This window comes from Oncorhynchus clarkii, chromosome 16 (assembly GCF_045791955.1).
Source record: "Oncorhynchus clarkii lewisi isolate Uvic-CL-2024 chromosome 16, UVic_Ocla_1.0, whole genome shotgun sequence".
Lineage (NCBI taxonomy): Eukaryota > Metazoa > Chordata > Actinopteri > Salmoniformes > Salmonidae > Oncorhynchus > Oncorhynchus clarkii.
The window spans coordinates 66,314,612-66,386,700 of NC_092162.1; the positions used below are offsets into that span (position 1 = coordinate 66,314,612).

At 44.0% G+C, this 72,089-nt stretch overlaps 3 protein-coding genes and 1 pseudogene across 4 annotated transcripts; 1 reads left to right on the top strand and 3 right to left on the bottom strand.

The window, feature by feature from the left end:
- The first annotated feature begins 26,855 nt into the window (after positions 1-26,855).
- LOC139367375 (involucrin-like) lies at positions 26,856-28,247 on the top strand. Its single transcript, XM_071105571.1, has one exon. The coding sequence runs from the start codon at positions 26,856-26,858 to the stop codon at positions 28,245-28,247; it is 1,392 nt and encodes a 463-aa protein (XP_070961672.1).
- Positions 28,248-35,042: 6,795 nt separating this feature from the next.
- LOC139367376 (elongation factor 1-alpha 2-like) lies at positions 35,043-37,952 on the bottom strand (annotated as a pseudogene).
- Positions 37,953-43,840: 5,888 nt separating this feature from the next.
- LOC139368935 (MRG/MORF4L-binding protein-like) lies at positions 43,841-49,208 on the bottom strand. 2 transcript variants are annotated; one of them, XM_071108438.1, is made up of 5 exons: positions 48,961-49,208; positions 47,184-47,305; positions 46,979-47,060; positions 46,338-46,412; positions 43,841-45,126 (listed from the first exon to the last, which is right to left on the bottom strand). In XM_071108438.1, the coding sequence occupies exons 1-5, from the start codon at positions 49,094-49,096 to the stop codon at positions 44,924-44,926; spliced, it is 618 nt and encodes a 205-aa protein (XP_070964539.1). In that variant the 5' UTR covers positions 49,097-49,208; the 3' UTR covers positions 43,841-44,923. The 2 variants fall into 2 exon arrangements, with proteins under 2 accessions (XP_070964539.1, XP_070964540.1); XM_071108439.1 differs by lacking the exon at positions 46,338-46,412 and having other exon boundaries at positions 43,843-45,126; positions 48,961-49,205.
- Positions 49,209-56,517: 7,309 nt separating this feature from the next.
- Positions 56,518-57,727, bottom strand: LOC139367750 (DNA-binding protein inhibitor ID-1-like). Its single transcript, XM_071106070.1, has 2 exons — positions 57,259-57,727; positions 56,518-57,095 (listed from the first exon to the last, which is right to left on the bottom strand). Exons 1-2 carry the CDS (start codon positions 57,592-57,594, stop codon positions 57,060-57,062), a joined length of 372 nt encoding a protein of 123 aa, XP_070962171.1. The 5' UTR covers positions 57,595-57,727; the 3' UTR covers positions 56,518-57,059.
- Between the last annotated feature and the right edge of the window lie 14,362 nt (positions 57,728-72,089).

Consider the following 72,089-nt stretch of genomic DNA (forward strand, 5'->3'; position numbering starts at 1 on the left):
GCTCTACCTGGAACCAATAGGGCTCTACCTGGAACCAATAGGGCTCTACCTGGAACCAATAGGGCTCTACCTGGAACCAATAGGGCGCTACCTGGAACCAATAGGGCTCTACCTGGAACCAATTGGGCTCTACCTGGAACCAATAGGGCTCTACCTGGAACCAATAGGGCTCTACCTGGAACCAATAGGGCTCTACCTGGAACCAATAGGGCTCTACCTGGAACCAATTGGGCTCTACCTGGAACCAAAAAGGGTTCTTAAAACAGTTCCCTATGTAGACAGCCGAAGAATCCTTTTAGGTTCTAGATAGCACCTTTTTTTCTAAGAGTATAAATGGTATCAGTTTTTGGTTCCAGAGAGAACCCTTTTTGGTTCCACATATGACCATTTTGGATTTTGCAGTACCCTCGGTGGAAAGGGACCTACATGGAACCCAAAAGGGTTCTGCCTAAAACCAAAAAGGGTTCTTCAAAGGGTTCTCCTGTGGGGACAGCAGAAGAACCCTTTCAGGTTCTAGATAGCACCCTTTTTTCTAAGAGTCTAGGGACTAATTATGAATTATTTGACACTATATACAATGTCCATAAATACACAATGTACAATAATTCACCATTGACACAATAAAATCTACAATATTTTTTGGGGAACGATACAGAAGGTCCATAGAAAGGTCTCGTACCTCCTCGACCCACCTCTCTCTCTCATATTCCTTCTCCCTTTTCTCTCCCTACCTGCAGTATGTTTCCCTATCTCTGTCCTATTCTTTCCGCACCCCTCAGAAAAGTTATTCCACATCCCCTTTCTGTTTGACATTAGTTCCAGCGGATACTGTTTCTGAAATAAAAACTAAAAACACGTGTTAGAACTGTCAGAGGACAAAATTCTGACATTCGCCACAGATTTTCACTACGCCTTGACAAATATTCACATCAAACTCAAACAGGGTGTGAGAAGTGATGGAGTTCAACGGGAATCTACAATAGATGACAGCTCTCTTAACCAATTATGTGTATTACAGGCAGCATGCTGGCAAACCTTCCCCACAGAGAGTAGGCAGGACTAACACAGGCAGGCAGAGATGAACAGATAACAGAAATAAAGTGTGGGATAAAGAGATGGCAGAAAGAAAGGTCTCTCTCTCTCTCTCTCTCTCTCTCTCTCTCTCTCTCTCTCTTTCTTTCTCTCTCTCTCTCTCTCTCTCTCTCTGTCTCTCTCTCTCTCTGTCTCTCTCTCTCTGTCTCTCTCTCTCTCTCTCTCGGTCTCTCTCTCTCTCCAGTGAGCTCCTTGGCTTTAAGGGAATCTTCCGTTAATAAACATGGACTACTTTGTCCTCCAGTAGATAGCCAAGGCCTCCTGAGAAAGCTTTTATGAGGCTCTTAGAGCTGATTAGCACTGTAATGTTTATACACCGCTGTCTTCTTGCCAACCCTGTTGCCCGGGGAGCACTTTGGGGAGCTCTAATCAATAGCATAAGGAATTGCCTCAAACAGAACCCCCTAATCAGAGGTAATGCATTAACCCCTTAGTGTACAATGTAGGAAGACAAAGGGAAAGAGCATTGCTTTAAAGGCAACGGAAGTTCAAAGGTAAGAATGGGGAACAGAAGCCAAGAAGCGTATCTCTACTGAGGGTACACCAGCTAAAGTATAAGTACAGACAGAGCGTCTACTTGTTTGTGAACATATTTGTGAACACATGCCAATTAGCCCAAACTAGAAATTAAACTATGCAGTCAAGACTTTTACAAGTCTGTGTGAGTGGTATCGTGGAAATTACCATCAGGGACACCATTCTTTATGATGAACGAGCTGGAGAGGTTCCAACAAACTTAGTGCACTATAGTATACCGTTGTCAACAGTACCCAAGGTATTGACACATGTTCAGCAGCCTTGTGGATGAGGGTGACAACAGAATTTGGCGTTGCACAGCACGAGTCATACTCCAGCTCTGACACTGGCTGTAAGTGCTTTTCTGTTTTTTATTGATTTGCCGTTCACCGTACACCGTTCACCGTACACCGTTCACCGTACACCGTTCACCGTACACCGTTACCCTGCTCTGGCTTTTTAACTTGAGTCTGCGGCAAACATTCAAAGAGGGTTTGGAAGGGGATCACAGCTTCAAACCTCCGGCCAATCACCAATTACAGCTTCTGTTATTATTTCTAACCTGAGGGGGATGGGCAGTCCAATCCAGTCCAGAACTCAAGTTGCTAATTGATTCGACAAATTGACAAGACATTTTTGATTACGAGTGGACTCTTGAATGAGACATTACCCTTCGTGTCACACAACTGTGAGAAGCAGCGCTACAGACTGAGGTAGAAGGCTGAGGGAAGGATAAGGACACACAGCAGGTCAACATCGATACCTCTCAGGAGGCTGAGATAAGTGACTTGTATCTCCTTAATAGACTTTAACACTCATGATTGTGGGTAGTTCATCTTCCTGACAAAAGACAAGGCCTATTGCACTGGGCATTGATCACCTGATGCTGAGGCCGTTTGTGTGGAGGTGAGAGCTGGGCCGTTATAACACGTGGCCTCAGTCACAGACACTGTTTGTTAAACAGGGGAAAAGGAAGCATGTCACTGTTCGTCTACACCCGTTGTTATGAAGCATGTGACAAATACAATTTGATTGATTGAAGCAAAAGAGATAGAGAGCCTTTGAAAATGGCATCATCTCCTGAGTGGAGCTTCATGGGCTCTGTCAGAACTAACAGGCCACGTCCACATCACACAAAGCCACATGGGCATCAGTATTCAGTGTCCATCGCACCCCCTTGACCCCCCTCCACACAGCCCTGCTCCCTCCACACAGCCCTGCCCCCTCCGCAACCCCCTGCCCCCTCCACACAGCCCTGCCCACTCCACACAGCCATGCCCCCTCCACACCCCCCTGCCCCCTCCACAACCCCCTGCCCCCTCCACACAGCCCTTCCCCCTCCGCAACCCCCTGCCCCCTCCACACAGCCCTGCCCCCTCCACACAGCCCTGCCCCCTCCACAACCCCCTGACCCCTCCACACCCCCCCTGCTGTGGCACATTGTCCCTATGAATGTCTCCTTTGGCTGAGGTTCTGCAGTGGGTACTATGTTTGATACATTCAGGAAATAACGCTAAACTCACACAGACCGGACGGTTCTCTCTCTCTCTCACCAAGGTTAGCTGGATCTGTTCCAGAACCCTGTGCGGTTGTGACAACTTCAGGACTGTTAATTAACCACATTTGTACCCTTTTTTGCCATTGTTGAAACATTTTAGCGGTGTGGTTTAGCAGACGGAACACAAGGTTAAGGTTGCCTGTTAAACCATTATGTAGTCGGTCAGGAGGAGAGAGGTGCTACCTGCAACTGTATTCAGTTAATTAGCCAATTCAACTAATTGAGTTCATGTGGAGCTGTCAGGACTCGCTTTGAGGGTTGAACTTGAAGGGAAGCAAAAAATAAGCTCAACTATTTTAGTTAGGAAACAGTCTTGGTGGTTTATGTTGCTTTAAATGCCAGTTAAGGGCCTAAGACCCTGTCAGAAAGGGGTATTGTGCCTCCCGGGTGGCACAGTGGTCTAGGGCTCTGCATCACAGTGCTAGCTGTGCAACCAGAGACTTTGGGTTCGCGCCCAGGCTCTGTCTCATTGCTAATGTCGAAAGGTCGAAAGGAAACAACCCAATGCTTCAGGCTCTGTCGCAGCCGGCCGCGTCTGTGGGGCGACGTATGAATTGGCCTAGCGTCGTCCGGGATAGGGAGGGTTTGGCCGGTAGGGATATCCTTGTCTCATCGCGCACCAGTGACTCCTGTGGCGGGCCAGGTGCAGTGCACGCTAACCAGGTCGCCAGGTGCATGGTGTTTCCTCCGACACATCGGTGCAGCTGGCTTCCGGGTTGGATGCGCGCTGTGTTAAGAAGCAGTGCGGCTTGGTTGGGTTGTGTTTCGGAGGACGACCTTTCGACCTTTGTCTCTCCCGAGCCCGTACGGGAGTTGTAGCGATGAGACAAGATAGTAATTACTAACAATTGGACACCACAAAATTGGGGAGAAAAGGGGGTAAAAATTTTAAAATTAAAGAAAAAAAAGAAAGGGATATTGTGCTCATTAAAGAGAGAAAGGACAGAATCGTATGCATTCAGAGGTGGGAAGTAATGCAGCTGGACTTATGGATCCAGACCAGAGGAGGCTGGTGGGAGCAGCTATAGGAGGACGGGCTCATTGTAATGGCTGGAATGGAATAAATGGAATGGTATCAAACACATCAAACATGGATTCCATTACAACGGGCCCATCCTCCTACAGCTCCTCACACCAGCCTCCTCTGATCCAGAATAATAAATTGGGGAAATGGAAGAAGGCAAAAGGCAGATAATTGACTTAATAATTGACTTAATAATTGACTTCATGGGAAAACGACCTGAAAATCCTCCCACCTGACTGCAGCTCATCCTGTCTCCCACGATTCCCTTCGAACACTTAGATCACTTAGGGAGTGACCGTTATTTATAATAATGGTTACCTGGAGAAAACCGGACCTCGCCGAAATGAAAATGGATTTACCCTCCCTTCAGCTAAATATATTTGACCTAAACCCTCCATGAACACTTAAAAAAAATAAAAATAAAAGTGAGCCTCCCCTTTACCCAAAGACATCAAGTGGATAGCAGAGAACATGCCTATCATCTGGTCCTCACTTCTTGGACAGACCAGAGCATTAGATATGTCGTTTCAGAAACAGTTCCTCGTCCTGTAACCATTACATGTCAATGCAGGGACTTTGATAGCGCACACAAGGCTGCGACCAGAAGGTTGTGGGTTTCTCAGACCACCGTGGACAAGAGTAAGGGGTGGAAACATCTCCTTTATACTGAAAGCATTGCATGAATCTATCATCGTATTTGCAGGTCTGAGAAAAATATAGCCTAATGTCGTCTGTCAAACAGGTCGGCCTACCTCTTAAATAGGAAGAAATAGACTCAATAAACACAAAGCCCTCTTGCTGTTAGTAAAGTCTAATTGAAATAAAGAAGTTTGAAATACATTTGTCCTACTTGAATTTAACTCTGATAAATACATTATGGGAAAGAAACATATTGTTTTTATAAAAATATATATTATAGTAGTAGCAAGCTATCAAAGTTGACCTCCGGCACACCTTCTCGCTCTCCTCAAACTGAAGAGAACAAGGCTATACGCTAGACCACGCAAGATAGTATTTTTTTTGGGGGGGGGGGGCTAAACCTAATCAACACCAACAAATCGGAAGAAACCTTTGACTGTCCTCCTGAACTGCCACTGTAGCCCTACACAGCACAGTCATTGGTTAAGCGGCACACAGAAAAAGTTTTGATCAGCAAAAGCAGAGCAGGCAGGGGATCAGGGTTGGAGTGACCATTGCAGTGTGTAATGCAGCCTAGTTTTATTTACATCATCCCAGCAGCTACCTTAGAAATATAACTTTTCTATATGCTCCTCAGAGCACTTTGTAGCCTATAGGCTACGGATCATTTGATAGGGACCACACTAAATAGCCTATAGGCTACAGATCATTTGATAGAGATCACACTAAATAGCCTATAGGCTACGGCTCATTTGATAGAGACCACACTAAATAGCCTATAGGCTATGGATCATTTGAATGAGATCACACTAAATAGCCTATAGGCTACGGATCATTTGATAGAGATCACACTAAATAGCCTATAGGCTACGGATCATTTGATAGAGACCACACTAAATAGCCTATAGGCTACGGATCATTTGATAGAGATCACACTAAATAGCCTATAGGCTACGGATCATTTGATAGCGACCACACTAAATAGCCTATAGATTATGGATCATTTGATAGAGACCACACTAAATAGCCTATAGGCTATGGATCATTTGATAGAGACCACACTAAATAGCCTATAGGCTACGGATCATTTGATAGCGACCACACTAAATAGCCTATAGATTATGGATCATTTGATAGAGACCACACTAAATAGCCTATAGGCTATGGATCATTTGATAGAGACCACACTAAATAGCCTATAGATTATGGATCATTTGATAGAGACCACACTAAATAGCCTATAGGCTACGGATCATTTGATAGAGACCACACTAAATAGCCTATAGATTATGGATCATTTGATAGAGACCACACTAAATAGCCTATAGGCTACGGATCATTTGATAGCGACCACACTAAATTGCATATAGGCACACTTGATATTGTGTGCCCAGCGGAGAATCAGAGACGAGGGGCAGCATCGGGCACACATTGATATATAGCCTAACAAGCAACTAATTCTAAAACACAGAGAAATATTGACATTTTATCAATTACAAATGACATGAACCTCCCCATGGCTAGATCTAAATAATACTAAACCCTCCCCTTGACTGAAATTGAAAATTCATGACCCTCCCCCATTTTCCTCCAGGTAACCATTCTGTACATTTCCATCCATCCCTTATTAAACCCTCACACACCTGGCTCAGCTTATCCCATGTCCCTTGTTTCCCTTAGAACACTTGTTAAACCCTCACACACCTGTCTCAGCGTATCCCATGTCCCTTGTTTCCCTTAGAACACTTGTTAAACCCTCACACACCTGGCTCAGCTTATCCCATGTCCCTTGTTTCCCTTAGAACACTTGTTAAACCCTCACACACCTGGCTCAGCTTATCCCATGTCCCTTGTTTCCCTTAGAACACAGTAGTTTTGGAATTGTTAGTTAGATTACTTGTTATTACTGCATTGTCGGAACTAGAAGCACAAGCATTTCGCTACACTCGCATTAACATCTGCTAACCATGTGTATGTGACAAATAAAATTTGATTTGATTTGATTTAAACCCTCACACACCTGTCTCAGCTTATCTCATGTCCCTTGTTTCCCTTAGAACACTTATAACCAGGGTTGGGAAGGTTACCATCTAAATGTAATATGTTACAGTTACTAGTTACCTGTCCAAAATTGTAATCAGTAACATAACTTTTGGATTACCCAAAACTCAGTAACATAATGCTTATTTATAAAAACCCACTTAGGCCTCACTCCCCCCTATCTGAGAAATCTACTGCAGCCCTCATCCTCCACATACAACACCCGTTCACCCGGTCCCCAAAGCACACACATCACTGTGTCGCTCCTCTTTCATCTCAATCTCTTCATTCAGAGACACAAACATGGACACTCTTACTGACAGTTGTGGCTGCTTTGCGTGATGTATTGTTGTCTCTACCTTCTTGCCCTTTGTGCTGTTGTCTGTGCCCATTAATGTTTGTACCATGTTTTGTGCTGCTACCATGTTGTGTTGCTACCATGTTGTGTTGCTGCCTTGCTACGTTGTCGTCTTAGGTCTCTCTTTATGTAGCGTTGTGTTGTCTCTCTTGTTGTGATGCGTGTTTTGTCCTATATATATATATATATATATGAGGCCTTTTGCACTTTTGCATTTTTGGTAGGCTGTCATTGTAAATAAGAATCTGTTCTTAACTGACTTGCCAAGTTAAATAAAGGTGAAATAAATACAAATAAATAAATAAAAACTGTCCTCTCCAGTCGGGCCTGAGTTAACTCTCCTCTCCAGTTGGGCCTGAGTTAACTCTCCTCTCCAGTTGGGCCTGAGTTAACTCTCCTCTCCAGTTGGGCCTGAGTTAACTCTCCTCTCCAGTTGGGCCTGAGTTAACTCTCCTCTCCAGTTGGGCCTGAGTTAACTCTCCTCTCCAGTTGGGCCTGAGTTAACTCTCCTCTCCAGTTGGGCCTGAGTTAACTCTCCTCTCCAGTTGGGCATGAGTTAACTCTCCTCTCCAGTTGGGCCTGAGTTAACTCTCCTCTCCAGTTGGGCCTGAGTTAACTCTCCTCTCCAGTTGGGCCTGAGTTAACTCTCCTCTCCAGTTGGGCCTGAGTTAACTCTCCTCTCCAGTTGGGCCTGAGTTAACTCTCCTCTCCAGTCGGGCCTGAGTTAACTCTCCTCTCCAGTCGGGCCTGAGTTAACTCTCCTCTCCAGTCGGGCCTGAGTTAACTCTTCTCTCCAGTCGGGCCTGAGTTAACTCTCCTCTCCAGTTGGGCCTGAGTTAACTCTCCTCTCCAGTTGGGCCTGAGTTAACTGTCCTCTCCAGTCGGGCCTGAGTTAACTCTCCTCTCCAGTTGGGCCTGAGTTAACTCTCCTCTCCAGTCGGGCCTGAGTTAACTCTCCTCTCCAGTTGGGCCTGAGTTAACTCTCCTCTCCAGTTGGGCCTGAGTTAACTCTCCTCTCCAGTCGGGCCTGAGTTAACTGTCCTCTCCAGTTGGGCCTGAGTTAACTCTCCTCTCCAGTTGGGCCTGAGTTAACTCTCCTCTCCAGTCGGGCCTGAGTTAACTCTCCTCTCCAGTCGGGCCTGAGTAAACTCTCCTCTCCAGTCGGGCCTGAGTTAACTCTCCTCTCCAGTCGGGCCTGAGTTAACTCTCCTCTCCAGTTGGGCCTGAGTTAACTCTCCTCTCCAGTTGGGCCTGAGTTAACTCTCCTCTCCAGTTGGGCCTGAGTTAACTCTCCTCTCCAGTTGGGCCTGAGTTAACTCTCCTCTCCAGTTGGGCCTGAGTTAACTCTCCTCTCCAGTTGGGCCTGAGTTAACTCTCCTCTCCAGTTGGGCCTGAGTTAACTCTCCTCTCCAGTTGGGCCTGAGTTAACTCTCCTCTCCAGTTGGGCATGAGTTAACTCTCCTCTCCAGTTGGGCCTGAGTTAACTCTCCTCTCCAGTTGGGCCTGAGTTAACTCTCCTCTCCAGTTGGGCCTGAGTTAACTCTCCTCTCCAGTTGGGCCTGAGTTAACTCTCCTCTCCAGTTGGGCCTGAGTTAACTCTCCTCTCCAGTCGGGCCTGAGTTAACTCTCCTCTCCAGTCGGGCCTGAGTTAACTCTCCTCTCCAGTCGGGCCTGAGTTAACTCTTCTCTCCAGTCGGGCCTGAGTTAACTCTCCTCTCCAGTTGGGCCTGAGTTAACTCTCCTCTCCAGTTGGGCCTGAGTTAACTGTCCTCTCCAGTCGGGCCTGAGTTAACTCTCCTCTCCAGTTGGGCCTGAGTTAATTCTCCTCTCCAGTCGGGCCTGAGTTAACTCTCCTCTCCAGTTGGGCCTGAGTTAACTCTCCTCTCCAGTTGGGCCTGAGTTAACTCTCCTCTCCAGTCGGGCCTGAGTTAACTGTCCTCTCCAGTTGGGCCTGAGTTAACTCTCCTCTCCAGTTGGGCCTGAGTTAACTCTCCTCTCCAGTCGGGCCTGAGTTAACTCTCCTCTCCAGTCGGGCCTGAGTAAACTCTCCTCTCCAGTCAGGCCTGAGTTAACTCTCCTCTCCAGTCGGGCCTGAGTTAACTCTCCTCTCCAGTTGGGCCTGAGTTAACTCTCCTCTCCAGTCAGGCCTGAGTTAACTCTCCTCTCCAGTTGGGCCTGAGTTAACTCTCCTCTCCAGTTGGGCCTGAGTTAACTCTCCTCTCCAGTTGGGCCTGAGTTAACTCTCCTCTCCAGTTGGGCCTGAGTTAACTCTCCTCTCCAGTTGGGCCTGAGTTAACTCTCCTCTCCAGTTGGGCCTGAGTTAACTCTCCTCTCCAGTTGGGCCTGAGTTAACTCTCCTCTCCAGTCGGGCCTGAGTTAACTGTCCTCTCCAGTTGGGCCTGAGTTAACTCTCCTCTCCAGTTGGGCCTGAGTTAACTCTCCTCTCCAGTCGGGCCTGAGTTAACTCTCCTCTCCAGTCGGGCCTGAGTTAACTCTCCTCTCCAGTCGGGCCTGAGTTAACTCTCCTCTCCAGTCGGGCCTGAGTTAACTCTCCTCTCCAGTTGGGCCTGAGTTAACTCTCCTCTCCAGTTGGGCCTGAGTTAACTCTCCTCTCCAGTTGGGCCTGAGTTAACTCTCCTCTCCAGTTGGGCCTGAGTTAACTCTCCTCTCCAGTTGGGCCTGAGTTAACTCTCCTCTCCAGTTGGGCCTGAGTTAACTCTCCTCTCCAGTCGGGCCTGAGTTAACTCTCCTCTCCAGTCGGGCCTGAGCTAATTGTCCCAGTTCTGCTTCAACTGGGACTTCCACCGAGGTTAACATCCTTTTACTCCACTGTAAACTCTGACAGTGAACACTCCGTGGAGGCCGCTGAGAGACAGTGATGACCAGACAGAGAACCAGATCCCCACAAAAGTGTTTCAAAACTACTGGTATTCTTAGTTCACTGAATGAGGACCGGTATTGTGTTCTCATCAGGGTTGAAAACTAGGCTAACTCCAAGACGGAGTCCCCTCTGGAGAGGCACAGAGAAAGTTCAGCTCAACATTTATCAAAGTAGGCACTAACTCGCCGTGACATGGACAACATCATTACCAGGTTGGGTCAGTAGGGAAATGCCCTGAAAAAAAATGGGCTTATAAAATATTTATGATGTGCCAGTTGATGTTGTAATCATTGTCTCAACATTTAGCTGTTGATTTAGCCCATAAAAAAAAACCTGACATCCTCTTATTTGAAAACCAATGTGTTTTATTCAGTCATCTTAAAGATTCTCTGAGTTGCAGTTAATGGACTCCACACTTGTCTTTCTTTCTTCACAGACACATGTAGACTGACTTACTTTCCTTACAGGGGGTCGGTCAAAATGCTCACGACAAGCAGACTTTAATACGTTCTCTGAATAATGAATTTCTTACACTAAATGATTTAGTGTTCTCAGTTACAGTAGGAGAGTTTGGTAGAATCAGGAAGTGATGAGGTGTTATGACCATATAGACTAGACTTAGATCATAGAGTCCATGAATCCACATAACCTGACAGAGAACCTGAGGGGGGTTGAAACTCTGGACATTTTTAAAAGATCTTTAAAACACACCTTTTTAGCTTTGCTTTTCCACAGCGTGCTTTTTAGTAGTTCAGTTTTTGGTGTTTTTCTCTTTTTTCTCTTCTGTTTGCTGTGTAGTAAATATTTCAGTTTTTATTTTAATTGTTTTTATTCCTTTTTTTCTTCCTTCTTGTGAAGCACATTGCGTTGCATTCCATGTCTGAAATCTGCTGTATAAATAAAGCTTGATTTGATGCCTTTCGTGGTTGTTATAACGGAACAATACACAATATGACCAAAAGTATGTGGACACCTACTCGTCAAACATCTCATTCCAAAATCATGGGCATTAATATGGAGTAGGTCCCCCCATTGCTGCTATAACAACATCCACTCTTCTGGGAAGGCTTTCCACTAGATGCTGGAACATAGATGCAGGAACTTGCTTCCATTCAGCCACAAGAGCGTTAGTGAGGTCGGGCACTGATGTTGGGCGATTAGGCCTGGCTCACAGTCGGTGTTCCAATTCATCCCAAAGGTGTTCAATTGGGTTGAGGTCAGGGCTCTCTGCAGGCCAGTCAAGTTCTCCCACACCGATCTCAACACAATACTTCTGTATGGACCTCACTTTGTGCACAGGTGCATTGTAGCCTTGTGGTTAGAGCGTTGGACTAGTAACTGAAAGGTTGCTAGATCGAATCCCCGAGCTGACAAGGTAAAAGTCTGTCGTTCTTCCACTGAACAAGGCAGTTAACCCACTGTTCCTAGGCCGTCATTGTAAATGAGAATTTGTTATTAAATGACTTGCCTAGTTAAATAAAGGTTACATTAAAAAAATGGACATGCTGAAACACACACACACACACACACACAGAGAGAGACACACACCTCAACACTAATGTATTTAGATAGGTGTGGCACTTCAAAAGCAGTTCTGGTGACATTTCAGATACATTCATACTGATACCCATTGGGCCATTACCATGTCACTGTTGTGATTCTATCCTGCATACAACCACACGAACAGTCCAGTCCAGTCCTGCTATCTCTCCCTCCACATTGTGTCTCAATAGGCCTTACAGTACATGATTCATGAGCAACAATGGCAGGTAGTTCTGACGTTGGACCTGACTGTTTCATTTAGGGAACAAAGTGAGGCTCACTTGGCTGGGTTGTGTTTGGCATACTAACACACCAGCCGTAGCTATTTCACTTATTATTCACAGAGCTCATTTACATAGCTCAATTACAGAGCTCATTTACAGAGCTCATTTACAGAGCTCATTTACAGAGCTCCAGGCTGCTTGGATACTTACACAATGCAGTAAGAAAGAGAATGCATACCTTACAATAGCGATTCAGTGGCAAACTCATTTCAAACAGGAGTAAAACAAATTGTCTATGCGGGATATCCAAGAACACTAATGAACACAGAAACAAGGCTCTGTTATTCTTCAACACAGAAATATGTTTTATGTTGTTGACGTTTCTCCTAAAATATATTCAGGAGTTACCCCAGAGTCATTCTCAAATCTAGCTACGACGACAGTTGTTATGAGGCAGTTGGGTACAGTCAAATCAAGCCCGTTTTTAAAAACGTCACTATTAACGACTCTAGTCTTCCTCCACACTTCTGCAAAGCTATGTAACACGAGCCCCCTGATCCCCCCCATCGTAATTTCACAGTGCAATGCAGACTGGATCGTGCCCCAGACCTGCCCTAACTAGTAACCTGGCTCATAAACAGCAAGAGTGACTCAGGTGCCAGACAGCACTAAGCAACCAGCGAGTCAGGTGCCAGCAGAGCTGTGTGAAACCACAGAGAGAGACTGGCGCCTCCGTCTCAACACAGAAGACTGTGTGTGGTGTGTGTGTGTGTGTGCGTGCGAGCGAGCGAGCGAGCGAGAGAGAGAGAGACCAGCTCAATTCAATAATATTCTATGCTTTATTCAGTTAAATAATCGTAACAAACAGATTTCACTTTTTACATATCTTTCAAACATCAAAGGAGGACTGCTGTGTGTTCTACACTGCTGTGTGTTCTACACTGCTGTGTGTTCTACACTGCTGTGTGTTCTACACTGCTGTGTGATCTATACTGCTGTGTGATCTATACTGCTGTGTGATCTATACTGCTGTGTGTTCTACACTGCTGTGTGTTCTACACTGCTGTGTGTTCTACACTGCTGTGTGATCTATACTGATGTGTGATCTATACTGCTGTGTGATCTATACTGCTGTGTGTTCTACACTGCTGTGTGTTCTACACTGCTGTGTGATCTATACTGCTGTGTGATCTATACTGCTGTGTGATCTATACTGCTGTGTGTTCTACACTGCTGTGTGATCTATACTGATGTGTGATCTATACTGCTGTGTGATCTATACTGCTGTGTGTTCTACACTGCTGTGTGTTCTACACTGCTGTGTGATCTATACTGCTGTGTGTTTTATACTGCTGTGTGTTCTATACTGCTGTGTGTTCTACACTGCTGTGTGTTCTACACTGCTGTGTGATCTATACTGCTGTTTGTTCTATACTGCTGTGTGTTCTACACTGCTGTGTGATCTACACTGCTGTGTGATCTATACTGCTGTGTGTTCTACACTGCTGTGTGTTCTACACTGCTGTGTGTTCTACACTGCTGTGTGATCTATACTGCTGTTTGTTCTATACTGCTGTGTGATCTATACTGCTGTGTGTTCTACACTGCTGTGTGATCTATACTGCTGTGTGTTCTATACTGCTGTGTGTTCTATACTGCTGTGTGTTCTATACTGCTGTGTGATCTATACTGCTGTGTGTTCTATACTGCTGTGTGTTCTATACTGCTGTGTGTTCTATACTGCTGTGTGTTCTATACTGCTGTGTGATCTATACTGCTGTGTGTTCTATACTGCTGTGTGTTCTATACTGCTGTGTGTTCTATACTGCTGTGTGATCTATACTGCTGTGTGTTCTATACTGCTGTGTGTTCTATACTGCTGTGTGTTCTATACTGCTGTGTTATCTATACTAAGATGCAAAAAATGTAGATGTCAAATAAATTAAATAATGTAAATAAAAAATATAAAAAATAAAGTGCACATTCACATCGAGTGAGTGTTCAACATTTGCTCAATATGTCGACTTAATTCTGAGTGAATCGAGCTATACCATGTTCATGAAGCATAAGATGAATGCAATGTGGGATTAATTTACTGTCAGAGAATTGCCACACAGGTTTTCATTAAGAAGAAATATCACTGTTCTTGTCACTTGATTCCCATCAGAAGCAAAGAGCCAGGGAGAGAAAGAGGTAGAGCAGGTCTCTCAGCAGGTATCAGGCATGTTTTAATAGTCAGGGAGAGTAAGAGGGAGAGTAGGTCTCTAAGAGGTATCAGGGATGTTTTAATAGACAGGGAGAATAAGAGGGAGAGTAGGTCTCTCAGCAGGTATCAGGCATGTTTTAATAGACAGGGAGAATAAGAGGGAGAGTAGGTCTCTCAGAGGTATCAGGCATGTTTTAATGGACAATAAGAGTTTGTGTTGTAGTTCTTGGAACACTTTAATGAACTACTTAATAAATAAGCCATAAGCAGGCTGATCATGGTTAGTGTGCTCTCAGTCTCAACACACCCAGCTCTGAGAGACGAGCCATGGTAGGGTTAGTGTGCTCTCAGTCATGGTAGGGTTAGTGTGCTCTCAGTCATGGTAGGGTTAGTGTGCTCTCAGTCATGGTAGGGTTAGTGTGCTCTCAGTCTCAACACACCCAGCTCTGAGAGACGAGCCATGGTAGGGTTAGTGTGCTCTCAGTCTCAACACACTCAGCTCTGAGAGACGAGCCATGGTAGGGTTAGTGTGCTCTCAGTCACAACACAGTCAGCTCTGAGAGACGAGCCATGGTAGGGTTAGTGTGCTCTCAGTCTCAACACACTCAGCTCTGAGAGACGAGCCACGGTAGGGTTAGTGTGCTCTCAGTCTCAACACACTCAGCTCTGAGATACGAGTCATGGTAGGGTTAGTGTGCTATCAGTCATGGTAGGGTTAGTGTGCTCTCAGTCATGGTAGGGTTAGTGTGCTCTCCGTAATGGTAGGGTTAGTGTGCTCTCAGTCATGGTAGGGTTAGTGTGCTCTCAGTCATGGTAGGGTTAGTGTGCTCTCAGTCTCAACACACTCAGCTCTGAGAGAGGAGTCATGGTAGGGTTTGTGTGCTCTCAGTCATGGTAGGGTTAGTGTGCTCTCAGTCATGGTAGGGTTAGTGTGCTCTCAGTCATGGTAGGGTTAGTGTGCTCTCAGTCATGGTAGGGTTAGTGTGCTCTCAGTCATGGTAGGGTTAGTGTGCTCTCAGTCATGGTAGGGTTAGTGTGCTCTCAGTCATGGTAGGGTTAGTGTGCTCTCAGTCTCAACACACTCAGCTCTGAGAGACGAGTCATGGTAGGGTTAGTGTGCTCTCAGTCATGGTAGGGTTAGTGTGCTCTCAGTCTCAACACACTCAACTCTGACAGATGAGTCATGGTAGGGTTAGTGTGCTCTCAGTCTCAACACACTCAGCTCTGAGAGACGAGTCGTGGTAGGGTTAGTGTGCTCTCAGTCTCAACACACTCAGCTCTGAGAGACGAGTCATGGTAGGGTTAGTGTGCTCTCAGTCATGGTAGGGTTAGTGTGCTCTCAGTCATGGTAGGGTTAGTGTGCTCTCAGTCATGGTAGGGTTAGTGTTCTCTCAGTCATGGTAGGGTTAGTGTGCTCTCAGTCATGGTAGGGTTAGTGTGCTCTCAGTCATGGTAGGGTTAGTGTGCTCTCAGTCATGGTAGGGTTAGTGTGCTTTCAGTCATGGTAGGGTTAGTGTGCTCTCAGTCATGGCAGGGTTAGTGTGCTCTCAGTCATGGTAGGGTTAGTGTGCTCTCAGTCATGGTAGGGTTAGTGTGCTCTCAGTCATGGTAGGGTTAGTGTGCTCTCAGTCATGGTAGGGTTAGTGCGCTCTCAGTCTCAACACACTCAGCTCTGAGAGACGAGTCATGGTAGGGTTAGTGTGCTCTCAGTCATGGTAGGGTTAGTGTGCTCTCAGTCATGGTAGGGTTAGTGTGCTCTCAGTCATGGTAGGGTTAGTGTGATCTCAGTCATGGTAGGGTTAGTGTGCTCTCAGTCATGGTAGGGTTAGTGTGCTCTCAGTCATGGTAGGGTTAGTGTGCTCTCAGTCATGGTAGGGTTAGTGTGCTCTCAGTCTCAACACACTCAGCTCTGAGAGACGAGTCATGGTAGGGTTAGTGTGCTCTCAGTCATGGTAGGGTTAGTGTGCTCTCAGTCATGGTAGGGTTAGTGTGCTCTCAGTCATGGTAGGGTTAGTGTGCTCTCTGTCATGGTAGGGTTAGTGTGCTCTCAGTCATGGTAGCGTTAGTGTGCTCTCAGTCATGGTAGGGTTAATGTGCTCTCAGTCTCAACACACTCAGCTCTGAGAGACGAGTCATGGTAGGGTTAGTGTGCTCTCAGTCATGGTAGGGTTAGTGTGCTCTCAGTCATGGTAGGGTTAGTGTGCTCTCAGTCATGGTAGGGTTAGTGTGCTCTCAGTCATGGTAGGGTTAGTGTGCTCTCAGTCATGGTAGGGTTAGTGTGCTCTCAGTCATGGTAGGGTTAGTGTGCTCTCAGTCATGGTAGGGTTAGTGTGCTCTCAATCATGGTAGGGTTAGTGTGCTCTCAGTCATGGTAGGGTTAGTGTGCTCTCAGTCATGGTAGGGTTAGTGTGCTCTCAGTCATGGTAGGGTTAGTGTGCTCTCAGTCATGGTAGGGTTAGTGTGCTCTCAGTCATGGTAGGGTTAGTGTGCTCTCAGTCATGGTAGGGTTAGTGTGCTCTCAGTCATGGTAGGCCTGCCCTCTTGTGTTAAAAGGGTGGATGTTAAAGCGTTCTCCAACGGAGAAATATAGATATTATTCCACCTTTATTTAACCAGGTAGGCTAGTTGAGAACACCTTTATTTAACCAGGTAGGCTAGTTGAGAACAAGTTCTCATTTACAACTGCGACCTGGCCAATTTTGCACGGTGTTCCTCTACAAGCTTCCCAGACAGCGAGCTCTGAGTCTGAATGACACCTTTAATGGCTGAACTGCTGTAATGGAAAATAGAAGGACAAAAAGCAGAAACACATAAGAGAGAGAGAGAGAGAGAGAGAGAGAGAGAGAGAGAGAGAGAGAGAGAGACAGAGAGAGAGAGAGAGAGAGACAGAGAGAGAGAGAGAGAGAGAGAGAGAGAGAGAGAGAGACAGAGAGAGAGAGAGAGACAGAGAGAGAGAGAACGAAAGAGCGTAAGAACGAGAGGGAGAGAGAGAACGAGAGAGAGAGAGACAGAGAGTGAGAGAGAGAGAGAGACAGAGAGAGAGAGAGAGAGAGAGAGAGACAGAGAGAGAACGAAAGAGCGTAAGAACGAGAGGGAGAGAGAGAACGAGAGAGAGAGAGACAGAGAGTGTGAGAACAAAAGAGAGAGAGAGAGAACGAAAGAGAGAGAGAGAAAGTAGAGGCCTCAAGTCGTCGCCGGTCTAGTGTTGTGGTCATCCAATCCAAAATGTTTCCTGGCTGTTCGGGCCCTGCCACCACTACCTACTGTGTACCTGCTCCAACCTGACAGCTATAAAGAGGAGCAGGCAACATGCCAGCAAGGAGCCCTGTAAAATTGCCATGAAAACTAATTTGCCCCATGACTGAGCTGCTTATGAGCAAGCTTGGAAACAGAAATCAAAGCCAGGAGCTGTAGCATTTAGGCTAATTACTGTTGCAGCAAGCCAGAGGATAGTACACAGTGTTCGATGGGTACAAGCACAAAGTGGTCTCAGAGCACTTCGTATATATGTACGTAAATCCGAGGCACTCCATTTAGTATACAATGGAGGCTGCTGAGGGGAGGACGGCTCATAATAACGGCTGGAATGGAGTCAACGGAATGATATCAAACACATCAAAGACGTCGTTTCCATGTGGTTGATACCATTCTATTGACTGCATTTCAGGCATAATTATGAGCGGTCCTCCGCTGATTTAATATGATATGTTATGTTATGTTTCGTATGGTATGTAGTAATTTATGGATGTCCATCATCCGTTTCGTATGACATGTTATAAAGTACAATATGTACGATATGTTATGAAGTACAATAAGTACAACATGTTATGAAGTACAATAAGTACAACATGTTATGAAGTACAATATGTACGATATGTTATGAAGTACAATATGTACGATATGTTATGAAGTACAATATGGACGATATGTTATGAAGTACAATATGTACGATATGTTATGAAGTACAATATGGACGATATGTTATGAAGTACAATATGTACGATATGTTATGAAGTACAATATGGACGATATGTTATGAAGTACAATATGGACGATATGTTATGAAGTACAATATGTACGATAGGTTATGAAGTACAATATGGACGATATGTTATGAAGTACAATATGTACGATATGTTATGAAGTACAATATGTACGATATGTTATGAAGTACAATATGGACGATATGTTATGAAGTACAATATGGACGATATGTTATGAAGTACAATATGTACGATATGTTATGAAGTACAATATGTACGATATGTTATGAAGTACAATATGGACGATATGTTATGAAGTACAATATGGACGATATGTTATGAAGTACAATATGTACGATATGTTATGAAGTACAATATGGACGATATGTTATGAAGTACAATATGGACGATATGTTATGAAGTACAATATGGACGATATGTTATGAAGTACAATATGGACGATATGTTATGAAGTACAATATGGACGATATGTTATGAAGTACAATATGGACGACATGTTATGAAGTACAATATGTACGATATGTTATGAAGTACAATAAGTACAATATGTATAAGATGTTATGAAGTACAATATGGACGATATGTTATGAAGTACAATATGTACGATATGTTATGAAGTACAATATGGACGATATGTTATGAAGTACAATATGGACGATATGTTATGAAGTACAATATGTACGATATGTTATGAAGTACAATATGGACGATATGTTATGAAGTACAATATGGACGATATGTTATGAAGTACAATATGGACGATATGTTATGAAGTACAATATGGACGACATGTTATGAAGTACAATATGTACGACATGTTATGAAGTACAATATGGACGACATGTTATGAAGTACAATATGTACGATATGTTATGAAGTACAATAAGTACAATATGTATAAGATGTTATGAAGTACAATATGGACGATATGTTATGAAGTACAATATGGACGATATGTTATGAAGTACAATATGTACGATATGTTATGAAGTACAATATGTACGATATGTTATGAAGTACAATATGGACGACATGTTATGAAGTACAATATGTACGACATGTTATGAAGTACAATATGGACGACATGTTATGAAGTACAATATGTACGATATGTTATGAAGTACAATAAGTACAATATGGACGATATGTTATGAAGTACAATAAGTACAATATGGACGATATGTTATGAAGTACAATATGTACGATATGTTATGAAGTACAATATGGACGATATGTTATGAAGTACAATATGTACGATATGTTATGAAGTACAATATGTACGATATGTTATGAAGTACAATATGTACGATATGTTATGAAGTACAATATGTACGATATGTTATGAAGTACAATATGTACGATATGTTATGAAGTACAATATGGACGATATGTTATGAAGTACAATATGTACGATATGTTATGAAGTACAATATGTACGATATGTTATGAAGTACAATATGTACGATATGTTATGAAGTACAATATGGACGATATGTTATGAAGTACAATATGGACGATATGTTATGAAGTACAATATGGACGATATGTTATGAAGTACAATATGTACGATATGTTATGAAGTACAATATGGACGATATGTTATGAAGTACAATATGGACGATATGTTATGAAGTACAATATGGACGATATGTTATGAAGTACAATATGGACGATATGTTATGAAGTACAATATGTACGATATGTTATGAAGTACAATATGTACGATATGTTATGAAGTACAATATGGACGATATGTTATGAAGTACAATATGTACGATATGTTATGAAGTACAATATGGACGATATGTTATGAAGTACAATAAGTACAACATGTTATGAAGTACAATATGTACGATATGTTATGAAGTACAATATGGACGATATGTTATGAAGTACAATATGGACGATATGTTATGAAGTACAATATGGACGATATGTTATGAAGTACAATATGTACGATATGTTATGAAGTACAATATGTACGATATGTTATGAAGTACAATATGGACGACATGTTATGAAGTACAATATGTACGACATGTTATGAAGTACAATATGGACGACATGTTATGAAGTACAATATGTACGATATGTTATGAAGTACAATAAGTACAATATGTATAAGATGTTATGAAGTACAATATGGACGATATGTTATGAAGTACAATATGGACGATATGTTATGAAGTACAATATGTACGATATGTTATGAAGTACAATATGTACGATATGTTATGAAGTACAATATGGACGACATGTTATGAAGTACAATATGTACGACATGTTATGAAGTACAATATGGACGACATGCTATGAAGTACAATATGTACGATATGTTATGAAGTACAATAAGTACAATATGGACGATATGTTATGAAGTACAATAAGTACAATATGGACGATATGTTATGAAGTACAATATGTACGATATGTTATGAAGTACAATATGGACGATATGTTATGAAGTACAATATGGACGATATGTTATGAAGTACAATATGTACGATATGTTATGAAGTACAATATGTACGATATGTTATGAAGTACAATATGGACGATATGTTATGAAGTACAATATGTACGATATGTTATGAAGTACAATATGTACGATATGTTATGAAGTACAATATGTACGATATGTTATGAAGTACAATATGGACGATATGTTATGAAGTACAATATGTACGATATGTTATGAAGTACAATATGTACGATATGTTATGAAGTACAATATGTACGATATGTTATGAAGTACAATATGGACGATATGTTATGAAGTACAATATGGACGATATGTTATGAAGTACAATATGGACGATATGTTATGAAGTACAATATGGACGATATGTTATGAAGTACAATATGTACGATATGTTATGAAGTACAATATGGACGATATGTTATGAAGTACAATATGTACGATATGTTATGAAGTACAATATGTACGATATGTTATGAAGTACAATAAGTACAACATGTTATGAAGTACAATATGTACGATATGTTATGAAGTACAATATGGACGATATGTTATGAAGTACAATATGGACGATATGTTATGAAGTACAATATGTACGATATGTTATGAAGTACAATATGTACGATATGTTATGAAGTACAATATGGACGACATGTTATGAAGTACAATATGTACGATATGTTATGAAGTACAATATGTACGATATGTTATGAAGTACAATAAGTACAACATGTTATGAAGTACAATATGTACGATATGTTATGAAGTACAATATGGACGATATGTTATGAAGTACAATATGGACGATATGTTATGAAGTACAATATGTACGATATGTTATGAAGTACAATATGTACGATATGTTATGAAGTACAATATGGACGACATGTTATGAAGTACAATATGTACGACATGTTATGAAGTACAATATGGACGACATGTTATGAAGTACAATATGTACGATATGTTATGAAGTACAATAAGTACAATATGTATAAGATGTTATGAAGTACAATATGGACGATATGTTATGAAGTACAATATGGACGATATGTTATGAAGTACAATATGTACGATATGTTATGAAGTACAATATGTACGATATGTTATGAAGTACAATATGGACGACATGTTATGAAGTACAATATGTACGACATGTTATGAAGTACAATATGGACGACATGTTATGAAGTACAATATGTACGATATGTTATGAAGTACAATAAGTACAATATGGACGATATGTTATGAAGTACAATAAGTACAATATGGACGATATGTTATGAAGTACAATATGTACGATATGTTATGAAGTACAATATGGACGATATGTTATGAAGTACAATATGTACGATATGTTATGAAGTACAATATGTACGATATGTTATGAAGTACAATATGTACGATATGTTATGAAGTACAATATGTACGATATGTTATGAAGTACAATATGTACGATATGTTATGAAGTACAATATGTACGATATGTTATGAAGTACAATATGTACGATATGTTATGAAGTACAATATGGACGATATGTTATGAAGTACAATATGTACGATATGTTATGAAGTACAATATGTACGATATGTTATGAAGTACAATATGTACGATATGTTATGAAGTACAATATGGACGATATGTTATGAAGTACAATATGTACGATATGTTATGAAGTACAATATGTACGATATGTTATGAAGTACAATATGTACGATATGTTATGAAGTACAATATGGACGATATGTTATGAAGTACAATATGGACGATATGTTATGAAGTACAATATGGACGATATGTTATGAAGTACAATATGTACGACATGTTATGAAGTACAATATGTACGATATGTTATGAAGTACAATATGTACGATATGTTATGAAGTACAATATGGACGACATGTTATGAAGTACAATATGGACGATATGTTATGAAGTACAATATGTACGATATGTTACTTCTGGCCAAAGGAGTATTTATTTATTCCTGTATAGTACAATATGTACGATATGTTACTTCTGGCCAAAGGAGTATTTATTTATTCCTGTATAGTACAATATGTACGATATGTTACTTCTGGCCAAAGGAGTATTTATTTATTCCTGTATAGTACAATCTGTCGGCTGTGGTTTAAATTATCTCCATTCATCTCAGAAGACACAGGCAGGGCAAGGTCACTAGACTTAATAAAGACTGGCTGTCAGATCAGGATTACATTCATGTGCCTGACTGACTGTCTCTGCCCAATAGAGGCCCAGGACTTTATCATGTGTCAGACATTGAGGTCAGTGGCAGAGCCACCCATAACCAATCAAATCTAATTTTATAGTGAAATGCTTACTTACAAGCCTCTAACCAACAATGCAGTTTAAAAAATATGAATAAGAAATAAAAGTTACAAGTAGTTAAAGAGCAGCAGTAAAATAACAATAGCAAGACTATTTACAGGGGGTACCGGTACAGAGTCAATGTGCGGGGACACCAGTTAATCGAGGTCATTGAGATAATATGTACATGTAGGTAGAGTTATTAAAGTGACTATGCATAGGTAATAACAGAGTAGCAGGAGAGTAAAAAAGGGGGAGAGGGCAATGCAAATAGTCTGGGTAGCCATTTGATTAGATGTCAGAGGAAGGCCCTTATGGTTTGGGGGGGTAGAAGCTGTTTAGAAGCCTCTTGGATCTTGACTTGACACTCCGGTACTGCTTGCCATGCGGTAGCAGAGAGAACAGTCTATGACTAGGGTGGCTGGAGTCTTTGACATTTTTTAGGGCCTTCCTCTGACACCGCCTGGTATAGAGGTCCTAGATGGCAGGAAGCTTGGTGTACTGGGCCATACGCACTACCGTTTGTAGTGCCTTGCAGTCGGATGCCGAGCAGTTAACATACCAGGCAGTGATGCAACCAGTCAGGATGCTCTCGATGGTGCAGCTGTAGAACTTTTTAAGAATCGGAGGACCCATGCCAAATCTTTTCAGTCTCCTGAGGTGGAATAGGTTTTGTCGTGCCCGCTTCACGACTGTGAACCTACTCCACTACAGCCCCATCGATGAGAATGGGGGTGTGCTCGGTCCTCCTTTTACTGTAGTCCACAATCATCTCTTTCGTCTTGATCACTTTAAGGGAGAGGTTGTTGTCCTGGCACCACATGGCCAGGTCTCTGACCTCCTCCCTATAGGCTGTCTCGTCATTGTCAGTGATCAGGCCTACAACTGTTGTGTCATCTGAAAACTTAATGATGGTGTTGGAGTTGTGCCTGGCCGTGAAATCATGAGTGAACAAGGAGTACAGGAGGGGACTGAGCACACACCCCTGAGGGGCCCCTGTGTTGAGGATCTGTGGGAACGACATCATCGATGCACTTATTGATGAAGCCAATGACTGATGTGATGTACTCCTCAATGCCATAGGAAGAATCCCGGAACATATTCCAGTCTGTGCTAGCAAAACAGTCCTGTAGCTTAGCATCTGATCACTTTTTTAATGACCGATTCACTGGTGCTTCCTGCTTAAATTGTTGCTTGTAAGCTTGAATCAGGAGGGTTGAATTCACATGATGGTTTCGTTTTTTCATTCTAGCCAAGATGCATTCTTAAAGCCCATATCTGTCTTGCATCAACTGATCTTTGGCGTTGTCTGAACAAATGTGTTAATGGCCGTAAACAGTGGGGGAGTTTTCCAGTCTGATTTTCTTGAAAACGGTTTGGACAGAAAAGTCCCTTATCCTGGGGCTAGATTCAAACCCATCGCCCCTTTTCGAGCTATGCACCTTTTAAATGTAAAATCTCCATTCGTGGAGACCGCATTCACAGTAAAAAGATTGCATACGTCAGCTCAATTGGAAATTGCCTTTAATTGTGAATCTAACTATTTTCAGCAGACCAGATTGAATCTAGGCCTTAGTCTCCCTCAGAGAGCAGACCTTCTGTTCTCTGTTTGTGAAGTTGTTTTTTGAACTGTACTTTGAAAATATGCCCCAAAACATCTGCTAGGTCTTCGATGGCATTGAGTGGTGGCAGAGCTCTTGTTTGTGTTTGTTTGTGTTTGTGTTTGTGTTTGTGTGTGTGTGTGTGTGTGTGTGTGTGTGTGTGTGTGTGTGTGTGTGTGTGTGTAGCCTAGAATGAAAAATCCAGTGTGTTATTCGAACTCAATCAGCATAACAGAGTGATCTCCAGCCTTGTCCTCGTCAACACTCACGCCTGTGTTAACAAGAGAATCACTGACATGATGTCAGCTGGTCCTTTTGTGGCAGGGCTGAAATGCAGTGGAAATGTTTTTGGCGATTCAGTTCATTTGCATGGCAAAAAGGGACTTTGCAATTAATTGCAATTCATCTGATCACTCTTCATAATATTCTGTGTGCAAGTAGCAGACTGCTTTGGTAAACAGGCGCTGATTTTGAAAAGAAAACCATTTGTTTTTGATCGGTATAGGGCTCTAAGTTTACTTTTTTCATGGGTAACACTGGTGCTTCCAACTTTTAAAAAGTTATTAGAACCAACAAAAATGAATGCTTTTATGTAGATAGCCTTCTCTACATTAATTACTTTATTAAACAATTATCCACAGCCTGGATTTGAACCAGGGTGTCTGTAGGGATGCCTCTAGCACTGAGATGCAGTGCCTTAGACCGTGCGCCACTCGGGAGCCTAGAAGCCTAGCCTACTTATGAAGCACATCTCCTGAAGTACCATCCAGGAGCCCCTTGTCTTTCTTCCAAGATGCAGGTTGCTAACTTGCCCTTCTTACCCCAGCATGGCCTACACGGATGGGCAAATTGTTAGCCAACTAGATAACATGTCTGGACACAGTTGTTTGTTATTAAACAAATATAGTTAATCAAGTCCGTGACATAGTTGATATATGTATATTATTAAATGTACAGATATATGGCCCTGAATCTGCAGCGAAATAAACTATGTTAGCTCCGGAATGAGACATGTTTTTTGTGCCGTTGAGAGACAAGCACTTTTCTGCTTGTAAAGGTGCAATTGTCATGAAGGTCATGAAACAACAGTTACTGACGTTGTAGCTCCAGTTCTACGAGTGAAGCTCCGCCCCATAGGGAGCTCTGCTCCTATTGGTTTACCCTAGCTAGTTTCTCACATGACTGGCCTATCTGGGTGAAGTTTTTTTCTCATCTGAATGATCTGAATCTACGATTACAGGGACTCTCCGCAACTATATTCAATGTGCAGGACAAAATGGAGGCTATGATTAAGAAGTTGGAGCTGTTCTCTGTCTGCATTAACAAGGACAACACACAGGTCTTTCCATCATTGTATGATTTTTTGTGTGCTAATGAACTCAAGCTTACGGACAATGTCAAACGTGATATAATGAAGCACCTGAGTGAGTTGGGTGTGCAATTATGCAGTACTTTCCCGAAACAGATGACACAAACAATTGGATTCATTATCCCTTTCATGCCCTGCCTCCAGTCCACTTACCGATATCTGAACAAGAGAGACTCATCGAAATTGCAACAAGCGGTTCTGTGAAAATGTAATTTAATCAGAAGCCACTGACAGATTTCTAGATTGGGCTGCGCTCAGAGTATCCTGCCTTAGCAAATAGCACTGTTAAACCACTGATGCCCTTTGCAACCACGTACCTATGTGAGAGTGGATTCTCGGCCCTCACTAGCATGAAAACTAAATACAGCCACAGACTGTGTGGGACATTATTTAAGACTGAGACTCTCTCCAATACAACCCAACATTGCAGAGTTATGTGCATCCTTTCAAGCACACCCTTCTCATTAACCTGTGGTGAGTTATTCACAATTATCGATGAACAAATAAGGTTTTATATGTAAATAAAGAGCAAAATTATTGATTAATATTGTATTATTAGTTGTGCCCTGGTCCTATAAGAGCTCTTTGTCACTTCCCATGAGTTGTGACAAAAACTCACTCATTCTTATGGTTAATAAATATATCGCATAGTGTGTGGCAGGCTTACAATGATGGCAAAACACAACATTTGAGAGTGCGCTGACCCTGGTGCTAGAGGGGGTACGTAGCTGGAGGTTGATTGTTTGAAGGGGTACCACTGCTCTAGGGGAACCACTGCTCTAGGGGAATATCCTCACAAAAGAAAGCCCAAAGCTGCTTCCTATCCTTTACAGGAAGAAGGGCCAGCTGGTGCATTCTGGGGAATCTGTGAGGCCACTGTGATCCCAAACACACGGAACACAGGTCATGTGACTCCACAGCCATCACTATGGAGAAGCAGCGACACTGAACTCTTAAAAAAGCTTTTGGGGGTGGAGAAACTCCAGGCTCATTATGAAGAACAACGGAGAGACTTGGATCGACCGCGTGTTCACTATGAAGAACAACAGAGAGGCTTGGATCGACAGCAGGTTCACTATGAAGAACAACAGAGAGACTTGGATCGACAGCAGGTTCACTATGAAGAACAACAGAGGCTTGGATCGACAGCAGGTTCACTATGAAGAACAACAGAGAGACTTGGATCGACAGCAGGTTCACTATGAAGAACAACAGAGAGACTTGGATCGACAGCAGGTTCACTATGAAGAACAACAGAGAGACTTGGATCGACAGCAGGTTCACTATGAAGAACAACGGAGAGACTTGGATCGACAGCAGGTTCACTATGAAGAACAACAGAGAGATTTGGATCGACAGCAGGTTCACTATGAAGAACAACAGAGAGGCTTGAATCGACCGCGTGTTCACTATGAAGAACAACGGAGAGACTTGGATCGACAGCAGGTTCACTATGAACAACAGAGAGACTTGGATCGACAGCAGGTTCACTATGAAGAACAACAGAGAGATTTGGATCGACCGCGTGTTCACTATGAAGAACAACAGAGAGACTTGGATCGACAGCAGGTTCACTATGAAGAACAACAGAGAGACTTGGATCGACAGCAGGTTCACTATGAAGAACAACGAAGAGACTTGGATCGACAGCAGGTTCACTATGAAGAACAACAGAGAGACTTGGATCGACAGCAGGTTCACTATGAAGAACAACAGAGAGGCTTGAATCGACCGCGTGTTCACTATGAAGAACAACAGAGAGACTTGGATCGACAGCAGGTTCACTATGAAGAACAACAGAGAGATTTGGATCGACAGCAGGTTCACTATGAAGAACAACAGAGAGACTTGGATCGACAGCAGGTTCACTATGAAGAACAACAGAGAGACTTGGATCGACAGCAGGTTCACTATGAAGAACAACAGAGAGACTTGGATCGACAGCAGGTTCACTATGAAGAACAACAGAGAGACTTGGATCGACAGCAGGTTCACTATGAAGAACAACGGAGAGACTTGGATCGACAGCAGGTTCACTATGAAGAACAACAGAGAGATTTGGATCGACCGCGTGTTCACTATGAAAAACAACAAAGAGACTTGAATCGACAGCAGGTTCACTATGAAGAACAACAGAGAGGCTTGGATCGAGAGCAGGTTCACTATGAAGAACAACAGAGAGACTTGAATCGACCGCGTGTTCACTATGAAGAACAACAGAGAGACTTGGATCGACAGCAGGTTCACTATGAAGAACAACAGAGAGACTTGGATCGACATCAGGTTCACTATGAAGAACAACGGAGAGACTTGGATCGACAGCAGGTTCACTATGAAGAACAACAGAGAGGCTTCGATCGACAGCGGGTTCATTACGAAGGATGAAGGAGAGACTTGGATCGACAGCGGGAGAGTCTTATCTCTTCTTTTCTTCTGGCTTCTTCAGTCCAAGTCTCGCCGAAGATAAAGGGAGACGGATGGTGGGGACGAGTCCCAATATATAGGGGCATGTGGACTCCCATTGGCTGCAGGTGCATGCATACATTTTCTCAGGCAGCTAGGGTAAACCAATAGGAGCAGAGCTCCTCTATGGGGCGAGCTCCACAATATAAAACTGTTTTGACTCTATCATACTCAGAAACTACGGTACAACAAAGCCTATTCAGACTTGCTTGTGCTCATGGTTCTCACAGGTGAGCTGCAAAGGAAAGTTAACACTACAGCTACTGGAGAACAATGGAAGTTGTTCTGCTTATCATCAGGTTTGACAGATTGAAAAGCGAAGGAGGCTTTTATATATTTCAAATAGGCTCATGGGTTCAGGGACCAATCACAATGGGAATACAAAACAAAACATGATGTGAATGGTCAATGAGTTGAAAAGAATTGACCAATAGGATAGTGGGTCAGCTGTTTGTTCACCCGCAATTGCTAATAACCCATCCGCAACCACCCAACGAGATGTGATAAAGTGAAAATCGGAGGCCTGCACCCAACCCTAACGTAGTGTAGATGTAGAAAATGCCTAATTTAGATATGTTTCTGCTTGTAATTTCCAACATTTCTGTAGGCTATTTGTTAGTCAAATTGTATATAATTAGATACATGTAGCTTCTCTTCTGTCATATGTTGCTCTAGAATACTAAATAAACCATTACTCAACAGAATAATGTCATAGATCGATAGAATGAATGCTTCATACAATAACACAAAAAAAAAACAGGAACCATTTTCGGTACAAAATGTCCAAATGACATCAGTTTGACCGGTTGCAAGGAAAAAGAAAGCTGTGAAAACGACCCAAAGTGTTTCTGATAAGATTTAAGCTCGGCTTCGATGCATATTTTGTGTGGTTGAAATACTATCAGCATTTATGATGAAGACGGCCCCTCTACAGATGGTATGTAGCTGGGCATTGAGTTCTATTAAAATGCAGAAAGAAAGAAATCATATTTCTCCACTCCTGTTCCCAAGTCCAAATTTGGCCGACATTTAGTGTATCAAGAAATGCTTAATTCTGCAGGAGTTAATATTAAGGCTATATGAGAGGTTATAGACCTACAGTCAGTGTCCAGATTTCCCGTTCCATTTAAACAGAAGGCTACATGGCCTTGACGTGCCATAGGCCTATTTCAAGTCCTGTCTTGTTACTGTCAAATATGTACAGCGAATAACAATCATCATACATAACAACATAAAACCACCATCATCCTGTTTAACCACGTCACCTGACCTAACAATCATAACACCACTATCATCCTCTAACCACGTCACCTGACCTAACAATCATAACACCACTATCATCCTCTTTAACCACTCCACCTGACCTAACAATCATAACACCACTATCATCCTCTTTAACCACACCACCTGACATAACACCACTATCATCCTCTAACCACGTCACCTGACCTAACAATCATAACACCACTATCATCCTCTTTAACCACATCACCTGACATAACAATCATAACACCACTATCATCCTCTTTAACCACACCACCTGACATAACACCACTGTCATCCTCTTTAACCACGTCACCTGACATAACAATCATAACACCACTATCATCCTCTTTAACCACACCACCTGACATAACACCACTGTCATCCTCTTTAACCACGTCACCTGACCTAACAATCATAACACCACTATCATCCTCTTTAACCACACCACCTGACATAACACCACTGTCATCCTCTTTAACCACGTCACCTGACATAACAATCATAACACCACTATCATCCTCTTTAACCACACCACCTGACCTAACACCACTGTCATCCTCTTTAACCACTCCACCTGACCTAACAATCATAACACCACTATCATCCTCTTTAACCACACCACCTGACCTAACAATCATCACACCACTATCATCCTCTAACCACGTCACCTGACCTAACAATCATAACACCACTATCATCCTCTTTAACCACGTCACCTGACCTAACAATCATAACACCACTATCATCCTCTTTAACCACACCACCTGACATAACACCACTATCATCCTCTTTAACCACTCCACCTGACCTAACAATCATAACACCACTATCATCCTCTTTAACCACACCACCTGACATAACACCACTATCATCCTCTTTAACCACTCCACCTGACCTAACAATCATCATACATAACAACCTAACACCACTATCATCCTCTTTAACCACACCACCTGACATAACACCACTGTCATCCTCTTTAACCACGTCACCTGACCTAACAATCATCATACATAACGTAAAACCACCATCATCCTCTTTAACCACTTCACCTGACCTAACAATCATCACACATAACAACATAACACCACTATCATCCTCTAACCACGTCACCTGACCTAACAATCATCACACATAACAACATAACACCACTATCATCCTCTAACCACGTCACCTGACCTAACAATCATCACACCACTATCATCCTCTAACCACGTCACCTGACCTAACAATCATCACACATAACACCACTATCATCCTCTAACCACGTCACCTGACCTAACAATCATCACACATAACACCACTATCATCCTCTTTAACCACGCCACCTGACCTAACAACATAACACCACTATCATCCTCTTTAACCACGCCACCTGACCTTTACCAAACATGACCTTTCTGGCCCTCCATTCTGTTTATTTTCACCTCTCCTTCAGCAGCTTTTGTCTTATTGAATTAAACTTCGACAACGGCCTTTTTGCCTCCGTGGACGGACGTTAACCTTGCCTGCCCATTCCCAAAATCATTATTTGGCGATTGGCTGTGTACGCTATTTGGCATGGGTACAGTTAAGAGTTAAAGCTTAGGCCTATGCACTAATAGCAGATAGGCTAAAATAATGTTAAACCTCAACGGAGAATATAGATATAAATTGCACAAGAATTATACATTTATGGAATTTAGGGTATTGTTTTCTCTTTATTCAACCCGCTCGTCCCCCACCCACCCCTCATCCACACACCCCTCATCCACCCACCCTTCATCCACACACCCTTCATCCACACACCCCTCATCCACCCACCCCTCATCCACACACCCCTCATCCACACACCCCTCATCCACCCACCCCTCATCCACACACCCCTCATCCACACACCCCTCATCCACCCACCCCTCATCCACACACCCTTCATCCACACACCCCTCATCCACCCACCCCTCATCCACACACCCCTCATCCACCCACCCTTCATCCACACACCCTTCATCCACACACCCTTCATCCACACACCCCTCATCCACCCACCCCTCATCCACACACCCCTCATCCACACACCCCTCATCCACACACCCCTCATCCACCTACCCTTCATCCACACACCCTTCATCCACACACCCCTCATCCACACACCCCTCATCCACCCACCCTTCATCCACACACCCTTCATCCACACACCCCTCATCCACACACCCCACATCCACACACCCCTCACACCCTTCACCACACACCCTTCATCCACACACCCCTCATCCACCCACCCCTCATCCACACACCCCTCATCCACACACCCCTCATCCACACACCCCTCATCCACCCACCCCTCCCACACACCCCTCATCCACACACCCCTCATCCACACACCCCTCATCCACACACCCCTCATCCACACACCCCACATCCACACACCCCTCATCCACACACCCCTCATCCACACACCCCTCATCCACCCACCCCTCATCCACACACCCCTCATCCACACACCCCTCATCCACACACCCCACATCCACACACCCCTCATCCACACACCCCTCATCCACACACCCTTCATCCACACACCCCTCATCCACCCACCCTTCATCCACACACCCCTCATCCATACACTATCTAATAACCCTAAACCCGTCAGCCCCGTGAATATAACTGAGGGGACGGCAGGTTATGAGTCATCCCGCGCATCACTACAATAGGAGGCCATTTTGAAATACATAAAAGCTTCCTTCAGTTCACATTTCGATCTGTAAAACTCTAATGAAGGGCGGAAATGCGCTCTTACGTTGAACAACAGCCTAAAGCACTTTTATCAACTTCTAGTCTCCTCCAAGAGTTGCCTCTCCACACTCCAGGTGAGGTGAAATTATACCATAGCATGTCGACTCAATGTTCGCCGCTCAAATAATGATGGCCTCCAAATAACGATACACGTAACAACAGCCGGAGCACACCGGACACAAAAATATGATTCAAATGTAACAATGTTGCTTACTTCCAACAGCACAACTAGAATGTTGCTATTCATAGTTCAATATCTTTAGGCGCACTGATGCTCCTAAATTAAAGCACCAGGTCGCCCAGTTAAATATTTTGGAGAATATGCAGCCAGAATAATCACATTTTAGACAAAAGTATGTGGGTTATCCTCACCCAGGTTACAATCCCTTAGGGCCGTCGATGAGGTATGAATTCTGCACCAATTTATTAACCCTTAGGCCAACAAACGTTTAAATGGGGTTCTATAATGTGTGTAGACACCAGATAAATACAATATATATTTTTTATGATATATGATCAGGAAAGTGCTGCATTACAAAGTCTGCTTTGTTGCATGTACTTAGAATAGCTTAATCAAGTCCAAGTCGATCAGTGATCAATAACCCCACTGTTTATTCCTTGTGAAGCTACTAAACTGCAAGTGCAATGACTGTACACTATTCCACTGAAATCACATGTTTTCATGGTCCTCGTGTTGGCCTAGAAAAGGAAAGTGAAAACACACTAAACTGATTTAGTATTGGATTGATTAAGGTTGTAAACTGTGCCCAGAAATATAACATATTACATTACCAAGGCGGTCATCGGATCTGTTAGAGGGGTTTGTACAATATCTCATTCAAAGGTGTGTCGAGACATGCACTGTGTGTACAAAACATTAAGAACACCTGCTCTTTCCATGACATAGACTAACCAGGTGAATCCAGGTGACAGCTATGATCCCTTATGGACGTCACCCGTTAAATCCACTTCATTCAGTGCAGATGAAGGGGAGGAAAAATATATATATTTTTAAAGCCTTGAGGCCACTGAGACATGGATTGTGTATGTGTGCTATTCAGAGGGTGAATGGGCAAGACTGAAGATTTAAGGGCCTTTGAATCCGGAATGACCGGGGAACGCTTCTGGGTTTTTCAACTGTTTCCCGGTGGGTATCAAGAATGGTCCATCACCCAAAGAAGAATATTAGGAAGGTGTTCCTAATGTTTGGTATAGTCAGTGTATGTTTCACAAGTAAATCAACAACTAATGTCACTTAATAGACAAATTAAGAACATCACTTGGCTCTGCCATCAAGTACAACATGTGAAACATAATGGTGGTGACACCTTGGTGAGGCCTGCCCTCTACTGGTCACGCTGACAATACTGCACTACTCTGACTGACACGTCAACATACAGTAAATGACTGGGCCTGTCGTTTGTACGGCTAAGAGTCCCGCCTCATGTTTAAGACCCGTGTCTGCTTGTTATTTATCTGGAACAACATTGGAAAAAGAGGTATGGGGATTAGTCCAACTTTTTGGTGCCTAATACAGTCATTGATTGGTTGGTTACAGTTCACATTTGACCTTTACATACGTTGACACGCGCTGCTTTTTTTCCTCAAGAACTCCCACTGCCAACGGCTGACAGATTGTGTGTCACTACTTTGTTTGTGGTAAAAAAGCATGAGCTGACACACGTGCCCTCTTCACGACTGTCTTGGTGTGTTTGGACCATGATAGTTTGTCGGTGATGTGGACACCAAGGAACTTGAAGCTCTCAACCTGTTCCACTACAGCCCGATCGATGAGAATGGGGGTGTGCTCAGTCCTCCTTTTCCTGTTGTCCACAATCATCTCCTCTGTCTTGATCACGTCAAGGAAGAGGTTGTTGTCCTGGCACTACACGACCAGGTCTCTGACCTCCTCCCTATAGCCTGTCTCATTGTTGTTGGTGATCAGGCCTCCACTGTTGTGTCATCGGCAAACTTGATGATGGTGTTGGAGTCGTGCCTGGCCATGCCGTCATGAGTGAACAGGGAGTACAGGAGAGGACTGAGCACGATCCCCTGAGGGGCCCCCGTTTTGAGGATTAGCGTGGCGGATGTGTTGTTACCTACCCTTACCACCTGGGGGCGGCCCATCAAGAAGTCCAGGATTCAGTTGCAGATGGATGTGTTAAGTCCCAGGGCCCTTAGCTTAGTGATAAGCTTTGAGGGCACAATGGTGTTGAACGCTGAGCTGTAGTCAATGAATAGCATTCTCACATAGGTGTTCCTTTTGTCCAGATGGAAAGGGCAGTGTGGAGTGCAATAGAGATTGCATCATCTGTGGATCTGTTGAGGCAGTATGCAAATTGGAGTGGGTCTAGGTTTTCTGGGATAATGGTGTTGATGTGAGCCATGACCAGCCTTTCAAAGCACTTCATGGCTACAGACGTGAGTGCTACGGGTACTTACATCGGCTACGGAGATAGTGATCACAGTTTTCCGGAACAGTTGGTGCTTTCATGCAGGCACACACAGTGAAACAGTGTTTCATATTGTTGTTTAACATCTCACAAGGATTCTATTGGCTCCTCATTCTTAGTATTTAATGTTGTTTCAGTATTCTGCTCATCTTGCATGAGTTTTCTGACACTAAGCAGACCTGTTGAAACGTAGCCATGGAAAAGGCTGCCTGTACCTGGGTACCACTCACAAAGAATACTCCCTCACACTGCCATTCTGGGCCCAGTACACATGGGAGACCAGGGCCTAGGGGTGTCACAGAGGATTTCAAGCTTCAAAAACACATGCAATTATTTCCTCTATTGATTGCACACAGAACCTCTGACAAATATTCCCAATATTCCCAATCAGGGCCAGTGAAATCAACAAAGCCTCTCCCTGGACTGTGTAATGGGTAAATAGTGAATCCATGTTACAAACCTCACCATCATCAGAGAGAGAGAGAGAGAGTTTTAGAAGAACCAGATGTCTGTCCAAGGGGGGGGGGGGGGGGGGGGGGCTTTAGCTTAGTGGCTTGTCTGTTTGTGAGTAACCAAAACAGCCACCCTTATGGAACTAGAGCAAGATGTGGAGGACGGCATGCCAGCTTCACACACAAAAGGGTGATTCTTACAAGTACGTCAGTCCCTGAGATTTGATTATAGCCAATGAATTGACCACACATGGGCCGCAGATGGAAGTGAAGGAATCAGAGGGCAGCTAGCCAGGCAAGTCTTGAAAAGTGAGGTATATCATAATAAATCCCATTTAGCAGACGCTTTTATCCAAACGCGACTTACTGTCATCCGTGCACATATTTTATATACGAGTGGTCCCACTATCCTGGTGTTTTAAACACCATGCTCAACCAACTGAGCTACAGAGGACCACTAGATCTAGTCTGAGGACAGTGGATGTTAGTTAGGGTTACCAGGTGTAAATACTCTCCAAGTGGAGGGTATTTGGAGAAGCTCTCCACCCACGTGGGCTTCCCAGGAACCATCTCTACAATGGCAGCGTCCCCAGACTTCAGGGAATCGGGGTTGACTTCCAGCTTCTTCCCCGTGCAGAGGTCTATCTTCACTTTGAGCTTAGTAAACCTACAGGCGATGTGGGAGTCAGTGGCCGGGGAGTAGTCTGCACTGATCTTACCAGGGTGGTTCAGGATAATCACCTGACACACACACACACACACACACACACAGCGACAGACGGAGACGGAAAAGAGAGAGAGAGAAAAAAAAGAGAGAGACAGAAAATGAATTTATGTAAATGAAGAACCTCTACCAGGCTTTAGTACAGTATCTGTCTGAGATGTCCAGAGGGATGACCTTTGACCCTGACCTGAGCTGTGAACCCAGTGGCCTCTTGGGTCATGAGGACACCACTCATCACTTGACCCCACTGGTGGCATTCCAATACCTGGGAAACAAAAGAGAGACTTCTAGTCATCACTCTCTTCTGAAGTAATAAGGCAATATTTTCTATCAGGTATTAGTTCTCTGTGCTGTTTATGTTGTTTGTGAGAATATTACTCTAGTTTAGTGTTAGAGTAGTAACCCTACCTCTTATCTTGTATCCAGAGCCTCTTGTAGACACCCCATTGGCATGGTGCTCCCGTCTGTCCAGCTTCCAGCCTTTGAACCAAGGGCATCTGGACAGAGTAACAACATGAACATATGTGTGCTGAATTTGTGTGTCAGTTGATTGAGCAACAGGTAAATTAATTTTATGTGGACATGAGGACATCTGCTGGAGAGTTGAGGAACTACACAGTGTCCAGGGGCATCGTGGCACTTAAGCTTTGAGAAAGAACACATCTATTTGGAATGCTGAACAATGGGATGTTATTCAGGCCAAAAGAAGATACTCACGTTGGGGGAGGGCTCCAGCATGTTGTCCCCATGCCAACAGGAGATTGAACGGCACAGCGTTGGGCTTGTAACCGATCTTCACGATGTAGGCTCTGACCACCACCACCATCTCATCATGGCTGTTCTCACTCTTCTCTTGTTGACCCCTACAATGCGGTACTGGACCCCCATGGTGTAGGTCATCTTGTTGACCCATACAATGCGTTACTGGACCCCCAGGGTGTAGGTCATCTTGTTGACCCCTACAATGCGTTACTGGACCCCCATGGTATAGGTCATCTTGTTGACCCCTACAATGAGTTACTGGACCCCCAGGGTGTAGGCCATCTTGTTGACCCCTACAATGAGTTACTGGACCCCCAGGGTGTAGGCCAGGAGGACATGCTCCCTCGTCTGACCTTTCTTGGAGGTGCCTGCCTCAAAACTCTCTCACTCCAGCTGCCACGATCAGCATGGCACAGTCCGCCTGCACAACACAACACAGCAGGAATGGGAATATTTTCAGACCATTCATCAGTAGTAATACTGTGATGGTTTGCGTTGCTTGTTGTAATGGTTAACAATTAAGGTTTCGATGACCCTTAGCTGAGATGACCCTACTTAGCTGAGTTGTCCCTACCTACCTGAGATGTCCCTACCTACCTGAGATGCCCCTACTTACCTGAAATGTCCCTACTTAGCTGAGATGTCCCTACTTAGCTGAGATGTTGCTACCTACCTGAGATGTCCCTACTTACTTTGGAGGTCCCTACTTAGCTGAGATGTCCCTACCTACCTGAGATGTTCCTACCTACCTGAGATGTTCCTACCTACCTGAGATGACCCTACTTAGCTGAGATGTCCCTACTTAGCTGAGATGTCCCTACTTAGCTGAGATGTCCCTACTTAGCTGAGATGTCCCCACCTACCTGAGATGTCTCTACCTACCTGAGATGTTCCTACCTACCTGAGATGTCCCTACTTAGCTGAGATGTCCCCACCTACCTGAGATGTCTCTACTTACCTGAGATGTTCCTACCTACCTGAGATGTCCCTACTTAGCTGAGATGTCCCTACTTAGCTGAGATGTCCCTACCTACCTGAGATGTCCCTACTTACCTCGGAGGTCCCCTTGATCATGTTGTTGATTAAGTTTCTGTGCCCTGGGTTGTCCACAGGGATATGTCTCTATGGTGATGCCCCACTCCCTCTCTGTCTTCAGCTTGTCCAGCACCCACGCATACTTGAAGGAGCCTCTTTCCATCTAGGGCAGAGAGAGAAGGCAAAGATACTGTATATTAACAGTTAGAATGAGAAACGCCTCAGTTATTAGAGAGAAATTATTTATGACAGTCTATCCCCTGACTACAGTCTATCTCCTGACTACAGTCTATCCCCTGACTACAGTCTATCTCCTGACTACAGTCTATCTCCTGACTACAGTCTATCCCCTGACTACAGTCTATTTCCTGACTACAGTCTATTCCCTGACTACAGTCTATTTCCTGACTACAGTCTATCCCCTGACTACAGTCTATCCCCTGACTACAGTCTATCCCTTGACTACAGTCTATTTCCTGACTACAGTCTATCCCCTGACTACAGTCTATCCCCTGACTAGTCTATCTCCTGACTACAGTCTATCTCCTGACTACAGTCTATCCCCTGACTACAGTCTATACCCTGACTACAGTCTATCCCCTGACTACAGTCTATCCCCTGACTACAGTCTATCCCCTGACTACAGTCTATCCACTGACTAGTCTATCTCCTGACTACAGTCTATCCCCTGACTACAGTCTATCCACTGACTAGTCTATCTCCTGACTACAGTCTATCTCCTGACTACAGTCTATCCCCTGACTACAGTCTATACCCTGACTACAGTCTATCCCCTGACTACAGTCTATCTCCTGACCTATCCACTGACTAGTCTATCTCCTGACTACAGTCTATCCCCTGACTACAGTCTATACCCTGACTACAGTCTATCCCCTGACTACAGTCTATCTCCTGACCACGGTCTATCCCCTGACTACAGTCTATCCACTGACTAGTCTATCCCCTGACTACAGTCTATCCACTGACTACGGTCTATCTCCTGACTAGTGTCTATCTCCTGACTACAGTCTATTGCTACACTGAGCATATAAAATGTTTAATCAAGGTATAGATTTATTCACTGAGATCTCACAAACTACTAGTAAAACAGCTTGTTTTCTTAAATACCGAAGTTACCACGTATCAATCAGGCTCTGAGAAACTGGTTAAAACTGATGTTTGTGATAATGTCTTTCATATTCTGAGATGATATCTCTCTCTTCATCACTCAATACCTAGGTTTACCTCCACTGTATTCACATCCTACCTTACCTTTGTCTGTACATTATACCTTGATGCTATTTTATCGCCCCCAGAAACCTCCTTTTACTCTCTGTTCCAGACGTTCTAAACGACCAATTCTTATTGCTTTTAGCCGCACCCTTATTCTACTCCTACTCTGTTCCTCTGGCGATGTAGAGGTGAATCCAGGCCCTGCAGTGCCTAGCTCCACTCCTATTCCCCAGGTGCTCTCTTTTGACGACTTCTGTAACCGTAATAGCTTTGGTTTCATGCATGTTAACATTAGAAGCCTCCTCCCTAAGTTTGTTCTATTCACTGCTTTAGCACACTCTGCCAACCCGGATGTTTTAGCTGTGTCTGAATCCTGGCTTAGGAAGACCACCAAAAATTCAGACATTTTAATTCCAAACTACAACATTTTCAGACAAGATAGAACTGCCAAAGGGGGCGGTGTTGCAATCTACTGCAAAGATAGCCTGCAGAGTTCTGTCCTACTATCCAGGTCTGTAACCAAACAATTTGAACTTCTACTTTTAAAAATCCACCTCTCTAAAAACAAGTCTCTCACCGTTGTTGCCTGCTATAGACCACCCTCTGCCCCCAGCTGTGCTCTGGACACCATATGTGAACTGATTGCCCCCCATCTATCTTCAGAGCTTGTGCTGCTAGGCGACCTAAACTGGAACATGCTTAACACCCCAGCCATCCTACAATCTAAACTTGATGCCCTCAACCTCACGCAAATTATCAATGAACCTACCAGGTACCTCCCCAAAGCCTTAAACATGGGCACCCTCATAGATATCATCCTAACCAACTTGCCCTCTAAATACACCTCTGCTGTTTTCAACCAAGATCTCAGCGATCACTGCCTCATTGCCTGCATCCGTAATGGGTCAGCGGTCAAACGACCTCCACTCATCACTGTAAAACGCTCCCTGAAACACTTCAGCGAGCAGGCCTTTCTAATCGACCTGGCCGGGGTATCCTGGAAGGATATTGATCTCATCCCGTCAGTAGAGGATGCCTGGATATTTTTTTTAAATGCCTTCCTAACCATCTTAAATAAACATGCCCCATTCAAGAAATTTAGAACCAGGAACAGATATAGCCCTTGGTTCTCCCCAGACCTGACTGCCCTTAACCAACACAAAAACATCCTATGGCGTTCTGCATTAGCATCGAACAGCCCCCGTGATATGCAGCTGTTCAGGGAAGCTAGAAACCATTATACACAGGCAGTTAGAAAAGCCAAGGCTAGCTTTTTCAAGTAGAAATTTGCTTCCTGCAACACTAACTCAAAAAAGTTCTGGGACACTGTAAAGTCCATGGAGAATAAGAACACCTCCTCCCAGCTGCCCACTGCACTGAAGATAGGAAACACTGTCACCACTGATAAATCCACCATAATTGAGAATTTCAATAAGCATTTTTCTACGGCTGGCCATGCTTTCCACCTGGCAACTCCTACCCCGGTCAACAGCACTGCACCCCCCACAACAACTCGCCCAAGCCTTCCCCATTTCTCCTTCTCCCAAATCTGCTCAGCTGATGTTCTGAATGAGCTGCAAAATCTGGACCCCTACAAATCAGCCGGGCTAGACAATCTGGACCCTTTCTTTCTAAAATGATCTGCCAAAATTGTTGCCACCCCTATTACTAGCCTGTTCAACCTCTCTTTCGTGTCGTCTGAGATTCCCAAAGATTGGAAAGCAGCTGCGGTCATCCCCCTCTTCAAAGGGGGTGACACTCTTGACCCAAACTGCTACAGACCTATATCTATCCTACCATGCCTTTCTAAGGTCTTCGAAAGCCAAGTCAACAAACAGATTACCGACCATTTCGAATCTCACCATACCTTCTCTGCTATGCAATCTGGTTTCAGAGCTGGTCATGGGTGCACCTCAGCCACGCTCAAGGTCCTAAATGATATCTTAACCGCCATCGATAAGAAACATTACTGTGCAGCCGTATTCATTGATCTGGCCAAGGCTTTCGACTCTGTCAATCACCACATCCTCATCGGCAGACTCGACAGCCTTGGTTTCTCAAATGATTGCCTCGCCTGGTTCACCAACTACTTCTCTGATAGAGTTCAGTGTGTCAAATCGGAGGGTCTGCTGTCCGGACCTCTGGCAGTCTCTATGGGGGTGCCACAGGGTTCAATTCTTGGACCGACTCTCTTCTCTGTATACATCAATGAGGTCGCTCTTGCTGCTGGTGAGTCTCTGATCCACCTCTACGCAGACGACACCATTCTGTATACTTCTGGCCCTTCTTTGGACACTGTGTTAACAACCCTCCAGGCAAGCTTCAATGCCATACAACTCTCCTTCCGTGGCCTCCAATTGCTCTTAAATACAAGTAAAACTAAATGCATGCTCTTCAACCGATCGCTACCTGTACCTACCCGCCTGTCCAACATTACTACTCTGGACGGCTCTGACTTACTACGTGGACAACTACAAATACTTAGGTGTCTGGTTAGACTGTAAACTCTCCTTCCAGACCCATATCAAACATCTCCAATCCAAAGTTAAATCTAGAATTGGCTTCCTATTTCGCAACAAAGCATCCTTCACTCATGCTGCCAAACATACCCTTGTAAAACTGACCATCCTACCAATCCTCGACTTTGGCGATGTCATTTACAAAATAGCCTCCAATACCCTACTCAACAAATTGGATGCAGTCTATCACAGTGCAATCCGTTTTGTCACCAAAGCCCCATATACTACCCACCATTGCGACCTGTACGCTCTCGTTGGCTGGCCCTCGCTTCATACTCGTCGCCAAACCCACTGGCTCCATGTCATCTACAAGACCCTGCTAGGTAAAGTCCCCCCTTATCTCAGCTCGCTGGTCACCATTGCATCTCCCACCTGTAGCACACGCTCCAGCAGGTATATCTCTCTAGTCACCCCCAAAACCAATTCTTTCATTGGCCGCCTCTCCTTCCAGTTCTCTGCTGCCAATGACTGGAACGAACTACAAAAATCTCTGAAACTGGAAACACTTATCTCCCTCACTAGCTTTAAGCACCAACTGTCAGAGCAGCTCACAGATTACTGCACCTGTACATAGCCCACCTATAATTTAGCCCAAACAACTACCTCTTTCCCTACTGTATTTTATTTATTTATTTTGCTCCTTCGCAATTGTAAATGAGAACTTGTTCTCAACTAGCCTACCTGGTTAAATAAAGGTGTTCTCAACTTGCCTACCTGGTTAAATAAAGGTCTTCTCAACTAGCCTACCTGGTTAAATAAAGGTGTTCTCAACTGGCCTACCTGGTTAAATAAAGGTGTTCTCAACTGGCCTACCTGGTTAAATAAAGGTGTTCTCAACTTGCCTACCTGGTTAAATAAAGGTGTTCTCAACTGGCCTACCTGGTTAAATAAAGGTGTTCTCAACTTGCCTACCTGGTTAAATAAAGGTGTTCTCAACTGGCCTACCTGGTTAAATAAAGGTGTTCTCAACTAGCCTACCTGGTTAAATAAAGGTGTTCTCAACTAGCCTACCTGGTTAAATAAAGGTGTTCTCAACTAGCCTACCTGGTTAAATAAAGGTGTTCTCAACTGGCCTACCTGGTTAAATAAAGGTGTTCTCAACTAGCCTACCTGGTTAAATAAAGGTGTTCTCAACTAGCCTACCTGGTTAAATAAAGGTGTTCTCAACTAGCCTACCTGGTTAAATAAAGGTTAAATAAAGGTGTTCTCAACTAGCCTACCTGGTTAAATAAAGGTGTTCTCAACTGGCCTACCTGGTTAAATAAAGGTGTTCTCAACTAGCCTACCTGGTTAAATAAAGGTGTTCTCAACTAGCCTACCTGGTTAAATAAAGGTGTTCTCAACTAGCCTACCTGGTTAAATAAAGGTGAAATAAAAAAATTAAATAAAAAAATATTCCATATGGATAGTGCAGTGCTCCTAAACCTCATTTGGCTGTGCAGTAGGTCATATCAGGACGTTGTGAGGTAAAATCATAATAATAATAATCATGCAAGATGGTAAACAGACATCAGTGTCAGTGGCCTCAGATGATCTTAAGGCTGGAACTGTCAATCAAAAGCAATTATGTATTTATTTTATAAAACATCATTGCACAATATCAGACATCATAATTAGCAAATGAAAACACAAGACATGGCAGCTCTCGATACGCAGCTCAACAGTGAGCCCTGAAAGGCAGGTGTACCCGTATTGTACGGCCTCTTACCTGTAGCAGAATCGGGCTGCGCTGCCCGCTCCATGTCGGCACCCCCGCCTCCTTTGGGTGCAGTAGGATGGAGGGAAAGGCATAGCCTGCAGTGAAGCACTTGTCTGCAGCAGCTCAGAGAGTGTGAGTGTGTGTGTGTAGCAATTAGACAGGGAACCGGCCAGCAAGAATGGAAAGAGATGGGCTGATCTCAGATATCATAGTGAGAAGTAACTCAAAAACAGTGTTAGTAAAGTAAATCCTTATCAGTCCTAAGAGTTTAATTAGTATCAACTAATTACACTGGTATGGAGCGCTGCAGTTAAGAGTCCCAACAATCAACTGAATGACTGACAAAGCTACTTAGAAGTTATGCTGCAAGGTGATTGGGTATCAACGAGGCCTGTGTCGCCAGAGAGGACATAGTCACTGACATTTCACTGACATGTTACTCAGAGATACTGGCTTAATACAAAACACAGACATGTTGCTTAGTAGTTGCCTCCCGAGTCACCAGGAAGTTCAGCCCCGCGGGATTTTAACAAACAAATGCTGCAAATCATCACACTCCATTAGAATACACCGTTTGTTGAATTAATGAACCAGTCACAAACTTCATCAAAAATCATTTAATGGGACATAGGCTTATGACATGTCCAATAAATAGAGAATAACAAAAGGGATTTCAAATGGGATGGAGACTACAGCTACACATGTTTATTATATTCGCAAAGGTCTGTCTTTAACACGGACAAAAAAAAAAACTTTTTTTTAGCAATTACCAAAACATGCACATTCAATAATCCCTACGGATAAAATACAGAAGACTGTGACTGTAGGAAAAAAGGGGACAATGACCGACAATTTGCACAAATTGCAGCTACATTTTATACAGATGAGGTACAATAACAATCTGGTTGGCAGTTACTGGAAGAGCTGGATGAGGTACTCTACGCATGTGTTTACAACAACTTGAAACAAATCAGAACACACAACAACAACAAGACAATTAGAGCAAGCGTCCAGCCACTAATACAGTGTATTGCTGTGATTTAGTAGTCCTGCATTTCTCCAAAGCCAAACAGGATAACTTCACAATAACACAAGCCTGAACACAAGCACTAGAACCATTACGCTCATTCTGATGTCATTGATAACGTGTCTGATTGAATTGTGTCAATATTACTAAACATGGCTGCTGGCCTCTCATCCAGAGCCGAGGACTGGAGGGAGGGGATTGTCCAAAAAACCTCCGCTGCTGTGACAGTATATTGATAATCATGACCAATACGAGTCAGTTTGGTCTTCACATTGCTATTGCGCTGTTGTTTTCAGAGATTGTGTGGCAGTGGGAAAATTATACATAATTCTAGATGTTTGGAGAACATTACATAAGTCTAAAATTGCAGCTTCTGTGGGGCTGAAAGTTCTTAATTTCGTCTCCTGGATACCTGTGCACAAATTCTGCATTGTCCAAATAGCTTCTCTATTGTCTGACTCCAAACGCCACTCTCTCACCCTCCCTCCCGTTTCCCTCCAGGCTTCACAGATGAGTCTCTCCAGTCCTAAGTCTCTCCCCCTTCCTTCCAGGCTTCACAGATGAGTCTCTCCAGTCCCAGGTCTCTCCTCCTCCCCCTGGGGTCTCCTGCTCTCTGCAGCGGCTGATATCTTGAGGGCGTCTCCTGGTGACTTGGCCTACGTCCTTCTCCGCTTGGCTCCACCGGGGCTGGACGGGTTGCTGCTGGAGTTGAGTACCTTCTCAGTTGCACGATTCCTCTTCCTCTTGTCTGCTGCCTCCTTCCCTGGGCCACCCTCAGAGGAACCTTTCTCTCTGTCTCTGTCTCTCTCCTTGTCTTTGCTGACGGCCCTCTCTGTCATCTTCACCGAGGAGTTGCTGCCTGAGAGAGAGGAGGAGAGAAAGAAAATATTGAGTTGTCAGGTAAAGGGAGAGTGGTTTTGGAAATGATTGAAGTTTCAAAAGATTCTGCATCACTCAGTCCAAGTTCTGAAAGTTGACCTGTGAAACCAAATGTTTTAGATCCTCTCTCAGATCAGTGACTGCCCTCTCAGATCAGTGACTGCCCTCTCAGATCAGTGACTGCCCTCTCAGATCAGTGACTGCCCTCTCAGATCAGTGACTGCCCTCTCAGATCAGTGACTGCCCTCTCAGATCAGTGACTGCCCTCTCAGATCAGTGACTGCCCTCTCAGATCAGTGACTGCCCTCTCAGATCAGTGACTGCCCTCTCAGATCAGTGACTGCCCTCTCAGATCAGTGAAGAAAACAGTAAGTGACAGCTCCTACAGTGACTGTGACTTTGTAGGGTATGATAGACTCAAATGAAGCCCGTTGTTATTCTAGTGTGCGGCGATAGGCTAGTGTTTGCTGTGTACATCCATTGGGAATATCATGTACCTTAGAGCAGAGTCCCAGTGGAGGACACAGAGGACCAGAGTTGAGTTCAACAGACAAACGCCATTCAAATAGTATAAAGAAAGGAATGGCAGAAGAGCGAAAAGGCAGGTTCAAGATCACCGTCCATTTGAAGCTTGCCATTATATAAGTCCTAAAACTCCATCAAAACAATATAGAATTATACATTTTTTAAAAATGGCATGCCATGCTTAAAAATGTTCTCAAACCTAAGTTAAAAGGAGAGAAAAAGAGAAAGTGAAATAAAGACAGACGCACATGTTCTGTGCACTAGGCGGGCGGTCGCTCTAAAGAACCTCCGGTTCTGATCTGTTCTACACCGAGGTCAAGCTGGAGTTTTAGAACAGAGCAAACGAGTTCTTCTGTCCATACCTCTCAAAATCCTGGCCAGCAGCCATACAGGGACTCAGACCTTTAAAACCAGCCAAATGACAAGAGTTAGGGATGCCGCTTTGTGAGCCAGAGGAGAAGATATGTACGGACCTAGTCCAAATAAGGCTCAAGTCAGACAGAAAGAGGAGGAGTTATGTACGGACCTAGTCCAAATAAGGCTCATGTCAGACAGAAAGAGGAGGAGTTATGTACGGACCTAGTCCAAATAAGGCTCACGTCAGACAGAAAGAGGAGGAGCACATGAGGTGAAATACAGCTAATGCAATTGAATGAGGGAGAGAACCTTCTTCATGCGTGGCTGGGGAGTCTCGTTCTTCTTTCAACTCGTCTTTCATGTCGTCCTCAGACACCAGTTTACCTGTTCAGGGCAGGAATAATATAATAATATGCCATTTAGCAGTCTAACAGCGTCTTGTGTGCATACATTTTATGTACAGTCGGGTGGAAGAGAGATGTATACATTTGTATTTATTACGTTTATTTGAGCAGGGACAACGTACAAAATAACAAATGTCTCAGTAACGTACCAAATTTAGCAGCTCATTTACATCCTCAAGCCAAATATGGACTTTCTAGTAACTCAGCATTTTTGTAAGTATGGTGGATTCTGAAGAGAGGAGAGGAGAGTGAAGGGAGAGGAGAGTGAAGGGAGAGGAGAGTGGAGGGAGAGGAGAGAGGAGAGGAGAGTGAAGAGAGTGAAGAGAGTGGAGAGGAGAGAAGAGAGAAGGAGAGAGGAGAGAGTGAAGAGAGTGAAGAGAGTGAAGAGAGTGAAGAGAGTGAAGAGAGTGGAGAGAGTGGAGAGAGTGGAGAGAGTGGAGAGAGTGGAGAGAGTGGAGAGAGTGGAGAGAGTGAAGAGAGTGAAGGGAGAGGAGAGGAGAGGAGAGAAAAGAGAAGGAGAGAGGAGAGAGACGAGAGGGGGTTTACCTTCTTTTACTTTTTGAATCATCTCCTCTGGAAGATTGAAGCTCTTCTCTGAGTTGGGAAATGGCAATATTTCTGACTCATGCTGCAGTGGACAGAATGTGTGACAGTATTCAGTGTTAAATTACAGAGGAAAGATAGCGGCTGACTGACTCTAGAACACTCTATTTCAAAAACGGCCAGAGAAAGATTAAGACGCTCTACTCACCAAGGCCGACATGTCATACATAGTTCCCAGGTGGTCCCAGATCACCTTTGATGACACTTGCCTCCCAATATTCTGACTGAATTTATCCCGGATGCAGATCATGTGAAAGTGGCGATTTACCCCTGCAGAGAAAATAAGAATGTAAAGCAACGTCTTCAAATAGTGGGAGGGGAAAAAAAAAATTGACAAAAAAAATAACATTTGTCAAAGACTCCAGTCACAGACTGTTCTCTCTGCTACCGCACAGCAAGCAGTACCAGAGCACCAAGTCTAGGACCAAAAAGCTCCTTAACAGCTTCTACCCCCCAAAGCTATAAGACTGCTGAACAATTAATCAAATGGCCACCAGACTATTACATTGACCCCCCCTTCCTCCATTTGTTTTGTACACTGCTGCTACTCGCTGTTTATTATCTATGCATAGTCACTTCACCCCTACCTACATTACCTCTAACCTGTACTCCCACACACTGACTTGGTACCGGTACCCCCTGTATAATAGCCTCGTTATTGTTATGTTACTTTTTATTCTACTTTAGTTTATCTGGTAAATATTATCTTAACTCTTTACTGAACTGCTCAGTCGGTTAATAAGGGCTTGTTGGTGGCGGCAGGGTAGCCTAGTTGTTAGAGCGTTGGACTAGTAACCGGAAGGATGCAAGTTCAAACCCCCGAGCTGACAAGGTACAAATCTGTCGTTCTGCCCCTGAACAGGCAGTTAACCCACTGTTCCTAGGCAGTCATTTAAAATAAGAATGTGTTCTTAACTGACTTGCCTAGTTAAATAAAGGTAAAATAAATAAACATTTCACGGTATTCGGCGCATGTGATAAAATACATTTTGATTTAGGATGACAATGATTTAGGATGACAATCTGACAACGGATAATTATTAGCGAAAAAGTACAAAAGTAGATAGAGTAGCAAGCTAGCTAGCTGGTTTATTTGTTATAATGATGCACATCACGCTATTACCATATGGATACTTATTCAATTAAATGTTGTTTTTGTTTTTTACTCTATTATTGATTATTCTACCGCAATGTTGATGGAGTTAGCAAAAGATTTCACTGCACCTTTTAAACATGCAGTAAACTGTGTCCTTGACTAATACTACAGTAGTTAACAGCATGCAACATACAAAAATAAAGACATACACTTGAATTTGTCACAAGAAGCTGCTTGTGTTAGGATTTCCAGATGTATGTCAGCTCAGGAATAAACTTAACTAGATACCTCCTTGAATACATTTGGCCAACACTTTTAAGACAAAAAAACAAACATGCACCGTTGAACAACAAGCTGAAATGAGGGGTGGGTATCATTTGTGTAACGTTCCCACAGAGTAGCATGATTTATTCACAAAGAAAACCACGTAGTTACTTCTTAATGTTTGTCCATAGGCTAACCAGAGTCGGGACAGACATGTTTCGGAATAAAAACGTAGTGAGGGAAAACTTAAATGAAATAGCCCATCCCCTACCCGGTATCTTATTTCTGCCGCGATACAACTTTGTATGCATTGTTTATTGGCAACCTTGTTATTTACCAAGTTTTTGGAACAGATTCGTTCCACAAATTATACCCACCGATAAAATGGTCAACAACTGTGGGAGTTCATTGATATGTGTAATTGTCTGACTATATATGAATAGCTGGCTTGTTAACTTGTTATGGTTGGCAGGCTTTCGTCCTCCGCGTCGGATCTCCACTACAGCCCGGGGATTTTCAGGCCTACACGATTAACACACTAGCTGGTTATCGGTTTTATTCTTACCTACGGGTTTGTGACCTAGCATCGCATGGAACAGGCACACCTCGACTTCTTGACTCCATACGACCGAGTCTTCGATGGTACTGATGCCCGACTCTGCTTGTTTACCGTCAGCTGGAACAAGCTCGGCTTCCCCCATGCCTGTTCTCCTTCTCCAATAACAAAACACTGAAATCAAAGATTTTAACAACTGACCCAAATGAACACAAGAAACACCACAGCAGGCTGTCTTATTCTTCGATTACGTTAATGGCGGGGGGAATCCAATATGTTGCATTACCGCCCCCTACTGAATTATAGTATAGATCCATTACACTTTGTGATACATAAATTGGAAGGGGGAACCGGGAAAAATAAAAAATATATATATTTAAAAAATATGTATATATTAACCTACAATCTAACGCTACACGCATTAAAACCCACCACCTTATTCCACTACTTTAACCCTATCTGACCCTACCCCAGACCAACGGCCTGAGAGGACGGAGCGTGACCACTCAACACACCCTGTAACTCTTCTGAAGTAAAATATCGTAGCCCCAAGTACTTCTCTGCAGCAGCCAACACAACATATATTTTGTGTGAGGGCTACCTGCACCACTGTCTCCGTTTCCTGGCAATATTCACACTTTCCTATTGGATGCTTTCCTATCACATTTAAAGTCTTATTCAACTAGCTAGTGTCCCACCCTTCATCCTGTAAAATTAGACTCCTCACTTCTGTCTCTTCCTGCCATCCTCCAATCCCTGACTTTCCTCTGTACTTGAAATAAATACCCGCCCTTAGTATCTCTATTCCTCTGCTCCTGCAGTTTCTGTACCACCACTGTCCATATCAGGCTCTTTGCCTCTGCCTTGCTCATTGAAACTACATCAACATCCCCACTACTAAGTGCTTGTTTAGCCAGTACATCAACTGCCTCATTCCCCTCCAACCCCACATGGGCTGGGACCCAAGTAAATCTTATCTGTATTCCCATCTGTGTAATCCTACCATGGGTTTGGAGCACCTCATAAAGCAGGTCTTGTCTGCTACGTGAGCTAAAGGACTGCAGACTCATCCACACTGCACATGAATCAGAGCAAATAACTGCTCTGTCAGGCTTGACTTCCTCCACCCACTGCAAGGCCAACAGTGTGGCCATCAGCTCCCCTGTATATACAGCCAGATGATCTGTAATACGTTTCCTGACTCCCCCCCCCCCCCCCCCCCCCCCACATTCCTGCACTACAAATGCTGACCCAGTACATCCTGTCCTTGGATCTCTTGAACCATCTGTGTAAATGGCCACAACATCCTGATACACAGTATCCAGACGTCTCTTAAACCAATCAGATGGATCAACACCCTCCCTTCCTTTCAAGGTCTCTCCAACACTTTGAGGTTAACTACTGGAGGCGGGAGTGGCCGTGATGGGTTCAAAGGAATATCTACCGTTGGACCAAACTCTCTTCCATACAGTCCCGTCTCCTTCGCCTGGGTATTACCCACCCACCCAAAGCTTGAGTGCTGTCCTCGCTCATGTTCCCAGCATGCCTGTAAAATGTATTTTGCAGGATGAGACACCTCATGTAGGTTGACCCATTAATGAATTGCCATCTGCTATCTCCTAATATGCAATGACATATCCCCCATCTCCACCTGTAATGCAGACACAGGGGAGGTCTGACGCCCCACTACATATTCTGAGTCCTTGCCCCTGTATGACATCTAGCCTTTCCAATGATGTCCAGGCTGCCGAACCATACAGTATACTGCCATAGTCTATTACATATGAGGTCCGCGCTGCCGAACCATACAGTATACTGCCATAGTCTATTACATATGAGGTCCGGGCTGCTGAACCATACAGTATACTGCCATAGTCTATTACATATGAGGTCCGCGCTGCCGAACCATACAGTATACTGCCATAGTCTATTACATATGAGGTCCGCGCTGCCGAACCATACAGTATACTGGCATAGTCTATTACATATGAGGTCCGTGCTGCCGAACCATACAGTATACTGCCATAGTCTATTACATATGACGTCCGCGCTGCCGAACCATACAGTATACTGCCATAGTCTATTACATATGAGGTCCGCGCTGCTGAACCATACAGTATACTGCCATAGTATATTACATATGAGGTCCGCGCTGCCGAACCATACAGTATACTGCCATAGTCTATTACATATGAGGTCCGCGCTGCCGAACCATACAGTATACTGCCATAGTCTATTACATATGAGGTCCGCGCTGCCGAACCATACAGTATACTGGCATAGTCTATTACATATGAGGTCCAGGCTGCTGAACCATACAGTATACTGCCATAGTCTATTACATATGAGGTCCGCGCTGCCGAACCATACAGTATACTGCCATAGTCTATTACATATGACGTCCGGGCTGCCGAACCATACAGTATACTGCCATAGTGTATTACATATGAGGTCCGCGCTGCCGAACCATACAGTATACTGCCATAGTGTATTACATATGAGGTCCGCGCTGCCGAACCATACAGTATACTGCCATAGTCTATTACATATGAGGTCCAGGCTGCTGAACCATACAGTATACTGCCATAGTCTATTACATATGAGGTCCGCGCTGCCGAACCATACAGTATACTGCCATAGTCTATTACATATGATGTCCGGGCTGCCGAACCATACAGTATACTGCCATAGTCTATTACATATGAGGTCCGCGCTGCCGAACCATACAGTATACTGCCATAGTGTATTACATATGAGGTCCGCGCTGCCGAACCATACAGTATACTGCCATAGTCTATTACATATGAGGTCCGTGCTGCCAAACCATACAGTATACTGCCATAGTCTATTACATATGAGGTCCGTGCTGCCGAACCATACAGTATACTGCCATAGTCTATTACATATGAGGTCCGCGCTGCCAAACCATACAGTATACTGCCATAGTCTATTACATATGAGGTCCGGGCTGCCGAACCATACAGTATACTGCCATAGTCTATTACATATGAGGTCCGCGCTGCTGAACCATACAGTATACTGCCATAGTCTATTACATATGAGGTCCGTGCTGCCGAACCATACAGTATACTGCCATAGTCTATTACATATGAGGTCCGCGCTGCCGAACCATACAGTATACTGCCATAGTCTATTACATATGAGGTCCGCGCTGCTGAACCATACAGTATACTGCCATAGTCTATTACATATGAGGTCCGCGCTGCCGAACCATATAGTATACTGCCATAGTCTATTACAGGTCAGATCAATGCAACATACATGGTCCTCAATGAGGAACACCCCCCCACTCCTTCCCCGTCAGACAGAGCATCACATTTAGCACCTTCTTACACTTTCCCACCACTCTCTCAATGTGTTCTGCCCAGGTCAGTCTAGTGTCAAAGTTTACCCCAAGGAACCTGAAGGCCCCCACCCTCTCCAAGCGTCTCTCATATAACCTCAAGCATGCCTCATCTCCCACCTTCCTCCTGGTAAGGAACACAGTCTGAGTTTTCTCTACAGAGAACCTGAATCCCCACATTAATGCCCACCGCTCTTCCTCATCAATTTCTTCCAGTACCTTCCTGACTACGTATGGCACATTTCTTCACCTCTTCCATAAGGCCCCATCATCTGTAAATAACGACCTCCCAATATCCGGCCGTACCTGAGAGTAAACATCACTGATCATGGTTGAGAACAACAGAGGACTAATCAGGCTCCGCTGCTGTGTACCATCATCCACCAGGTAGCTGCCTGAGAGAGACTTCCCCACCCTCACCTGGATAGACCTTCCAAACAGGAAGTCCTTTATCCAGTTGTACGTTCTTCCTCCTACCCCCATAATATCAATCTTGGTTATATCATACACCTTCTCCACATCAAAAAAGACAGCTACAACAGTCTCCTTGTTCACCCGAGCCTTTCTCACCTCTGCTTCTAAGCAGAGCACTGGGTCCATAATTCCCCTCCCCTTCCTCACCTCTGCTTCTAAGCAGAGCACTGGGTCCATAGTTCCCCTCCCCTTCCTCACCTCTGCTTCTAAGCAGAGCACTGGGTCCATAGTTCCCCTCCCCTTCCTCACCTCTGCTTCTAAGCAGAGCACTGGGTCCATAATTCCCCTCCCCTTCCTCACCTCTGCTTCTAAGCAGAGCACTGGGTCCATAGTTCCCCTCCCCTTCCTCACCTCTGCTTCTAAGCAGAGCACTGGGTCCATAGTTCCCCTCCCTTTCCTGACCTCTGCTTCTAAGCAGAGCACTGGGTCCATAGTTCCCCTCCCCTTCCTCACCTCTGCTTCTAAGCAGAGCACTGGGTCCATAGTTCCCCTCCCCTTCCTCACCTCTGCTTCTAAGCAGAGCACTGGGTCCATAGTTCCCCTCCCTTTCCTGACCTCTGCTTCTAAGCAGAGCACTGGGTCCATAGTTCCCCTCCCCTTCCTGAACCCACTCTGATGTGGCCATACTAGCCCCCTGATCTCCAGGAAGTAAGTTAACCTCTCCGTAATCAGACGTTCCATAATCTGACATACATGTTATGTTAAAGCTATTGGCCGATAGTTAGTTGGCCTCATCGGGTCCTTCCCTGTCTTCCGGATTGGTCCCACTACTGCCTCCTTCCAGCTGCCTGGTTGTTTCCCCTCCTCCTAAACTCTGTTGTACAACACCAATGACCCAGCCTTTACCTATCGTCCATTTCATCTCTGCCATGGTAAATTGTGTATTCAACGCATCCTTTACATCCTCCCGCCTACGTCTCTCGTTGTCTCTCTCCCGCTCTGCCCGTCCTCTGAAAAATTTGCAGAGTTGTGTACTTGGACAAACGCTTTGGCCATCATCTCTGCCTTCTCCTCATCTGTTACTGCCATATCCTCCCCACTCATCAACACTGGAGGATCCCACTCCCTTCTGATCATCCCCCACACTTCTCCCACAGGTGTCGTCCAATGGTGTCACAGAACCGACGCCAACACAACCTCTTTGCCTGACGGATAGTTCTCCTCACCGGGGCCTGGACCTGCTTATACTGAATCAGATGTTTGAAGTTATGTGTCCCTTTCAGTACTCTAAATGCTCTGTTCCTACTCCTCACTATTTCCCCACATTCCTCCTTCCACAATGGGACTGCTTTCCTCCTCCTCCCTGAACTCTTTGGTATAGCCTCAGCAGCTGCCCCCACTAAAGCTGTTTAGAGTGGAAATTCCAACTGGGTGCTTCAGATTAATGATTCAGGTGAAACATCTGGCTCCTTGTTCTATCTGTGCTTCAAACAGCCCAGCCAAACAGAGAACAGCACCCCTATCACTCTGGTCATATTGTTAGCCAACTGGGATGCTCTTTCATTCAGAAAGGATTGCTAGCCATCCTACTTTGATAGGCTATAATAACATAGTTATTTTTTCATTGCATCTATTGTAGGCACACAAACTGAAGAAAATGTATTGTATATCTGTGACATGGATACACGAGAATACATTTAAGCAGGGCATTCCATTTTGGTGGCCCTCCTCATGCATTAACGGTGGACAGAGGGCGTGTCTAGGTGTCTAGCCCCATGTCACTGCTTGGGGTTACATTGTTGCACTGTGTCCAGTCTAGAGTCTACAATCATGAAACACGTTCTGTCACTTCATCGCCAAATGACTGGCTATGAAAATAATGTAAAGGGCTGTCTGTACTATCCGTGTGCCACCACAAGAGGGCGCTATACGACCCTGTGTCTGCTTGCTTCAGGAGGCCGATGTTTAGTGCAGTAGAATGAAATACAATGGAATTTACACTATTGAATTGACACTACTCGTCATGATAAAGTAGGCTATGAAATAAAATGATTATTGAACAGAAGATTTGCATGGATTCCTTTTTTTACCATATTCGTTGCCTCTTTCAGATGCATTGAATAATATATTGTCATGTATAACGTTTTAATGGCACATTGCTTTATATATTATTTTGATAATTGGCTACATTTCATAGTTATGTTCTTATCCAACAGAGTAATAGTGTTATAGTCTACAAAGAGTAAAGAGTTGTGCCAACTATAAAATTAACATTCATTTCCAAATTTGAAAGGAATTACCTATCTTGATTAGACCAGTTTATGAGCAAAGTGAACTCTTGTAATAGTGTCATTCACCTGACCATTATAGCTTACTATTATACAAGATGTGACAAGTGCTACGGTTTCTTTGTCTCTGTTTCACATGACCTCAGCGCGTTATAACCATTAGTTTAATGTGCATGGCTCAACAATGGAATTCCAACAGAAGTTAAAATAGCTCAACATGAGCCGGGAGAGTGCAGGACAAAGCTATGATAGATAGTAGCCCTCTATTCAACAGTTGTATTTATTTCCATTCCCAGATGTGACGCGGCTCTAAATCCCCTGCAGTGCAGTACGCACAGCTGCGGCGCTAATGTTTTAAAGCCGAGTCAGTGTGGGATTGTGTTTGTGTGATAGCATCGTGCCAAGGGCAGGCGGGCCCAGACTGAGTGGCGCCGCCGCACACCTGGCGAAGTTCAGGTTAAGTAGCCTCACATTCCTCGACGCACAGCTGATTGAAACATTAACAAACAGAAATCCGCGAGCCAGGCTGCAGATGGCCCGGCATCGCAGCCAAGAAAATAGACTCGCTGTGTGTGTGTGAGTCTGTGTGTGTGACAGAGAGAGAGAATAGTAGGGAAAGTTAGAACAACTTTGAAACTGTGAATATGAGAAAATAAATCCTAAATCAATCATTCTCATATATTCTCTCAACCAAAATAATTTAGTTTATGAATATTCATGAATATTCATGAACCTCTTTTAGGGCTGTGATGAATGCCTTGGTACTCTTAAAAAAAGGGTTATTCTGCTCTCCTTGTAGAACAACACTTTTTGGTTCCAGGTAGAACCCTTTAGGATTTCTTGTAGAACCCTCTGTGGAAAGGGTTCTACATGGAACCTAAAAGGGTTATTCAAAGGGTTATCCTATGAGGACAGCCAAAGAACCCTTTTAGGTTCTAGATATCACCTTTTTTTTACAAGTTTATTTAAATTAGGAGGGGTTTTATATTTAAATTACACAAATGGTAAAGGTATATTATGAAAACATGACTAGATTAGCCTGTTGAATGCGCTCATATTAATTAAATAGTTTGGATAACATTCTAGTGTAGTAGCTGTGTAAGTTACTAACTATATATTAACCCCATTGATGTGTTCATGCTGAGTGAGTGGAAGTAAACACCCATCTCAACATTCATTCAACATTCAACATGGCAGTGAATTGTCACTTGTCATAGAATATCATTACAAGTATTGTGATCACCTTATTGTCGTGATTGTTCAACAAAATACTGTAGTTGTCATGGTTTGGTTACTTAGTAGATCCAAAGACATGCTTCTCTGTACATTGATTTAATTAACTAATTGTAATTTTCCATGCCTGCCAAGACTATGTTCTGTCTGGAAATCTAACCGTGAATGTCTGACCTGCAGTTCAAACCAAGGTAGTAGGTCTACAGAGAACACGTGTTGTGAATCAAACAAGCCAGATTCAAAGAATAAAGAAAAGTGAAGGCAGTATTCTCACCTAACATATATTGTTTTAATAAAAACACCAGAAGTACATTGTTATAAAAACAATATTGGGGATCACATCTGAATCATTGTAATATACAATACAAATATAGCTCAGCAATCTGAGAAATTGACATTTTAAAATATAAATATTTTCTACATATAAATTGCTCAAAATACAGAAAAGATAATAAGGAATGAAAGATTATTTCGCATAAAGTCCAACATGTATCAACATCTAAGAGAGCTCGTTGGGTTAGGATGCTATGTTGTTGATGACCATCCTCAGTCTCAAGCTCGACCAGCACGCGCCTTCACCGAGCGCGCCGCTCTTCATGGTGACAGCAGGACACCTGTGGCTGCGTGGGGACAGCTCTCCTGACCTGACACTTCGTAGTTTCAACTCAGAATGTTTATCTACGCATATCATGGATTTTCACGTCGCTTCACTGCTTGATGCAAGACATAAGATGCGACGAAATGTCATCCATGGCTGGCCAACATCGTTCTTCATGTTGCTTCGGTTAACGGTTATATCTGTTGCTTGATCAGCGGCAGAGAATTCTGTCATCGGAGCATCCGTTCTGTGAAAAGGAAGAGGGGTAATGGTACATTTTAACACAGAGATAACAACTTGGTTTTAGCACAGGATTATGCAGTGGTTTCCTTGTTACACTTGAATATGTCATTCATGGCAATAATATATTTTCCTGAAATTGCGTTGATGGAATTGTTCTGTACACATACCTCCACAGAGATTTCTGCATTGAGGGTTGTCAGGGGGGTCCGGGGTGCATCTGTGGCCTGCTGTTTGCCGGGTGCGTCCAGCTCGACCTGCAGGTCCCAGATATAGTCGATGACATGCTGCAGAATCTCCATCTTACTGGCTTTCTTGTTGGCTGGCAGAGTGGGCACCAGCTCCTTCAGCTTGCTGTAGCAACTGTTCATGTCCTGCAGAAATACACTCATCTGCTCGTCCAGCATTGGGATCTTGCACTTGGAGATGGCCATACTCTGTTCGGAGAGACACCGGACCATGTCCTCGGTGTTCTTGAGAGTGCAGGTAGATCCGACAACTTTCATTTTCTCTTGTTCTGACGTCTTGAAGAGTGAAGAGCAATATACGAAAAAGAAGTAAAGTAGAGTAGAGTAGTTCTGGTATCCTGGTGAGAATTCTCAGACTGTTACAGTCAACAGAATTTTGACAGTTTGTGGCTCTGAAGGGAACTCACGCTGCATTTATCTCTCCAGCAGGATTCGGGGAGTGACTAAAGCGGGTACATTTTGAAGCGTTGGACCAATGAGAAACTCCCGCATGCATCGGAGGGGCGGTCCTCCAGTCCTCGCTACCATTAGAGACGGGGTGTTTATCAATCTTTACAATCTGCTAAATGATGGTGTTACAAATGGAAACAAATTTCCCAGCTGTCCTTTGACCGTGGACTCTGCAGGTGTAGAGACCGCCCGGAGACGTGGGTGTGGAGTTTAGTCATGAAGAATGCTGCAATAACTAGATTAATAGGCGTTTAATTGTAGACCTATTGGAATTCAATCTTACGGTAAATAACCTGACCTGTCACATCAATATAGGTTTTTATTGGGGATGTCTATAGCCTACTGAAAAAAAGCCAGTCTATTTATAATTTCGATAAAATAGAGAAGACGAACAAGCATTCTGCACATCCCAGCTCTGCAGAATCCTACCCTCAAAATACATGTTTTTGTTTAGAAGTATTATGTTTTAATCAACTGAAAAGTGCATAATATCGCATTTTATTATAAATTAAATACATCATTCTGCATTTGACCATTCAACAAATCTTATCCAAATTAATGTTTTAATAGCATCAATTAATTTGGCAGTTATTTAGCAGCTATACATTTTGCATTATGGTATGCAAATTATGATTTAAAGTATAAGCTAAAAACTTAAAATGTATTTAAAATAGCATTTCATTAGTAGACGAATCTCATGGATTCACATATCCTATGCAATAAATCTCTTTCAATTTACAAATCTCAATAGTTTACACACATTAAGCCTTAAATCTTCCAATGAATAGTTTCACAGATTCGTTCACATGTTCCCTCTGAGCGCCGGGCGGTATGTGAATTGCTCTGTTTTGAATCTTCCCCGGATCGTCCAAACAAGCTGACGCAGACCGCCAGGCGCCAGTTCCGCGACGTCACCCATTCATGTAGTCCCTGACGGCTGTCAGCTCGGCGCCGCGCGGGCGGTGTCCATGGAGACCTCAAACAACGGGGCTCACAATCCCCCCATTCACCTGCACAGCACAAACCCTGAGAACAAACTGTCTGCCCAAAATCGTTATTCATTTATCACGTTAAACCACTCAGTGAAGAGATTACTGCCCCACACACCTGCAAACTGCCATTGTCTCTAGCTTGCTCACTCAAGCTCCAAAAGGCTTGTAAAAGAAAAAAAGACAGAGGGCTTTGAATGTAAAATGACAGTTCCTGAATTCCTTCAGTTAGGTACTCCCCTTCTTTTTTCATAAGGAAATTCCTCAAAACATTGTGTATTTTACACTGATATAAAATAACTTACAATGTTGCAGTTTCAGTGCCTGTCTATCTGTCTGTAGTCCACCAGAATTAGATTTTAATTCGTTTTTCTTTTTACTTAGTAAATAGATTCAAATAAATTTCGCAACTTGTATAATTGTGCTGAGTTTTCCACAAACTTGCAAGTCATTTGGAGACAGAGAACCAAACAAGAGAAGGCATGAAAGCACAAAGTGAAAACGGAGAAGAATGTAATTGTTAGCATCTGGTATTTCCCACCCAAAAATATATGTGGTTTGAATGAGTAATTCAGTTGGTCTATGTGAAATGCTCAAATAATGCACTGGAAATACAGCATGTGGAACTTTCATTTTTGATCAAAGCATGTATCATAATTAAGTGCATGGAATTGATTATGCAAATGTAATTAAATCAGCATTTCTTAACTGGACAATTAACCCCTCTTTTAAAAAAAAAATCCCTGCATTTTACTTATACTCGCTAAGCAAAACTCATCTTCTTCTCCAGCCTCTAGAGAGAGTTGTTGCTGTGTGAGGAGAGTGACATCCTCTTTCACAGGTCATGTTGGGGATGGGGAGAGCCAGTGGTCTGAAACAATGGGAGTGCAGAGCAAGTATTGTGGGAGAAAATCTTGTCTGGAGCCAGTGAGTCTGGAGCGCCCCTCTGCTCTCTCATCCAGCTTTTGTTCAGTTGCAGAAGCTATCAGCACTTCCTACTGACACCAACAATAACCCCACACAGCTGGGCCCTTTTAATTCTGTTTACGGCAACATCAAGGAGAGGGGAGGGGCATGGGAGGGGGACGGAGGAAAGTGAAACACATTAGCTCCTGATTTTAAGACCGAGAGGAGGTTCTTTCTGTTGTGGTTTGTTACAACTAGCTACTAACTGAGGTGTAAAAATGTTTTCTCGCTCTGTCTCCCTCCCTTGTTGTTAGATCCTCCCTGAGTTGTGACAGTGACACCACACACGCTGGTTTGAAGGCAGTTGGTTGTTGGTTGAATGCCATGAAGTGGTATAGAATGTGGGACCTTTTGTTCACTCAACCTCTGCAACTCATGTTTTCGTTTTTCAAGAAATGAATTTGGTTTAAACATTTATTTTGAATTGTAATCTTATCCCGACACTGCTGCAGACTGTGGACAGGAAACAGAGAGGGAGACGCTGGACGACGGGTTGATGATAAGGAGGAAGGAAGAACATTCCAGGAACACAGCAGTGTTTTGTTGGCCCTATCCCACCACAGCAGTGTTTTATTGGCCCTATCCCACCACAGCAGTGTTTTGTTGGCTCTATCCCACCACAGCAGTGTTCTGTTGGCCCTATCCCACCACAGCAGTGTTTTGTTGGCCCTATCCCGTTGCCATCTTCTCCCACCACAGCAGTGTTCTGTTGGCTCTATCCCACCACAGCAGTGTTTTGTTGGCCCTATCCCACCACAGCAGTGTTTTGTTGGCCCTATCCCACCACAGCAGTGTTTTGTTGGCCCTATCCCACCACAGCAGTGTTTTGTTGGCCCTATCCCACCACAGCAGTGTTTTGTTGGCCCTATCCCACTACAGCAGTGTTTTGTTGGCCCTATCCCACCACAGCAGTGTTTTGTTGGCCCTATCCCGTTGCCATCTTCTCCCACTACAGCAGTGTTTTGTTGGCCCTATCCCACCACAGCAGTGTTTTGTTGGCCCTATCCCACCACAGCAGTGTTTTGTTGGCCCTATCCCACCACAGCAGTGTTTTGTTGGCCCTATCCCACCACAGCAGTGTTTTGTTGGCCCTATCCCACTACAGCAGTGTTTTGTTGGCCCTATCCCACCACAGCAGTGTTTTGTTGGCCCTATCCCGCCACAGCAGTCTTCTGTTGGCCCTATCCCACCACAGCAGTGTTTTGTTGGCCCTATCCCACCACAGCAGTGTTTTGTTGGCCCTATCCCACCACAGCAGTGTTTTGTTGGCCCTATCCCACCACAGCAGTGTTTTGTTGGCCCTATTTCACCACAGCAGTGTTTTGTTGGCCCTATCTCACCACAGCAGTGTTTTGTTGGCCCTATCCCACTACAGCAGTGTTTTGTTGGCCCTATCCCACCACAGCAGTGTTTTGTTGGCCCTATCCCACCACAGCAGTGTTTTGTTGGCCCTATCTCACCACAGCAGTGTTTTGTTGGCCCTATCTCACCACAGCAGTGTTTTGTTGGCCCTATCTCTACATTGCATTGTATTACTTTTCACTGGAATTAAAGCTTTTTTTTCCACAGAATTCTGAAATGAGTTATTTTCTTTCTGCTGTAGTCTACTGTAGACTAGTGATGCTTTGATGTTGGACGGAATCTCAGAAGAGGTCTATGCTGTTCCATAGACTAATCCTGCTCCTTATGAGTGACATGTAAGGAGTATTGTGCTGGTGGCCCAGGCATGGTCCAGGAATGGACCAACAATGCAGAGTTAAAAAGTGAGAACAATTTCAGAATAAAAAAAAGTAACACAATGAAATAGCAATAACAAGAATATCTATATACAAGGAGTACCGGTACAGAGTCAATGTGCAGAGGTACGAGGTAGTTGGGGTAATATGTACATGTAGGTAGGGGTAAAAGTGACTATGCAGTCAGGATAGATCATACACAGAGTAGCAGCAGCGTCTGTGAAAGTGTGTGAAAGTGTGTGTGGCGTCAATATGCATGTGTGTGTCTGTATATGTGTGTGTTGAAGTGTCAGTGTAGTATGTGTGAGTGTCTGGATAGAGTCCAGTGAGTGTCTGGGTAGAGTCCAGTTAGTGTCTGGGTAGAGTCCAGTTAGTGTCTGGGTAGAGTCCAGTTAGTGTCTGGGTAGAGTCCAGTTAGTGTCTGGGTAGAGTCCAGTTAGTGTCTGGGTAGAGTCCAGAGAGTGTCTGGGTAGAGTCCAGTTAGTGTCTGGGTAGAGTCCAGTGAGTGTGTGGGTAGAGTCCAGTTAGTGTCTGGGTAGAGTCCAGTTAGTGTCTGGGTAGAGTCTAGTGAGTGTCTGGGTAGAGTCCAGTTAGTGTCTGGGTAGAGTCCAGTGAGTGTCTGGGTAGAGTCCAGTGAGTGTCTGGGTAGAGTCCAGTGAGTGTGTGGGTAGAGTCCAGTGAGTGTCTGGGTAGAGCCCAGTGAGTGTGTGGGTAGAGCCCAGTGAGTGTCTGGGTAGAGTCCTGTGAGTGTGTGGGTAGAGTCCAGTGAGTGTCTGGGTAGAGTCCAGTGAGTGTGTGGGTAGAGTCCAGTGAGTGTCTGGGTAGAGCCCAGTAAGTGTGTGGGTAGAGCCCAGTGAGTGTCTGGGTAGAGTCCAGTGAGTGTGTGGGTAGAGCCCAGTGAGTGTCTGGGTAGAGTCTAGTGAGTGTGTGGGTAGAGTCCAGTGAGTGTCTGGGTAGAGCCCAGTGAGTGGACTGCTGTCTCTCTTGCCATCCATAATGTTTGTTGGTCAAAGTTCAACACAAGCTGAGACGTTACCACAGTTGAACTTCTCTGTATACAGCATATCAACATTTTAGTCGCCTCAACAGCCAGTGACAGAGCTGTAGGCATGAAGAGGCATTTTTTAGGCCTGTCCCATTTAGTTGAAGGATTCATTGTGTTTTCCATTTTGTCACCATTCCTGCTTGACTTCTAACATCACCATTCCTGTTTGACTGATTAACATCACCTGTGAGCAGGTGTGCTGAGTGTTCTGAGGGGGCGGGTTCATGGCCTAACGTAGGCCCTGTGAAAATGACCTTGGTATTATGCTCTTCACTTTTATCATATTACTCTGACATTTGGCCCATATGGCTAAACATTTTTTGTTGGCCCTATCTCTACATTGCATTGTATTACTTTTCACTGGAATTAAAGCTTTTTTTTCCACAGAATTCTGAAATGAGTTATTTTCTTTCTGCTGTAGTCTACTGTAGACTAGTGATGCTTTGATGTTGGACGGAATCTCAGAAGAGGTCTATGCTGTTCCATAGACTAATCCTGCTCCTTATGAGTGACATGTAAGGAGTATTGTGCTGGTGGCCCAGGCATGGTCCAGGAATGGACCAACAATGCAGAGTTAAAAAGTGAGAACAATTTCAGAATAAAAAAAAGTAACACAATGAAATAGCAATAACAAGAATATCTATATACAAGGAGTACCGGTACAGAGTCAATGTGCAGAGGTACGAGGTAGTTGGGGTAATATGTACATGTAGGTAGGGGTAAAAGTGACTATGCAGTCAGGATAGATCATACACAGAGTAGCAGCAGCGTCTGTGAAAGTGTGTGAAAGTGTGTGTGGCGTCAATATGCATGTGTGTGTCTGTATATGTGTGTGTTGAAGTGTCAGTGTAGTATGTGTGAGTGTCTGGATAGAGTCCAGTGAGTGTCTGGGTAGAGTCCAGTTAGTGTCTGGGTAGAGTCCAGTTAGTGTCTGGGTAGAGTCCAGTGAGTGTGTGGGTAGAGTCCAGTTAGTGTCTGGGTAGAGTCCAGTTAGTGTCTGGGTAGAGTCCAGAGAGTGTCTGGGTAGAGTCCAGTTAGTGTCTGGGTAGAGTCCAGTTAGTGTCTGGGTAGAGTCCAGTGAGTGTGTGGGTAGAGTCCAGTTAGTGTCTGGGTAGAGTCCAGTTAGTGTCTGGGTAGAGTCTAGTGAGTGTCTGGGTAGAGTCCAGTTAGTGTCTGGGTAGAGTCCAGTGAGTGTCTGGGTAGAGTCCAGTGAGTGTCTGGGTAGAGTCCAGTGAGTGTGTGGGTAGAGTCCAGTGAGTGTCTGTGTAGAGTCCAGTGAGTGTGTGGGTAGAGCCCAGTGAGTGTCTGGGTAGAGTCTAGTGAGTGTGTGGGTAGAGTCCAGTGAGTGTCTGGGTAGAGTCTAGTGAGTGTGTGGATAGAGTCCAGTGAGTGTCTGTGTAGAGTCCAGTGAGTGTGTGGGTAGAGTCCAGTGAGTGTGTGGGTAGAGTCCAGTGAGTGTCTGTGTAGAGTCCAGTGAGTGTGTGGGTAGAGTCCAGTGAGTGTCTGGGTAGAGTCCAGTGAGTGTGTGGGTAGAGTCCAGTGAGTGTCTGGGTAGAGCCCAGTGAGTGTGTGGGTAGAGCCCAGTGAGTGTCTGGGTAGAGTCCTGTGAGTGTGTGGGTAGAGTCCAGTGAGTGTCTGGGTAGAGTCCAGTGAGTGTGTGGGTAGAGTCCAGTGAGTGTCTGGGTAGAGCCCAGTAAGTGTGTGGGTAGAGCCCAGTGAGTGTCTGGGTAGAGTCCAGTGAGTGTGTGGGTAGAGCCCAGTGAGTGTCTGGGTAGAGTCTAGTGAGTGTGTGGGTAGAGTCCAGTGAGTGTCTGGGTAGAGCCCAGTGAGTGGACTGCTGTCTCTCTTGCCATCCATAATGTTTGTTGGTCAAAGTTCAACACAAGCTGAGACGTTACCACAGTTGAACTTCTCTGTATACAGCATATCAACATTTTAGTCGCCTCAACAGCCAGTGACAGAGCTGTAGGCATGAAGAGGCATTTTTTAGGCCTGTCCCATTTAGTTGAAGGATTCATTGTGTTTTCCATTTTGTCACCATTCCTGCTTGACTTCTAACATCACCATTCCTGTTTGACTGATTAACATCACCTGTGAGCAGGTGTGCTGAGTGTTCTGAGGGGGCGGGTTCATGGCCTAACGTAGGCCCTGTGAAAATGACCTTGGTATTATGCTCTTCACTTTTATCATATTACTCTGACATTTGGCCCATATGGCTAAACATTTTTTGTTGGCCCTATCTCTACATTGCATTGTATTACTTTTCACTGGAATTAAAGCTTTTTTTTCCACAGAATTCTGAAATGAGTTATTTTCTTTCTGCTGTAGTCTACTGTAGACTAGTGATGCTTTGATGTTGGACGGAATCTCAGAAGAGGTCTATGCTGTTCCATAGACTAATCCTGCTCCTTATGAGTGACATGTAAGGAGTATTGTGCTGGTGGCCCAGGCATGGTCCAGGAATGGACCAACAATGCAGAGTTAAAAAGTGAGAACAATTTCAGAATAAAAAAAAGTAACACAATGAAATAGCAATAACAAGAATATCTATATACAAGGAGTACCGGTACAGAGTCAATGTGCAGAGGTACGAGGTAGTTGGGGTAATATGTACATGTAGGTAGGGGTAAAAGTGACTATGCAGTCAGGATAGATCATACACAGAGTAGCAGCAGCGTCTGTGAAAGTGTGTGAAAGTGTGTGTGGCGTCAATATGCATGTGTGTGTCTGTATATGTGTGTGTTGAAGTGTCAGTGTAGTATGTGTGAGTGTCTGGATAGAGTCCAGTGAGTGTCTGGGTAGAGTCCAGTTAGTGTCTGGGTAGAGTCCAGTTAGTGTCTGGGTAGAGTCCAGTTAGTGTCTGGGTAGAGTCCAGTTAGTGTCTGGGTAGAGTCCAGAGAGTGTCTGGGTAGAGTCCAGTTAGTGTCTGGGTAGAGTCCAGTTAGTGTCTGGGTAGAGTCCAGTGAGTGTGTGGGTAGAGTCCAGTTAGTGTCTGGGTAGAGTCCAGTTAGTGTCTGGGTAGAGTCTAGTGAGTGTCTGGGTAGAGTCCAGTTAGTGTCTGGGTAGAGTCCAGTGAGTGTCTGGGTAGAGTCCAGTGAGTGTGTGGGTAGAGTCCAGTGAGTGTCTGTGTAGAGTCCAGTGAGTGTGTGGGTAGAGCCCAGTGAGTGTCTGGGTAGAGTCTAGTGAGTGTGTGGGTAGAGTCCAGTGAGTGTCTGGGTAGAGTCTAGTGAGTGTGTGGATAGAGTCCAGTGAGTGTCTGTGTAGAGTCCAGTGAGTGTGTGGGTAGAGTCCAGTGAGTGTGTGGGTAGAGTCCAGTGAGTGTCTGTGTAGAGTCCAGTGAGTGTGTGGGTAGAGTCCAGTGAGTGTCTGGGTAGAGTCCAGTGAGTGTGTGGGTAGAGTCCAGTGAGTGTCTGGGTAGAGCCCAGTGAGTGTGTGGGTAGAGCCCAGTGAGTGTCTGGGTAGAGTCCTGTGAGTGTGTGGGTAGAGTCCAGTGAGTGTCTGGGTAGAGTCCAGTGAGTGTGTGGGTAGAGCCCAGTAAGTGTGTGGGTAGAGCCCAGTGAGTGTCTGGGTAGAGTCCAGTGAGTGTGTGGGTAGAGCCCAGTGAGTGTCTGGGTAGAGTCTAGTGAGTGTGTGGGTAGAGTCCAGTGAGTGTCTGGGTAGAGCCCAGTGAGTGGACTGCTGTCTCTCTTGCCATCCATAATGTTTGTTGGTCAAAGTTCAACACAAGCTGAGACGTTACCACAGTTGAACTTCTCTGTATACAGCATATCAACATTTTAGTCGCCTCAACAGCCAGTGACAGAGCTGTAGGCATGAAGAGGCATTTTTTAGGCCTGTCCCATTTAGTTGAAGGATTCATTGTGTTTTCCATTTTGTCACCATTCCTGCTTGACTTCTAACATCACCATTCCTGTTTGACTGATTAACATCACCTGTGAGCAGGTGTGCTGAGTGTTCTGAGGGGGCGGGTTCATGGCCTAACGTAGGCCCTGTGAAAATGACCTTGGTATTATGCTCTTCACTTTTATCATATTACTCTGACATTTGGCCCATATGGCTAAACATTTTTTCATGTAGCCCATGTGATGAAAAAAAAAGAATCATTTTTTAAATTCCACATAGGTTTTGATTTCAGATGTCTCATTGTAGATGGGGTGTGTTTCAGATGTCTCATTGTGGATGGGGTGTGTCACTGGAGCTCAAGGGAAGGGGATGGAAGGGAAAAAAGAGCGGGACTGTGTCATCCCGGGGGGTCTATGTTCCACAGAACAAGCTAAAATGGTCACCAATCATTGACCTCTGGTGTCAGAAACACATTGTGATGGTAATTTAGGTCAGGGTCAGCAGATTATAAGGGCTTTAAAGATCTCAAATAGGCTGAATTTAGTGATGGGCTCTCTTTTCTTTTTAATAGAGAAAGATAACAGTTAAACCCTGCAAGTATAGGACAGGATATGAACCTACAGATGTAGGAACTTAATTTTGATCACCCTGTAGCAGGAGAACTTTCCTTAAAACGTGTAGTATATTTGAGGTTTTAAAAGGCTTCTGAAGTTTGCAATTTCCAATTTGATGTTTCAAACATGACTTTCCCTTACAAAAAAAAGATGAACCACTAAAAAAAATGTCCATTAACTAGAATCCACATAATAATTAATATTTCCTTTAGCTGTGGGATTGTTTTCCTGCTGTATCAAATTAAGGTCCTACATCTGTAATACAGAGTGGAATGTTATCAAAACAAGTTCTGGATTTCAGGCTAATGCCGTTTGCCAGCTGATAGCTGATAGGTTCCCACTGAGGCCTGAGGATCACCATGCAGGCAGACCGCAGCCCTCTGACAGGCAGCTAATGAGCATCCTCCTGTGGCTGTGCTCTGACCTTTGACCCCTGACACCAATCTCACTGACGCTGTGTTAGCGGGTCAAGCCCAGTAGATACCCACACAGCGCCTCGTCCCCACCCCCTGAGAGCTGCATGTTGGAGGGTGTATTATGTGAAAGTATGCGGGCACAACTTTAACCCCCACCCAATGTAGACTACTGTTGCTTGTCCCAGCATTTGAATTAGTGTGCCCCTCCCTGGCTTTCCTGCCAACATTATGGCACTCACTCAATCATACATTGTCCTTTAACAGTGTCCCCTGGTCTTCTTAGGGCTTTCCCTCTCTCCCCATGGTGCCCCCTTTCTCCCCATGATGCCTGATTCCACTGGGCTGCCCCTCTCTCCCACACCCAGCAAGGGCGAGACTTTGGTTGAGGCAGAGGCAACAGCATGTCTGGCAATTGAGGGCCCTGAATACCAGGCTCCTACAACCAGCCTGGTTCTCACACATAATAGCTTCTAATTAGCTCGTCATCTGCTAGTGCCAGTGCACCAATGGCACGCAAAGATCTATTGAGAGCATAGACATTGTGGGGTGGGATCCTTTCCACTTCAGTGGTGAATGCTTGGAGAAGCCTAGGACCTGTGGCCCATTCAGGGCCTTTTCTAAGGGGGAGGTCCACACAATAGGAGACACTGTTATAGCCTGGAGCCTTTACAGTGCTCAGGACAACCATGCTCAAGCCAACCCCCTGCTACTCCTCTCTGACCCCCTCCTCCATCACCCCAGCATTAGCTAAAGCACTGACTCTTCCTTCAGTTAGTGTATACCACATTATATGCAGTGGAATGTGTCAGGCAGACCTGCCCTTTGACCCCATCTGCATGTTGAGAAGTTGTAACCAGTTCCTCCACTGCAGAGAATGGATCAGATAGCACTTCAAATCCATTGGTAATATTGTGCTTTTACAATTTAAAAAATACACTTTTATTTAACTAGGCAAGTCAGTTAAGAACAATTCTTATTTACAATGACGGCCTACCAAAAGGCAAAAGGCCTATTGCGGGGATGGGGGCCTGGGATTCAAGATATATATTTTTATAAAAATATAGAACAAAACACACATCACGGCAAGAGAGACACCACAACACTACCTAAAGAGAGACACCACAACAATGCATGGTAGCAACACAACATGACAACACAGCATGGTAGCAACACAACATGACAACACAGCATGGTAGCAACACAACATGACAACACAGCATGGTAGCAACACAACATGACAACATAGCATGGTAGCAACACATGACAACACAGCATTGTAGCAACACAACATGACAACATAGCATGGTAGCAACACAACATGACAACATAGCATTGTAGCAACACATGACAACACAGCATTGTAGCAACACAACATGACAACATAGCATTGTAGCAACACAACATGACAACATAGCATTGTAGCAACACAACATGACAACATAGCATGGCAGCAACACATGACAATACAACATGGTAGCAACACAACATGACAACAACATGGTAGCAACACAAAACATGGTACAAACATTATTGGGCACAGACAACAGCACAAAAGGCAAAAAGGTAGAGACAACAATGCGAAGCAGCCACAACTGTCAGTAAGAGTGTCCATGATTGAGGCTTTGAATGAAGAGATGGAGATAAAACAGTCCAGGTTGAGGGTTTGAATGAAGAGATTGAGATAAAACAGTCCAGGTTGAGGGTTTGAATGAAGAGATGGAGATAAAACAGTCCAGGTTGAGGCTTTGAATGAAGAGATGGAGATAAAACAGTCCAGGTTGAGGGTTTCTTGCAGCTCGTTCCAGTCGCTAAAGAGCAACTGGTGGATAAAGGAGTTTGAATCAACAGGTCTAACTTAGTGTATGGGAGTTGTCTTATGAGCAGGTAGCTGTCGGTGTAGTGATGGTCGTCTGTGACTCAGTTGGTAGAGCATGGCACTTGCAACAACAGGGTGGTAGGTATTGATTCCTGCTCAGTCTACCCATGTAGAAAATGTACTGTGGTAGGAAAAAGTGAAGTGAAGCCCTTTGGAATGACGTGGATTTCTGCATAAATTGGTCATCAAATTTGATCTGATCTTCATCAAAGTCACAACAATAGACAAACATGGTCTGCTTAAACTAATAATACACAAATTATTGTATTTTTCTTGTCTATATTGAATACATCATTTAAACATTCACAGTGTAGGTTGTAAAAAAGCATGTGAACCCCCTAGGCTAATGACTTCTCCAATAGCTAATTGGAGTCAGGAGTCAGCTAACCTGGAGTCCAATGAATGAGATGAGATTGGAGATGTGGGTTAGAGCTGCCCAGCCCTATTAAAAAACACTATCAAAATTTGAGTTTGCTATTCACAATAAGTATTGCCTGATGTGAGCCATGCCTTGAACAAAAGAGATCTCAGAAGCCCCAAGATTAAGAATAGTTGACTTGCATAAAGCTGGAAAGGGTTACAAAAGTATCTCTAAAAGCCTTGAATTGTAAGACAAAGTGTCTATACATGGAGAACGTTCAGCACTGTTGCTACTCTCCCCAGGAGTGTCCGTCCTGCAAAGATGATTGCAATAGCACAGAGCAGAATGCTCAATGAGTTTAAGAAGAATCCTAGTGTCAACTAAAGACTAACAGAAATCTCTGGAACATGCTAACATCTCTGTTGACGAGTCTACGATACGTAAAACACTAAATAAGAACCGTGTTCATGGGAGGACACCACGGAAGAAGCCACTGCTGTCCAATAAAAACATTGCTGCATGTGTGAAGTTTGCAAAACTGCACCTGGATGTTCCACAGCGCTACTGGCAAAATATTCTGTGGACAGATGAAACTACAGTTGGTTGTTTGGAAGGAACACAACACTATGTGTGGAGAAAAAGAGGCACAGCACACCAACATCAAAACATCCCAACTGTAAAATATGGTGGAGGGAGCATCATGGTTTGGGGCTGCTTTGCTGCCTCAGGGCCTGGACAGCTTGTTTTCATCAATTGAATTATGATTTTCAAAGTTTTCAAGACATTTTGCAGGAGAATGTTAGGCTATCTGTCCACTAATTGAAGCTCAACAGAAGTTGAGTGATGCAACAGGACAACGACCAAAAACACAGAAGTAAATCAACACGCCTTCTGGAGTGACCCAGTCAGAGTCCTGAACTTCTGGAGTGGCCCAGTCAGAGTCCTGACCTTCTGGAGTGGCCCAGTCAGAGTCCTGACCTTCTGGAGTGGCCCAGTCAGAGTCCTGACCTTCTGGAGTTGCCCAGTCAGAGTCCTGACCTTCTGGAGTGGCCCAGTCAGAGTTCTGACCTTCTGGAGTGGCCCAGTCAGAGTCCTGACCTTCTGGAGTGGCCCAGTCAGTCCTGACCTTCTGGAGTGGCCCAGTCAGAGTCCTGACCTCAAACCAAATGAGATGCTGTGGCATGATCTCAAGAGAGCAGTTGACACCAGACATCCCAAGAATATTGCTGAACTGAAACAGTTTTGTAAAGAGGAATAGTCCAAAATTCCTCCTGGGCGTTGTGCAGGTCTGATCCGCAACTACAGAAAACGTTTGGTTGTGGTTATTGTTGCCAAAACTAACTGGGTCAACCAGTTATTAAATCCAAGGGTTCACATCCCTTTCCCACCCTGCACTCTGAATGTTTGCATGGTGTGTTACATGAAAACGTATAATTGTGTGTGTGTGTGTTATTAGTTTAAGCAGACTGCGTTTGTCTATTGTTGTGACCTAGATGAAGATCAGATCAAATTGTATGACCAATTTATGCAGAAATCCAGGTATTTACAAAGGGTTCACATACTTTTTTCTTGCCACTATATGCACGCACGACTGTACGTTGCTTTGGATAAAAGTGTCTGCTAAATGACTTATATTATTATATATTATATGTGTGGGTGAGTTGGAAAGGGGTACCCCTCCATTGATGCTTGCAGTCCATTATTAAACCCTACTGCTGAAAATGCTAATTCCTACCGCCATTGAGGTAAAGAATAGAATCCTTTTCTCAAAATTCTCCTTTTCATTCACCACTGCTTTCAATTCAAAGCATCCCCCTTTTCAATATCCTTTTCAATATCCTTTTCAATATCCTTTTCAATATCCAAAGATGTGAAGTGGGAGAGGAGAGGTTTTAAAATCAGTTTTGACAATCACATAGAGCTCAGAGAGAGATTAGCTCGACATTTGCACAAAACCTACTCAAGAAGCTTCAAGTCCTTCTTTTTATTAGGTAAGAAGAAAAACTCAAACCAAATTCAGCTTTAAATTTAAAAAATGGCTTCCAAAACCATTCTAGTCTTGGCTTCCGAAAGTGACCCCTCGTCAGGCAATGGGACATCAGATTTGTCGGGGCTAAGTGACTCTGGAGACATGGTAACTCATTTACAGTGAGACAATGACACTGGTCTAACAAGCCCCCTCTTAAACAACTGTTTCCCTCAAACACCCCCAGATGAGCTCCACAATGAGGCTGTGTCTTTCTGCTGCACCCATAGAAAGTCCCCGGGGGGGTGCAGGGGGTTCCCTTTAGCGGTACCAGCTGTTCACAGCTGGCCAACGGCACCACAGTGCTCCATCCTAAACAGCCAGTGAGCAGCTGTCATTCCCTAAAGAGACGGGGAGGGGAAGATGGAGAAAGACAGAGAGAGAGAGAGAGAGAGAGCTAGAGCTCATCCTCTCATCACATAAACACTAAG

Excerpts from the sequence above, each read along its gene's own strand:
- LOC139367750 (XM_071106070.1), bottom strand. The coding sequence starts at position 57,594 with ATGAAAGTTGTCGGATCTACCTGCACTCTCAAGAACACCGAGGACATG. Across the intron at positions 57,096-57,258 it reads ATGCAGAAATCTCTGTGGAG|AACGGATGCTCCGATGACAG; the intron begins GTATGTGTACAG and ends TCCTTTTCACAG.
- LOC139368935 (XM_071108438.1), bottom strand. The coding sequence starts at position 49,096 with ATGGGGGAAGCCGAGCTTGTTCCAGCTGACGGTAAACAAGCAGAGTCG. Across the intron at positions 47,306-48,960 it reads GCTAGGTCACAAACCCGTAG|GGGTAAATCGCCACTTTCAC; the intron begins GTAAGAATAAAA and ends TTTTCTCTGCAG. Across the intron at positions 46,413-46,978 it reads GATTCAAAAAGTAAAAGAAG|GTAAACTGGTGTCTGAGGAC; the intron begins GTAAACCCCCTC and ends TGCCCTGAACAG.
- LOC139367375 (XM_071105571.1), top strand. The coding sequence starts at position 26,856 with ATGAAGAACAACGGAGAGACTTGGATCGACCGCGTGTTCACTATGAAG.